The sequence below is a fragment of the Carcharhinus amblyrhynchos genome, chromosome 21, assembly GCF_965287045.1.
Source record: "Carcharhinus amblyrhynchos chromosome 21, sCarAmb.v2.hapA, whole genome shotgun sequence".
NCBI lineage: Eukaryota > Metazoa > Chordata > Chondrichthyes > Carcharhiniformes > Carcharhinidae > Carcharhinus > Carcharhinus amblyrhynchos.
In genome coordinates, this window is record NC_137344.1 from 49,593,903 (window position 1) to 49,653,902 (window position 60,000).

Genomic DNA, 60,000 nt, shown 5'->3' on the forward strand with positions numbered 1-60,000 from the left:
GTCAAATCTCCTCAAGGAAGTCTTCACAGGAAGAGAGTCAGTCCCTGTGACCGGCGCGGAGGGTCTGTCCTCTTCGCTGCAGACTAAATCGAATCAGTCACTCAGAAGCAAAAGTCGTCCCGTGGTGTTGCTGGGAATTTGCCCCAACACTTGGCTGTATTTCCCCCGGAAGGAACAGAGATGAAGCTTCTGTACAAAGCATCAGCACAGGCTTTGACAGTCTGAACTGTTTGGTCGCTGAGAGTTACCCATCGGAATGGGGCTCGGCCAGGACCAGAGTCACACACACACCCGCTGTGGGCATCATCCTGCCCAGGAGGCACCCTGGGCTACTACCTGGAGAAAGGCCACTCAGCCCATCGAGGGTAACTGGAGCTCACACATCCCTCTGGACGTCGGGGGAAATGGCAGCCAGCTGGATTGTAGGCTTCTGGCCGTTACAGGCCGCACGGACCATGTGACTGTGAAGGGAAGATGGCTGCCTGGAATCTCTCGGCCTGGGGCTCAGGCAGCACTGTGGGGGTGTGGAGGGGGAGGAGGGGGCAGGTCCCAGGGAGGTCTTGGCATGCTGGAGCAAAGGGCTTGTGATGTGAAACACTGTGAACCGCAGCCCAACCCCACCCCCTCACCTCAGGGTGACAACCTCCGAGATGGCAGCTCACCAGGCCGATGGCACACTGTCAACTCTCCCACTGACACAGGAACCCCTGTCCACTTGGTAAGAATCTCACTGCGATGTACGGGCTCTGGTTGAGGTGATGATCGTAGAGCTGAGAGTGAAGGATGGATTTTTCTGGCACTGTGTCTCAGGCAGTAAACAGGAAGCACCCTCAGGAATATTATCTACACGTGAGAAACACAACAAAATTAACACATCAACTGGTGCCACTGGCATTGATAAACTGGCACTGGTGATACCAACCTTGATAACACACAGGTGTGTGCGTGTGCGTGTGTGCGTGTGTGTGTGTGCCTGTGTGTGTGCACACGTGTGTGCATGTATACATGTGCACGTGTGTGTGCATGTATGTGCACGCGTGTGCACGTGTGTGTATGTATACATGTGCACATCTGTGTGTGCACGTGTGTGCGTGTGTGTGCGTGTTCGTGTGCATGTCACAGTATTGTTTATGTTTTGGCAAATCCATGTTGAGAGTTTGATCCAAGGTTTTGAACTTGAGGGTTTGAGTTACGAGGCGAGTGTTTGGAGATTTACCGGTACAAAGAACACAGAAAGGTAGCGTGCAGGTACAGCAAGCAATGAGGAAGGTGAATGGACTGTTGGTCTTTATGGGAGGGGATTGGGATACGGGAATAAAGACACCTCGCTCCAGTGGGGCAGGGTTTTGGTGAGATCACATCTGGAATACCGTCAGCAGTTTTGGTCTCTACATTTCAGAAAGGATAGACTCACGTCGGAGACAGTTACAGCGAGGGTTCACTGGATTAATCCCTGGGAAGAGGGAGATGCCCTGTGGTGAGAAGCTGAGATTATTTTCTCCGGAGTTTCGAAGAATGAGAAGTGATTTCATTAAAAAGTACAGAATTCTGAAGGGGTTTGATGGGGGGGTACTCTGATTGTTTCCGCCGGTCAGGGAATCTATAACACGGGAGCAGAGTCTCAGGATGAGGGGTCGATCTTCTAGAACTCGGACGAAGAGACAATTCTTTACACAAGTTCGTGAATCTTTGGAAATCTCTCTCCCGCTGGGTATTCTGGGTTCTCCACTGCGGAATTGTTTAAAGGCTGGGATAGACAGGTTTTTGGTCTCTCCGGGAAGCGAGAGATATGGGATTGGACCAGCCATGATAGTATTGAATGGTACAGCAGGCTAGATGGGCCGAGTGGCCTACCCTTGCCCCTATTTCTGGTGTTGGGTTTCACAGTGACTCCTGCTGCCCCTCGGGCTCTGAAATCCTGAGTTTGAACTCCAGGAGCCGGAGACAAATCCGACACACGCGAGGCTCGTGAAGTTTCTGAAACTCCCACATAATGGAGGGATTGCAAACAGCAAATCTCAGCTGGCACTCACCCCGTAACCTTCACCCCTCACCCCGTACCCCTCACCCCTCACCCCGTACCCCACACCCCTCACCCCGCATCCCCACACCCCTCACCCCTCACCCCGCACCCCTCACCCCTCACCCCACACCCCTCACCCCGTACCCCTCACCCCTCACCCCACACCCCTCACCCCGTAACCTTCACCCCTCACCCCTCACCCCACACCCCTCACCCCGTAACCTTCACCCCTCACCCCTCACCCCACACCCCTCACCCCGTAACCTTCACCCCTCACCCCTCACCCCTCACCCCTCACCCCGTAACCTTCACCCCTCACCCCGTACCCCTCACCCCGTACCCCTCACCCCTCACCCCTCACCCCACACCCCGTAACCTTCACCCCTCACCCCATACCCCTCACCCCGTACCCCACACCCCTCACCCCTCACCCCTCACCCCTCACCCCCACCCCTCACCCCTCACCCCACACCCCTCACCCCTCACCCGCACCCCTCACCCCTCACCCCTACCCCACACCCCTCACCCCTCACCCCGCACCCCGCACCCCTCACCCCTCACCCCACACCCCTCACCCCTCACCCCTCACCCCGCACCCCTCACCCCGCACCCCTCACCCCTCACCCCACACCCCTCACCCCGCACCCCTCACCCCTCACCCCTCACCCCTCACCCCACACCCCTCACCCCTCACCCCGCACCCCTCACCCCTCACCCCTCACCCCACACCCCTCACCCCTCACCCCGCACCCCTCACCCCACACCCCTCACCCCTCACCCCTCACCCCGCACCCCTCACCCCACACCCCTCACCCCTCACCCCACACCCCTCACCCCGCACCCCTCACCCCTCACCCCTCACCCCACACCCCGCACCCCGCACCCCTCACCCCGCACCCCTCACCCCTCACCCCACACCCCTCACCCCGCACCCCTCACCCCTCACCCCGCACCCCTCACCCCACACCCCTCACCCCTCACCCCTCACCCCTCACCCCACACCCCGCACCCCGCACCCCTCACCCCGCACCCCTCACCCCTCACCCCTCACCCCTCACCCCACACCCCTCACCCCGCACCCCTCACCCCTCACCCCTCACCCCGCACCCCTCACCCCTCACCCCTCACCCCTCACCCCACACCCCTCACCCCTCACCCCACACCCCTCACCCCGCACCCCTCACCCCTCACCCCTCACCCCGCACCCCGCACCCCTCACCCTGCACCCCGCACCCCTCACCCCTCACCCCACACCCCACACCCCTCACCCCTCACCCCGCACCCCTCACCCCTCACCCCGCACCCCGCACCCCTCACCCTGCACCCCGCACCCCACACCCCTCACCCCACACCCCTCACCCCACACCCCACACCCCTCACCCCACACCCCTCACCCCTCACCCCACACCCCTCACCCCACACCCCACACCCCTCACCCCTCACCCCACACCCCTCACCCCACACCCCTCACCCCGCACCCCGCACCCCACACCCCTCACCCCACACCCCTCACCCCGCACCCCGCACCCCTCACCCCTCACCCCACACCCCACACCCCTCACCCCTCACCCCACACCCTCACCCCTCACCCCTCACCCCACACCCCTCACCCCGCACCCCTCACCCCTCACCCCGCACCCCGCACCCCTCACCCTGCACCCCGCACCCCGCACCCCTCACCCCTCACCCCACACCCCACACCCCTCACCCCGCACCCCTCACCCCACACCCCTCACCCCGCACCCCTCACCCCACACCCCGCACCCCTCACCCCTCACCCCACACCCCACACCCCTCACCCCTCACCCCACACCCCTCACCCCACACCCCTCACCCCGCACCCCGCACCCCTCACCCTGCACCCCGCACCCCGCACCCCTCACCCCTCACCACACACCCCACACCCCTCACCCCGCACCCCTCACCCCACACCCCTCACCCCGCACCCCTCACCCCAACACCCCTCACCCCGCACCCCGCACCCCTCACCCCACACCCCTCACCCCACACCCCTCCCCACACCCCTCACCCCACACCCCTCACCCCTCACCCCGCACCCCGCACCCCTCACCCCTCACCCCACACCCCTCACCCCACACCCCTCACCCCTCACCCCGCACCCTTCACCCCGTACCCCTCACCCTGCACCCCACACCCCGCACCCCTCACCCCACACCCCTCACCCCTCACCCCACACCCCTCACCCCACACCCCTCACCCCACACCCCTCACCCCACACCCCTCACCCCTCACCCCGCACCCCGCACCCCTCACCCCGTACCCCACACCCCTCACCCCTCACCCCTCACCCCGCACCCCACACCCCTCACCCCGCACCCCGCACCCTTCACCCCGTACCCCTCACCCCGTACCCTGCACCCTGTACCCCTCACCCTGTACCCCTCACCCCCACACCCGCACCCCACACCCCTCACCCCGCACCCCTCACCCCTCACCCCGCACCCCGCACCCCTCACCCCACACCCCTCACCCCGCACCCCACACCCTGTACCCCACACCCCTCACCCTGTACCCCACACCCCTCACCCTGTATCCCTCACCCCTCACCCTGTACCCCTCACCCCTCACCCTGTACCCCTCACCCCTCACCCTGTATCCCTCACCCCTCACCCTGTACCCCACACCCCTCAACCTGTACCCCTCACCCTGTACCCCACACCCCTCACCCTGTACCCCTCACCCTGTACCCTACACCCCTCACCCTGTACCCCTCACCCCTCCCAATTTCAGTGAAATAACTGGTGTTATTCTGTTTTTAACGGCACACTGAGCAGGTGGGACATAAGAACAGAAATATGGAGTTACCCATTTTGGAGTGAAACATAGGAAAGAATTTGTTTTAAATGGTGAGAGACTAGTAAATGTCGATATTCAGAAAAATCATCGAATCACAGAACCCCCTACAGTGCAGAAGGAGGCCATTCGGCCCATCAAGTCTGCTCAGACCACAATCCCACACAGGCCCTAATCCTGGAACCCCACATATTTACCTCGCTAATCCCCCGTACGGGAATCATGGAAAACAATTAGCAAGGTGAGTATGGAAGGGGAGCTGGGATGGGTGGCGGGGGGGAGGGGGCCAGGCCGCACAGCCGGAAACGGGGGAGCAGGAGGGCAGTGAAAATGATTGGCCGTGCATGTGGAGAAAGATTTCAAGTTTGGCCATTCTTCCACAGCTGGGACCGTTCAGCATCAGCTCCATTGCCATGCTTGGAATCTGGCTTCTGAAGCCATTGTTCCCATTCGAGCCACACAACTTACAGACAGTGCCACCAATTACTCCCGAACTTCCAACTCCTCGGATACAGCCTGCAGAGTACAGGGCCACGGAAAATTAGATGAACAGGCAAGTTAGAGGATCCCTTTGAGAGAGGTAGGCATAGAACTGTCACTGAGGGAGGAGCTCAGAATCCCTCACATTGCCGGAAGGCTGTGAGCAGGAATCCTCATGGTGCAAATTTAAAGTTTATTTATTAGTCACAAGTAGGTTTACATTAACACTGCAATGAAGTTACTGTGAAAATCCCCGAGTCACCACACTCCAGTGCCTGCTCGGGTACACTGAGGGAGAAATTTTAGCATGGCCAATGCACCCTAACCAGCACATCTCTGGACTGTGGGAGGAAACTGGAGTACCCAGAGGAAACCCACGCAGACATGGGGAGAATGTGCAAACTCCGCACAGACAGTGACCCGAGCCGGGAATCGAACCCGGGTCCCCGGCGCTATGAGGCAGCAGTGCTAACCACTGTGCCACCGTGCTGCCTACGATTACCCAGCCAAGGAAAGCATGTTAGGCTAATACTTGTGCCTGAGCTGACAGCACAGTGTGCCAACGAGTAACCAAAGCTGCCACCATGTGGTGTGGGGTGGAGGTGGGTGGGGTTTTGGTCAGGTATCTGAGCGCTGACCAGGATTCTCCAGCATGGGTGAAGGGGGTCGGAGAAACACTGCGGATCCACACTTCTCCCTCCGATATTCAGTGAGGAAACCATCAGGAGATTGCTGATCACCCTCTCTGCCTCATGGGTGTCACAGCAGGAATGAGAAAGGAAAACAATATGGGGGAGATGCACCTGGTTTGGCAATGGGAGGAGCAGAATGGTAAAGATCAAAGGACAGCAAGGCCTCAAAGAGTCATCGAGGTTTACAACAGGGAAACAGGCCCTTCAGCCCAACTTGTCCATGTCACCATTTTACTAGGTTTACTAGGCTGATACCGGAGTTGAGGGGGTTGAGCTATGAGGAGAGGCTGAATAAACTAGGCTTGTACTTGTTAGAGTTTAGAAGAATGAGAGGAGATCTCATTGAGACGTATAAGATGATGAATGGGATGGATAGGATAGAGGTGGAGAGACTCTTCCCGCTCAGAAAAGACAGTAGGACTAGGGGGCACAGCCTCAAGATAAAGGGGAGGCGGTTTAGAACAGAGTTGAGGAGGAACTTCTTCACTCAAAGGGTGGTGAATCTCTGGAATTCTCTGCCTGTTGAAGTGGTGGAGGCTGCCTCGCTAAATATTTTTAAGACGCAGGTTGATGGGTTTTTGATAAGAGAGGGGATTAAGGGTTATGGGGAGAGGGCGGGAATGTGGAACTGAGCAGCAACAGATCAGCCATGATCTTATTGAATGGCGGGGCAGGCTCGAAGGGCTGGATGGCCTACTCCTGCTCCTATTTCTTATGTTCTTATGTTCTTATGTCACCCTTTCTTTAAAAACCCCTAAACTAATCCCAATTGCCCGTTTGGCCCATATCGCTCTATACCCATCGTACCCATGTAACTATGAATGCTTTTTAAAAGACAAAATTGTACCCACGTCTACCACTACCTATGGCAGCTCGTTCCAGACACTCACCACCCTCTCTGTGAAAAAAATTGCCCCTCTGGACACTTGTATCTCTCCCCTCTCATCTTAAACATCTAGTTTTAGACTCCCCTACCTTTGGGAAAAGATATTGACTATCTAGCTGATCTGTGCCCCTCATTATTTTATAGACCTCTATAAGATCACCCCTCAGCCTCCTACGCTCCAGAGAAAAAAGTCCCAGTCTATCCAGCCTCTCCTTATAACTCAATCCATCAAGTCCCGGTAGCATCCTAGTAAATCTTTTCTGCACTCTTTCTAGTTTAATAATATCCTTTCTATAATAGGGTGACCAGAACTGTACACAGTATTCTAAGTGTGGTCTTACCAATGTTTTGTACAACTTCAACAAGACGTCCCAACTCCTGTATTCAATGTTCTGACCAATGAAACCAAGCATGCCGAATGCCTTCTTCACCACTCTGTCCACCTGTGACTCCACTTTCAAGGAGCTATGAACCTGTACCCCTAGATCTCTTTGTTCTGTAACTCTCCCCAACGCCCTACCATTAACTGAGTAAGTCCTGCCCTGGTTCAATCTACCAAAATGCATCACCTCCCATTTGTCTAAATTAAACTCTATCTGCCGTTCGTCAGCCCACTGGCCCAATTGATCAAGATCCTGTTGCAATTGGAGATAACTTTCTTCACTGTCCACCATGCCACCAATCTTAGTGTCATCTGCAAACTTACTAACTATGCCTCCTATATTCTCATCCAAATCATTAATATAAATGACAAATAACAGTGGGCCCAGCACTGATCCCTGAGGCACAGCATTGGTCACAGGCCTCCAGTTTGAAAAACAACCCTCTACAACCACCCTCTGTCAAGAAGCCAATTTTGTATCCATTTAGATACCTCACCCTGGATCCTGTGAGATTTAACTTAATGCAACAACCTACCGTGCGGTACCTTGTCAAAGGCCTTGCTAAAGTCCATGTAGACAACATCAACTGCACTGCCCTCATCTACCTTCTTGGTTACCCCTTCAAAAAACTCAATCAAATTTGTAAGACATGATTTTCCACTCACAAAGTCATGCTGACTGTCCCTAATCAGTCCTTGTATCTCTAAATGCCTGTAGATCCTGTCTCTCAAAATACCTTCCCACAATTTACCCACCACAGATGTGAGGTTCACTGGCCTGTAGTTCCCAGGCTTTTCCCTGCAGCCCTTTTTAAACAAAGGCACAACATTTGCCTCTCTCCAATCTTCAGGCACCTCCTCCACATATAAAGGAAGATCCACAGAGAGCCGTCATTCATATGTATCTTAGACCCAGAGTATACAGACAGTGCTTGTCCTACTTAAGAACATAAGAACATAAGAAATAGGAGCAGGAGTAGGCCATCTAGCCCTTCGAGCCTGCCCCGCCATTCAATAAGATCATGGCTGATCTGTCGCTGCTCAGTTCCACATTCCCGCCCTCTCCCCATAACCCTTAATCCCCTCTCCTATCAAAAACCCATCAACCCGCTTCTTAAAAATATTTAGCGAGGCAGCCTCCACCACTTCAACGGGCAGAGAATTCCAGAGATTCACCACCCTTTGAGTGAAGAAGTTCCTCCTCAACTCTGTTCTAAACCGCTCCCCTTTATCTTGAGGCTGTGCCCCCTAGTCCTATTGTCTATTGAGTAGCAATGTGGCTGAAGGCTGTAATTGGCAATGTAACTGGTTCCTCACACATACCACCTACTGCAGCATCTGATGACTCGGAAGACATTCACTGCCAGTTAAAGTGATCACTGCTCTCAATTTCTACAGTAATGACCCCTTCCAGGGTTCCACGGGTGACCTTGCTGGGATTTCTCAAGATTCTCCCCACAAATGTCCTCTGGAGGTCATGGGTCTCCTTCACCAAGGCTCACAACTCAGTCAAATTTGACTATGGTCAGAGGGGAGCGCTGGGATTTGCGAGTTTTCAACAGGCACTGATGAGTGTCTGAGATCTCCATGGCAATAAGCAGTCCAGTGTGTGAACTACAAGGGTTTTCAGCTCAATGTTCAGCTGGTGGGCAACCATAGATCGACTGAAAATTGGGCAGAGAAATGGCAGATGGAATTTACTCCAGACAAATGCGCAGTGATGCATTTTGGTAGATCCAATTCAAGTGGGGGTTATAAAATAGATGGAATAGAGAAACACAGAGAGATCTGGGAGTACAGGTCTTTTAAAGATCTTTAAAAGTGGCAGCACAGGTAGAAAAGGTGGTGAAAAAAGCATATAGCATGCTTTCCTTCATCAGCCAGGGCAAAGGTTATGACTAAAGGGGACAGTTGTGAATGTGCTGCTTACCTCAGATCCTTGAACCCAGGATCTCATCGTCCTGTGTTGTTGGAAAATCTCTCACTTTACAGATGGATTGTTTGCGTTGCTCCCTCCACTTACAGACTCGTGTCTTCCAGTTTCTCTGGCTCCTCCAGAACTTGCTGCCTCCTCTGAACAGCCTCCAGGATTTTCTTCCTGGGCCCCAGTGGGATGTTTATGCTTCTCAGGTCCTCGTCCGAGCAAAGCATCAGAGCTTCCAGGTCGATCTTCTCCTTCTTGAAGGTTGGCACAAACTCGGACAGGCTCAAAGAGGCCAGGAAGGTCTCCAGGGGGTTGGTCTCAGGCTCCAGGTCGTCATCCAGGCCCAGCTCCACCTCCCCCCAGGGCAGCTCGTCGTCCTCCTGCTCCTGCAAGCTGCGCGCGCTGCCGATGCTGTCGTCCAGGCTGGAGGAGCGCTGGAGACGGCTCCTCAGCCGGACCCCCGAGCTCCTCACCTCGCCCTTCCCCGCGGCCTCGCCGCCATCGCGTCCCAGCCCAAACAGGCCGCCGCTCACGTAGTTCCTGCGGAAGACCATGGTCCCCAGGCCGGGCCGGTTGAAGAGCGACTCGTGCCCCGAGTCGGTGCTGATCTCCGAATTGGCCGTGTCCGCTCCGTGTAGGCCGGGCTCGCTGACGGCGTGTGACACCGTGTCCTCATCGGGAGCAAACATGTCGCGGATGTTGCGTCTCGTCCTGTCCCTGGGGCTGGCGTGGGTGCCCTGTTTGACAAACATCACTTCGTTGCTGAGCTGGAGGCCGGACAAGGACCGCACGCTCTTCCTCCCGTCCTCATAGATCTTGAAGGTTCCCTCTGTCTGCTTCTTCTTCTCCAGCTTTTTCTGCATCTTGGTCTTGCCCTTGGCGGTGGCGTTGAGCGTGGCCTGCGAGTAAGGCACCGAGGCCATGATGGACATGCGCTGGAGCCGCCCGCTCAGGGTACTGCTCGAGTAGCTGGAGAAACTCATGGTGTCAGAGGTGTCCATCATCTCCTTTTTGTACCTCTTCTCCATCCTCTCGTGGTGCCTCCTCTGTAACTTTGCGCACTCTCTGATCCGTTTCTCCGCCTCTCGGAAGGCTCTCTGTTTCAGCTTGCTGACGAGTTTGGGATTGAGCGTGGTCTGCTTGGCAGCGATGGAGTCCAGGTAGCGGATACACTCCATGTGATTCTTCATGGCAGCCATGTCCAGGGGAGTGTGGTAGTCATTGTCCAGGCACCAAATGTTGGCCCCGAAGGACACCAGGAAGGAGAGGAGGTTGAGGTGCCCATTGGCAGCAGCCAGGTGAAGGGGGGCATTGCCCCAAATATCACATTTATCGGGGTCACCACTGAGAACAAGAGAGACAAAGAAATCAGCAACTGGCATTCTACTTAAATCACCACATTGTCCCCCACTATCAACACATCGGAGCTCCATCAGGAGAGAATGTAATGAGGGGGGTGTATTATGCACGTGTGTGTGTTATGGACATGGGTGTAATGGACATGGGTGTAATGGACATGGGTGTAATGGACATGGATATAATGGACATGGGTGTAATGGACATGGGTGTAATGGACATGGGTGTAATGGACATGGGTATAATGGACATGGGTGTAATGGACATGGGTGTAATGGATGGGAGTGTAACAGATAAGTGTGCAAAGGGCGGGTGTGTAATTGGTGGGTGTGTTAATGGGCAGGTTTGTAATGAGCAGGTACGTTGGGGCGGATGTGAAATGTGTACTGGTTGGGTGTGTATTGAGAAGGGTGTGCATTCTGTAAACATGTAAAGGGGGGGGGGTGTGTAATGTCAGGTGTACAATATGTAATATGTGGGCGTGTAATATGTCATAAATATGTGTGCATTGGCCACATGTAATGGGTGGATGTTTAATGGCTGGAGGGTTGTGTAATGGGTATGAGTGTAATAGGCAGTTTGTAATGTGTAATGGATAGGGTGTGTAATGGACAGGCGTGTAATGAGGAGTAATGATGGGGTATATAACAGGCGTTCTAAGGTATTATGACACAGAATATAACAGCAAGTCACATCAGGGGATATTGGGTCCAATGACCAAAGTCTTGGTCAAGGGGATAGGTTATAAAAAATGTCCCTCGGTAGGAGGGTGAGGCAGCGAGGTGGGAGGAGGGAATTCCTGAGTTCCGACAACTGAAAGCGCAGACAAAAATCAGGAATGCTTAAGAGGCCGGAATCAGGGAAGTACAGCTATCTCTGAGGGTGGTGGGGCTGGAGCAGACCACAGGGATAGGGAGGGGAGGGGGATTTCAAAACTAGGACGAGAAATTTAAAATCAAGATGTTGCTTAATCGGGAGCCAATGAGGAGAGCAGCACAGGGATACGTGTGATTTAGGATATGACAGCAGAGATTTGGGTGACCTCAGGTTTACAGAGGGTAGCAGGTTGGTAGGGAACTGGGACTGAGCTGGAATGGTCCAGGAGAGAGGTAATGAAGACCGGACTGAGAGGTTCAGTAATAGGTCAACTGAGACAGGGGTGGACCGGAGCAGTGTCACAGAGGTGGAAATAGGTAAAGTTTATTTATTAGTGTTCCAACTCGGCTTACGTTAACACCGCAATGAAGTAACTGTGAAATTACCGAGTCAGCACACTCCGGTCCCTGTTCGGGTACACGGAGGAAATTTAGCACAACCAATGCAACTAACCAGCACATCATTCGGACTGGGGGAGGAAACCGGAACACCCGGAGGAATCCCACGCAGACACCGGGAGAAACTCCACATAGACTCAAGCCGGGAATCGAACCCGGGTCCCTGGCGCTGTGAGACAGCAGTGCTAAAACACTGTGTCACCGTGCCCCCCGGGAATCGAACCCGGGTCCCTGGCGCTGTGAGGCAGCAGTGCTAAAACACTGTGTCACCGTGCCCCCCCGGGAATCGAACCCAGGTCCCTGGCGCTGTGAGACAGCAGTGCTAACCCACTGTGTCACCGTGCCCCCGGGAATCGAACCCGGGTCCCTGGCGCTGTGAGACAGCAGTGCTAACCCACTGTGTCACCGTGCCCCCGGGAATCGAACCCGGGTCCCTGGCACTGTGAGGCAGCAGTGCTAACCCACTGTGTCACCGTGCCCCCGGGAATCGAACCCGGGTCCCTGGCGCTGTGAGACAGCAGTGCTAACCCACTGTGTCACCGTGCCCCTGGGAATCGAACCCGGGTCCCTGGCGCTGTGAGACAGCAGTGCTAACCCACTGTGTCACTGTGCCCCGGGAATCAAACCCGGATCCCCTGGCGCTGTGAGACAGCAGTGCTAACCCACTGTGTCACCGTGCCCCCGGGAATCGAACCCGGGTCCCTGGCGCTGTGAGGCAGCAGCGCTAACCCACTGTGTCACCGTGCCCCCGGGGAATCGAACCCGGGTCCCTGGCGCTGTGAGGCAGCAGTGCTAACCCACTGTGTCACCGTGCCCCCCGGGAATCGAACCCGGGTCCCTGGCGCTGTGAGGCAGCAGTGCTAACCCACTGTGTCACCGTGCCCCTGGGAATCGAACCCGGGTCCCTGGCGCTGTGAGACAGCAGTGTTAACCCACTGTGTCACCGTGCTGCCGGGGAATCGAACCCGGGTCCCTGGCGCTGTGAGACAGCAGTGCTAACCCACTGTGTCACCGTGCCCCTGGGAATCGAACCCGGGTCCCTGGCGCTGTGAGACAGCAGTGCTAACCCACTGTGACACTGTGCCCCGGGAATCAAACCCGGATCCCTGGCGCTGTGAGACAGCAGCGCTAACCCGCTGTGTCACCGTGCCCCCGGGAATCGAACCCGGGTCCCTGGCGCTGTGAGGCAGCAGTGCTAACCCACTGTGTCACCGTGCCCCTGGGAATCGAACCCGGATCCCTGGCGCTGTGAGACAGCAGTGTTAACCCACTGTGTCACCGTGCTGCCGGGGAATCGAACCCGGGTTCCTGGCGCTGTGAGGCAGCAGCGCTAACCCACTGTGTCACCGTGCCCCCGGGAATCAAACCCGGGTCCCTGGCACTGTGAGGCAGCAGTGCTAACCCACTGTGTCACCGTGGTGCCGGGGAATCGAACCCGGGTTCCTGGCGCTGTGAGACAGCAGTGCTAACCCACTGTGTCACCGTGCCCCTGGGAATCGAACCCGGGTCCCTGGCGCTGTGAGACAGCAGTGCTAACCCACTGTGTCACCGTGCCCCCGGGAATCGAACCCGGGTCCCTGGCGCTGTGAGGCAGCAGTGTTAACCCACTGTGTCACCGTGCCCCCCGGGAATCGAACCCGGGTCCCTGGCGCTGTGAGACAGCAGTGTTAACCCACTGTGTCACCGTGCTGCCGGGGAATCGAACCCGGGTTCCTGGCACTGTGAGGCAGCAGTGCTAACCCACTGTGTCACCGTGCCCCCGGGAATCGAACCCAGGTCCCTGGCGCTGTGAGACAGCAGTGCTAACCCACTGTGTCACCGTGCCCCCGGGAATCGAACCCGGGTTCCTGGCGCTGTGAGACAGCAGTGCTAACCCACTGTGTCACCGTGCCCCTGGGAATCGAACCCGGATCCCTGGCGCTGTGAGACAGCAGTGCTAACCCACTGTGTCACCGTGCCCCCGGGAATCGAACCCGGGTTCCTGGCGCTGTGAGACAGCAGTGCTAACCCACTGTGTCACCGTGCCCCCGAGAATCGAACCCGGGTCCCTGGCGCTGTGAGGCAGCAGTGCTAACCCACTGTGTCACCGTGCCCCTGGGAATCGAACCCGGATCCCTGGCGCTGTGAGACAGCAGTGCTAACCCACTGTGTCACCGTGCCTCCGGGAATCGAACCCGGGTTCCTGGCGCTGTGAGACAGCAGTGCTAACCCACTGTGTCACCGTGCCCCTGGGAATCGAACCCGGATCCCTGGTGCTGTGAGACAGCAGTGCTAACCCACTGTGTCACCGTGCCCCCGAGAATCGAACCCGGGTCCCTGGCGCTGTGAGACAGCAGTGCTAACCCACTGTGTCACCGTGCCCCTGGGAATCGAACCCGGATCCCTGGCGCTGTGAGACAGCAGTGCTAACCCACTGTGTCACCGTGCCCCCGGGAATCGAACCCGGGTCCCTGGCGCTGTGAGGCGGCAGTGCTAACCCACTGTGTCACCGTGCCCCTGGGAATCGAACCCGGATCCCTGGTGCTGTGAGACAGCAGTGCTAACCCACTGTGTCACCGTGCCCCTGGGAATCGAACCCGGATCCCTGGTGCTGTGAGACAGCAGTGCTAACCCACTGTGTCACCGTGCCCCCGAGAATCGAACCCGGGTCCCTGGCGCTGTGAGACAGCAGTGCTAACCCACTGTGTCACCGTGCCCCTGGGAATCGAACCCGGATCCCTGGTGCTGTGAGACAGCAGTGCTAACCCACTGTGTCACCGTGCCCCCGGGAATCGAACCCGGGTCCCTGGCGCTGTGAGGCGGCAGTGCTAACCCAACGTGCCACTGCCAGTCTTTCTGATGGTAGGAATAAGAGATTGAAATCTCCTCCCGCAGTCAGCTGGGACACCAAGGCTGCAAACAGACTGTCTCCATGTCAGACCATTGCAAGGGAGAGGGATGGGGTAGAAAACGGAAGCAAAACTGATCCATTAATATAGTTTAGAACATACATAGAACACTACAGCACAAACAGGCCATTCGGCCCACTAGTTGCGCCGATCACTTGTATACCTACTAAGCCACAGACCAATCTATAACCCCCAATCCCATTAGATCCCATATACTCATCCAGAAGTCTTTTAAAAGACCCCAGCGAGTTCGCCTCCACCACCACCGACGGCAACCGATTCCACTCACTCACCACCCTCTGAGTGAAAAACTTACCCCTGACATCTCCTCTGTACCGACTCCCCAGCACCTTAAACCTGTGTCCTCTCGTAGCGACCATTTCAGCCCTGGGAAATAGCCTCTGAGAATCCACCCTATCTATTCCTCTCAACATTTTATAAACCTCTATCAGGTCGCCTCTCAACCTTCGTCTCTCCAGGGAGAAGAGACCAAGCTCCCTCAACCTATCTTCATAAGGCATGCCTCCCAATCCAGGCAACATCCTTGTAAATCTCCTCTGCACCCTCTCAATAGCTTCCACATCCTTCCAGTAGTGAAGCGACCAGAACTGCGCACAGTACTCCAAGTGGGGTCTGACAAGGGTCTTATAAAGTTGCAGCATTACCTCCCGACTCCTAAACTCAATCCCTCGATTAGTGAAGGCCAGTACACCATACGCCTTCTTGACCACATCCCCCACCTGCGAGGCCGATTTAAGAGTCCTGTGGACCCGGACCCCCAGATCCTTCTGCTCTTCGACACAGCTCAGACTCCTACCCTCAATACCGTACTCCTGCATCCCGTTGGTCCTGCCAAAATGGACCACTACACATTTATCCGCGTTGAGGTCCACTTCTCCGCCCAGTCTTGCATCCTAGCTACGTTTGTGGGATCTTGCTGTGCGTTGGTCAGCTGCCGCGTTTCCCCACGTTACGACAGCGACCACGTCTCGCCCGGAATACCCGGAGGTCAGGGAAGGCGCTGCAGGAACGCTTTGGGATTGGGGTAAATTTACTGCTCGTCTGGGCTGCAGTGTGAACGCTGGGACAGGCCTCCCCGCGGGCCTCAGCTACCTTGGGAACCTGAAACAGGTGAATAATTCATGCTGCGCAGTAACCCTTCATTTAGCCATTAATTATTCAGCCCACATATTGGGAGGAAGTCAAGCAGCAAAAGGAGAGAGCCACGGTGGCTGTGGTACAAAGGAGGGGCAGTACCTATCAGAGATCGGAGCCATTGTTAGGCGCTTAGTAATGAGTGCTAACTCTGCTTGTCTTTATCTTGTGTTTATTCCCAAGAAGTCGAGCTCTTGGGTTGTAATAATGCTCTTGTTTCACCAAAGGACAGGTCTGACGGAGTCCGGTGACAGCTCCTTCTAACTGGAGGCGCTGTGACATCCGACAGCAGGCTGCAACTCAAAGCTGCCCATTTCCTTCGTTCACTGTTAAACCCTGACCAGTTTGGCCTTTCACACTGTGGAATCTCCTCAGTGGCCGCCGAGAAGTGATTAGCCACTAGCCTGCTCCTACAAGTTGAGGTTCCCACAGTGATTGCCTGCTGCAGGTATTACCCCAGTGAACAAGAGCAACCGAACGCTCATTCAGCGTAATTTAATAGAAGGAATGGGAGTCGGGTTTCAGGGAGTGCGAGTCTCTCCGAGGAATCCGGTTACCTCCTGGAAATGCAACAGAATCCATTTCCTGGTAGGGGTGACTCAACCCAGCGACGGACACACACGTTCTGCTCACATCAAACCTTCTAACTACAAAAGCCAGGGGTGGATCCTTGGTAACTTTCTGGCAAGGTGTGAAAGACCATATTCAACGCTGTGTCACTCCGCACAGTGTCACTCCGCACAGTGTCACTCCGCACAGTGTCACTCCGCACAGTGTCACTCCGCGCCATGTCACTCCGCGCTGTACTATTCAATGATTCCATAATCATATTAACGTCAAAGATATGTTGGCATCCGAATTGTCCATGCAAGATATTCCTGTAGGATGGCATGGTGGCACAGTGGGTTAGCACTGCGGCCTCACAGTGCCAGGGACCCAGGTTCAATTCCGGCTTTGGGTGCCTGTCTGTGTGGACTTTGCACATTCTCCCCATGTCTGCGTGGGTTTCCTCTGGGGGCTCCGGTTTCCTCCCCTGGTCCAAAAGACTGCTTAGGGGCGTTGGCCATGCTAAATTCCCTCTCAGTGTTACCCGAGCAGGCACTGGAGTGTGGCATCTCGGGGATTTTCACAGTAACTTCATTGCAGTGTTAATGTAAGCACACTTTTGACGCTATTAAATAAAATAAACTTTTGATGTTGTGTAAACAGCTGGAGTGTTGGTGGTTGGCATTGACGGAAGACACATTGAGATTGTGCCAAGTTCCTCCAGATGTGCGCCCCACTTAACAAATGGTAGGGTCTGGACTGGCAAAGGCTGCTTCCCAGATTATTTGATGTGGGATATCCCTGGAATCACTCAGGGACAGGCTCAGCTCGTGACCAACACTGGGGGCATCAAACGACACTGCTATCAGCTGAGGGGATCAAATACTTGCCCAGTTAGAACACAGGACATGTCCAACATGTTGCCCAGGGAATGGGGTGACAATGTCAACTGCAATGGAAATTAAACCCTTTCTAAAAAGGCAACAAAGTCTGACATAAAATCATAGAATCTTGGGCAGAAGGATGCCATCCAGCCCAACACCCCCTCCCAATCCAAAGGCTAATCTTTGGACACTAAGGGGCAATTTAGCCTGGCCAATCCACCTAACCCGCACATCTTTGGATTGGGGGAGGAAACCGGAGCGCCCGGAGGAGACCCACGCAGACATGGGGAGAATGTGCAGACTCCACACAGACAGTGACCCGAGACACTGGCTCTCTGGTGCTGTGAGAAGCAGTGCTAACCACTGTGCCATTATGCCGCCCTTAATTTTGTATTTATGCAGCACCTTCCACATCCCCGGGACTCTCTATAATAGATTTGTGAAATGCAGACTCTGCTGTAAACCTGAGCAGCCAGCTAAAACCTCGGACGGGCGAGGACGGCTGCACTCTGGGATTCTCCCAAACGCCAGAGAACCGTAGAGTCCTGACAGTGCATATACAGGCCATTCGGCCCACTGAGTCTGCACAGCTCTCCAAAGAAACATCCCACCCAGGCCCTCCTTTCACACTGCGCTGTTAACGTGGCCAATCCACCGAACCCACACATCTTTGGAGAGTGGAAGGAAACCAGAGCACCCGGAGTAAACCCAGGGAGACACTGGGGGAGTGTGCAGACACCACACTGTCCCTGGTATCGAACCCGGGTCCCTGGCGTTGTGAGGCACCAGTGCTAACCACTGTACAAGCTCACTTATTGATTCGTGTTGAGTGTTGCCAAGGCTGGTATGGGGTAAGGAATGAACTGGGTGCCTAACCCATGACAATCTGGCAACGTCACCATCCCAGCTTTGTGCTCTGTTACTCTCATCACTGACCACAGCACTGCTTCACCCAACACCATGCCACTCAACTCAATTCTTTTTAAGACAAGATTTATATTTCCACAGCACCTTCCAAGACTCAACAAGTCCCCTCATGTCTTACAGCCAATTCAATATCTTTGTGATCCCTGAAGAACAGTCAGGGCCTTTGGTTAATGAAAGACAGTGCGGCACTCCCTCAGCACTGACCCTCTGACAGTGCGGCACTCCCTCAGCACTGACCCTCTGACAGTGCGGCACTCCCTCAGCACTGACCCTCTGACAGTGCGGCACTCCCTCAGCACTGACCCTCTGACAGTGCGGCGCTCCCTCAGCACTGACCCTCAGACAGTGCGGCACTCCCTCAGCACTGACCCTCTGACAGTGCGGCACTCCCTCAGCACTGACCCTCTGACAGTGCGGCACTCCCTCAGCACTGACCCTCTGACAGTGCGGCACTCCCTCAGCACTGACCCTCTGACAGTGCGGCACTCCCTCAGCACTGACCCTCTGACAGTGCGGCACTCCCTCAGCACTGACCCTCTGACAGTGCGGCACTCCCTCAGCGCTGACCCTCTGACAGTGCGGCACTCCCTCAGCACTGACCCTCTGACAGTGCGGCACTCCCTCAGCGCTGACCCTCTGACAGTGCGGCACTCCCTCAGCGCTGACCCTCTGACAGTGCGGCACTCCCTCAGCGCTGACCCTCTGACGGTGCGGCACTCCCTCAGCGCTGACCCTCTGACGGTGCGGCACTCCCTCAGCGCTGACCCTCTGACAGTGCGGCACTCCCTCAGCACTGACCCTCTGACAGTGCGGCACTCCCTCAGCACTGACCCTCTGACAGTGCGGCACTCCCTCAGCACTGACCCTCTGACAGTGCGGCGCTCCCTCAGCACTGACCCTCTGACAGTGCGGCGCTCCCTCAGCACTGACCCTCTGACAGTGCGGCGCTCCCTCAGCACTGACCCTCTGACAGTGCGGCGCTCCCTCAGCACTGACCCTCTGACAGTGCGGCGCTCCCTCAGCACTGACCCTCTGACAGTGCGGCGCTCCCTCAGCACTGACCCTCTGACAGTGCGGCGCTCCCTCAGCACTGACCCTCTGACAGTGCGGCACTCCCTCAGCACTGACCCTCTGACAGTGCGGCACTCCCTCAGCACTGACCCTCTGACAGTGCGGCACTCCCTCAGCACTGACCCTCTGACAGTGCGGCACTCCCTCAGCACTGACCCTCTGACAGTGCGGCACTCCCTCAGCACTGACCCTCTGACAGTGCGGCACTCCCTCAGCACTGACCCTCTGACGGTGCGGCACTCCCTCAGTACTGACCCTCTGACGATGCGGCACTCCCTCAGTACTGACCCTCTGACGATGCGGCACTCCCTCAGCACTGACCCTCTGACGGTGCGGCACTCCCTCAGCACTGACCCTCTGACGGTGCGGCGCTCCCTCAGCACTGACCCTCTGACAGTGCGGCACTCCCTCAGCACTGACCCTCTGATGGTGCGGCACTCCCTCAGCACTGACCCTCTGACAGTGCGGCACTTCCTCAGCACTGACCCTCTGACAGTGCGGCACTCCCTCAGCACTGACCCTCTGACAGTGCGGCGCTCCCTCAGCACTGACCCTCTGACAGTGCGGCACTTCCTCAGCACTGACCCTCTGACGGTGCGGTACTCCCTCAGCGCTGACCCTCTGACAGTGCGGCACTCCCTCAGTACTGACCCTCTGACAGTGCGGCACTCCCTCAGCACTGACCCTCTGACGGTGCGGCACTCCCTCAGCACTGACCCTCTGACAGTGCGGCACTCCCTCAGCACTGACCCTCTGACAGTGCGGCACTCCCTCAGCACTGACCCTCTGACGGTGCGGCACTCCCTCAGCGCTGACCCTCTGACAGTGCGGCACTCCCTCAGCACTGACCCTCTGACAGTGCGGCACTCCCTCAGCGCTGACCCTCTGACAGTGCGGCACTCCCTCAGTACTGACCCTCTGACAGTGCGGCACTCCCTCAGCACTGACCCTCTGACGGTGCGGCACTCCCTCAGCACTGACCCTCTGACAGTGCGGCACTCCCTCAGCACTGACCCTCTGACAGTGCGGCACTCCCTCAGCACTGACCCTCTGACAGTGCGGCACTCCCTCAGCACTGACCCTCTGACAGTGCGGCGCTCCCTCAGCACTGACCCTCTGACAGTGCGGCACTCCCTCAGCACTGACCCTCTGACAGTGCGGCACTCCCTCAGCGCTGACCCTCTGACAGTGCGGCACTCCCTCAGTACTGACCCTCTGACAGTGCGGCACTCCCTCAGCACTGACCCTCTGACAGTGCGGCACTCCCTCAGCACTGACCCTCTGACAGTGCGGCACTCCCTCAGCACTGACCCTCTGACAGTGCGGCACTCCCTCAGCACTGACCCTCTGACAGTGCGGCACTCCCTCAGCACTGTAGAACTGTACCCCTGTGAGCATCATTATGAATGGGACTGTCCTGTAGTGAGACTCAATGTGGAAATGTAACCCAGTGAGAGACCCAATTAGAAGGAAATCGATCACAAAATAATGTTATGTTTGTTTTCAGGGTTCTGTGGTCTATATGTTGGGACCTGGAGGTTTTAGTTGCAAGCTGGTTTTATGCTCTCTCAGCCTTTAGCTAGACTTTATAAAGATCTGTGTTCGCTCTCGGCTGCTGGTTTTGTTTGGTAAGAGTTTATTGTGTGTGTGACCTTTCAAACGATTGTGTTTACTGGGCTCGGGCTTGTTTCACACTCTGCTGCTGGGTTAGATATAAAACACTCTACAATTCCGTTCCTGACATCAATCTGTCCACTTGTGTTGAAGGATGGCCCTAAGCAGCTTATACTGAGCAACAAATCATCATCATTCCCCAATAAATGGGCGGTAAAATGTCTCCTTCTTCAAATCAGATTCATTTTATGGTAAATCAGTTTCAGCCTGTCTGGGGAATGGAGTTAGTCACTCAGTAACCGACACAGTAAGGAGCAGAGGGACGTTCACTGGACACGGTGGGGTTATATCAGCCCAATGTGATGCCAACAATATTTAACATCCTGGGTGAATAAACTAACGCTGGCACTGAACCCTGAGTCCCGGTCAGTATCGTGTACACCTCATGTCGGTGAGTCAGTGCATCTCACCGTGAGGGGTGGGTGGGAGCCCCCAAACGTTGGACCACCCTCCGCAATGCACTGTTCAGGTACTGCCCAACCTCAACCTCAACCCTTCCATCCCCGGAATCAGTCTGGTGAACCCCCTCGGAACTGCCTCCAGTGCCACCACACCCTTCCTCAAATAAGGAGACGCAGATGTGCTCTCACCGACCCCCTGTACAATCACAACAACACTTCTCTACTCCAGTCCCTTTGCAATAAATGCCAACATCCCACTGGCCTTTTTTATGACGCGCTGCACCTGCGTACCAACTTTCTGCGACTCATGAACACAGACACCCAGATCCCTCTGCCCGGATACATTTTGAATCTGCTTGTCATTTCGATAATAACTTGCCTTTTTATTTTTCTTTGCCAAAATGGACAACCTCACACTTCTCCACATTAAAGTCCATCTGTTAAATATTGGTCCATTCTTCTAACCGACCTATATCTATCTGTAAAATCTTTATATATCCTCTTCACTGCCTGTTTTCTGACCTACTTTAGTATCATCCACAAGATTTTGCTATGTTACACGCTATCCCTGTTTGCAAATCATTGATATATATTGTAAACAGTTGAGGTCTGAGGACTGACCCCCTGCGACACCAGCCAGGGAAGTGCCCATTTATCCTGACTCTCTGCTTTCTGTCAGTCAGCCAATCCTCAATCCAATCCAATACTCTACCCCCAATCCCCTCTGATCTCACCTTCAGATTCAGTCTCTTCTGCGGCACCTTGTCAAAAACCTTCTGGAAGCCTAGATATACCACATCCACAGGTTCCCCACTATCCACCTTGCTAATGGAGGTAAATACATCTTTTACTGCGCTGAGGACCTGCTGTAAGTGTGCAGGAAATGGGCGGCATGGTAACACAGTAGTTAACACTGCTGCTTCACAGCTCCAGGGTCCTGGGTTCGATTCCCGGCTCGGGTCACTGTCTGTGTGGAGTTTGCACATTCTCCTCGTGTCTGCGTGGGTTTCCTCTGGGTACTCCAGTTTCCTCCCACAGTCCAAAGATGTGCGGGTTAGGCTGATTGGCTATACTAAAATTGTTCCTTAGTGTCCTGAGATGCTTAGGTTAGAGGGATTAGTGGGTTAAATATGTGGAGGTGGTGCCTGGGTGGGATTGTGGTCCGTGCAGACTCGATGGGCCGAATGGCCTCTTTCTGTGCTGTGGAGATTCTCAATTCTCAACTGAAATATCATAGAGAAATGTCCAAATCCTGTCAACAACAAATGGAATAAACCGTTCCCTATCAAACAGGAATATAAAAGCAGCAACAAATCACCTCATGGCCAAAAGTTTAGAGTGTTTCCAGATCGTTCTGGTTTCATAGAAAGTAGGAGAAGGCCATTTGGCCTTTCCAGCCTACTTCACCGTTCATTTTGATCATGACTGATCATCAAATTCAATATCCTGATTCCTCCCTTCCCCCCCATATCCCTTGATCCCTTTAGCCCCAAGACTTATACCTAATTTCTTCCTGAAATCACACAACGTTTTGGTCCCTGTGGGAGTGAATTCCACGCGTTCACTACCCTCTGGGTGAAGACATTTCTCCTCACCTCAGTCGTAAAAGGTTTACCCCTCATCCTCAAATAATGACCCCCTAGTTCTGGACTCCCCCACCATTAGGAACATTCTTTCTGAATCTACCTTGTTAGAATTTTATAAGTTCCTATTTTGCTATATTACACTCTGCGTAAGCGTAACATAGAGTGATCCCCTCTCACTCCTGTAAACTCCAGTGAATATAATCCTAACCCACATAGTCTCTCCTCACATGACAGACCCAGGAATCACTGCACTCCCTCTATAGCAAGGACAGCCTTCCTCAGATAAGGAGACTAAAACTGCACACAATACTCCAGCTGTGGCCTCACCAACGCCCTATACAATTGCAGCAAAATATCCCTATCCCTGTACTCAAAGTTTCAGTTCCCAGTGGGTTAATCACCCAGTAATTAAATAATAAGAACATAAGAAATAGGAGCAGGAGTAGGCCATCTAGCCCTTCAAGCCTGCCCCGCCATTCAATAAGATCATGGCTGATCTGAAGTGGATCAGTTCCACTTTCCCGCTTTCTCCCCATAACCCTTAATTCCCCTGTCTATCAGAAACCTATCTACCCGTGACTTAAATATATTTAGCGAGGTAGCCTCCACCACTTCAACGGGCAGAGAATTCCAGAGATTCACCACCCTTTGAGTGAAGAAGTTCCTCCTCAACTCCGATCTAAACTGCCCCCCCTTATCTTGAGGCTGTGTCCTCTAGTCCTGCTGTCCTTTCTAAGCAGGAAGAATCTCTCTACCTCTACCCTATCCATCCCCTTCATTATCTTATACGTCTCTATAAGATCCCCCCCTCATCCTTCTAAACTCCAACAAGCACAGACCCAGTCTATTTAGTCTCTCTTCATAGTCCAACCCCCTCATCTCCGGTATAAAATATAATAAATCTTCCAGTTTGCAGAGTGATTAGGTCTAAACACATTTCCTGACTCTGATGAGAAATGTGAAGGTTTAATTAGCTGCAGCCTGTCGCTGGGAAAGCAGAATGATAATTTCTCATTAAATTCCATCAGCCAAATGTTGGCCCATTCTCTTTGCCGATCTATATCCACCTGTAGATATCTATCTACTGCCCCGGCTAATTCAGTATTGCTCGATTTCTGTAGCTACCAGTTTGAGTGGGGGATTGTTACTAACAGGCTCAGCGATACCAGGGATGGTGTCCATTCACCAGGAGAAGGCTGTCCGCAATCTGAATAGTGAATTCAGGTTGGTCCTTGGATCTGCATGGCCAACCAGAGCAGGGAGGTGTTTACAACGGAGTATTTCCGACCAGCTAGTGGAGGGTCACTGGCTTCCTGCTCACTTTGGGCTGGGCTTCCTGAGCCACTGTGAGCAGGAAACTCCGAGGTTTGGTGTGGCCAGCTCCCAAACATCCCCAGAGTAGTACTGCCCAAGTTACACAATGCTGCCCAACTTACGCTGGCCTCCATTCACTTTGGGTGCCAATCAAGAGGGGATGTTTCTTCTAAGTGGTGTCGAGTTTCTTGAGTGTTGTTGGAGGGGAACCCATCCAGGCAAGTGGAGCGTACTCCATCACACTCCTGACTTGTGCCTTGTAGATGATGGACAGGCTTTGGGGGGGCGTCAGGAGGTGAGTTACTCACTGCATAAAAAAAATTTATTGAAAGGATGTGGGTTCATTAGCCAGGACAGCATTTATTGCCCATCCCTAATTGCCCTACTTCCCAGTTCTGATCTGCTTTGTAACCACAGCATTCATATGGTTAGTTCAGTCCACTTTCTGGTCAATGGTAACCCCCATGATGTTGATTGTGGGGATTCAATGATGGTAATAGAATGGCATTGAATGTCACCGGGTGATTGTTAGATTCTCTCCTGTTATTTCCTGGCAGTTGTGCGGTGTGAATGTGACTTGTTACTTGTCAGCCCAAGACTGGATATTGTCCAAATCTTGCTGCATTTGGACATCGACCACTTCAATATCTGGGGAGTTGTGAATGGTGCTGAACATTGTACAATCATCGGCGAACACTCCCATTCTGACCTTATGATGGAGGGAAGGCCATTGGTGAAGCAGCTGATGATAGTTGGGTCTAGGACACTATCCTGAGGGATTCCTGCATTGACATCCTGGAACCGAGCTGACTAGTGGAATGAGGAGGAATCAGGCCCCGGAGGATGGAGAGGATTGGGAGGATCTAATGGATCGTGGGCTCTGGGATCTCACTCTTTTCCCACACTCCGTGTTACACAATCATAAGAACATAAGAAATAGGAGCAGGAGTAGGCCATCTAGCCCCTCGATCCTGCCCCACCATTCAATAAGATCATGGCTGATCTGTCGTGGCTCAGTTCCACATTCCCGCCCTCTCCCCATAACCCTTAATCCCCTCTCTTATCAAAAACCCATCAACCCGCGTCTTAAAAATATTTAGCGAGGCAGCCTCCACCACTTCAACGGGCAGAGAATTCCAGAGATTCACCACCCTTTGAGTGAAGAAGTTCCTCCTCAACTCCGTTCTAAACCGCCCCCCCTTTATCTTGAGGCTGTGCCCCCTAGTCCTACTGTCCTTTCTGAGCGGGAAGAGTCTCTCCACCTCTATCCTATCCATCCCATTCATCATCTTATACGTCTCAATGAGATCTCCCCTCATTCTTCTAAACTCTAACGAGTACAAGCCTAGTTTATTCAGCCTCTCCTCATAGCTCAATCCCCTCAACTCCGGCATCAGCCTAGTAAACCTCCTCTGCACTCCCTCCAAGACCAAAATATCCTTGCGTAAGTGCGGTGACCAAAACTGCACACAGTACTCCAGCTGCGGCCTCACCAGTGCCCTATACAGCCGCAGCAAGACCTCCGTACTTTTATATTCAATCCCCCTCGCTATGAAGGCCAGCATCCCATTCGCCTTCCTGACCACCTGCTGCACCTGCAGGCTGGGTTTTTGCGACTCATGCACAAGGACCCCGAGGTCCCTCTGCACCGTCGCCTGCTGCAGTTTCATGTGTAGATCACACACTGGATTTGATGTACACCCTGACTCCAAACATTTCTCCATACAGGAACTCAGATCAGCGTCCTGCCTCCCTCTTAACCCTCACAAATCCAAGAACAAACAAAAGTACAGCAGAGGAACAGGCCCTTCGGCCTACCAAGCCTGCACTGACACATTATGCCTTTCTAATGTCCTTTTGTCTCTAAGCGCTCTGTATCCTGCCTTTCCCTGCCTATCCATGTATCTGTCAAGCTTCTCTTAAACATTACTATTACTTCTAGGTAGGTATAGAAGTGATTGGCGCAACTAGTGGGCTGAAGGGCCTATTTGTGCTGTAGTGTTCTATGTTCTATCACCTCCTCTGGCAGTGCATTCCAGGCACTCACAACCCTCTGTGTAAATAACTTGCCTCTCAAATCTCCTTTAAACTTTCCCCCTTTTACCTTAAACCCCTATCCCCTAATCATTGACACTTCCAGTTTTGGTGTCCTTATTTGAAGAAGGATGTGGTGGCGCTGGAGGTGCCAGATTGATTCCAGGTTTGAAGGGACTGTCGTATGAGGAGTGGTTGAGTAGGTTGGGCTTGTACTCGCTGGAGTGCAGATTGTGGAACATAAAATGCTAAAAGCGATTGATAAGATGGACATTGAACAGTTGTTCCCCTTTGTGGAACAGCCTAGGAAAAGAGGTCACAGATATAGGAGCTCGCTCATCCTGAAACCGTAAAATCCCGCCCGCCATCAATGGACCTTCCCGTGGTCCGCCCCTCGCTCGCTCCGCTTCCCGTGGCAGGCAGGGTGGGGAGATTCTGGCCATTGAGTGAGAGGGGGTAGGTTCAAAACTGAGCTGAGGAGAAACTGCTTCTCCCAGAGGGTTGTGGAACTGACTGCCCCAGGGGGCAATGCAGGCAGAATCAACCAACAGATTCAGGGAGGAGATAGCTATGCTTCTGATGAAAGGCAGGATAAAGGGTGATGGGGAGCAGGCAGCAAGGTGGAGTCGAGACAGGATAAGATCAGCCGTGTTAAATGGCAGAGTGAGTGGGCTCAAAGCTCTGAGTTGCCCACTCCCGCTCCAAATTCCTATGTTCCAATGTTCCATTTGACCAGAATGTTACTAAGCAAAGTCTGACTCCAAATCAGAGATATTCAAACACTGGAAAGGGGGGATGTGAAGGAGCATTTAAAAGGAGGAGAGAGAGAGTGAGATGGAGATGGGGATGGAGAGAGATAGAGAGAGATAGAGAGATAGAGAGAGATGGAGAGAGAGAGAGAAAGAGATGGAGATGGAGAGAGAGGGAGGGAGGGAGAGAGAGAGAGAGATGGAGATGGAGAGAGAGGGAGAGAGAGAGAGGGAGGGAGGGAGAGAGAGAGAGAGATGGAGATGGAGAGAGAGGGAGAGAGAGAGAGGGAGGGAGGGGGAGAGAGAGAGAGATAGAGGTGGAGAGAGAGGGAGAGAGAGAGAGGGAGATGGAGCGAGATGGAGAGAGAGAAAGAGATGGAGATGGAGAGAGAGAGAGGGAGGGAGGGGGAGAGAGAGATGGAGATATGGAGATGGAGAGAGAGGGAGAGAGAGAGAGAGAGGGAGAGAGAGAGAGATGGAGATGGAGTGTGATGGAGAGAGAGAGAGAGAGATGGAGATGGAGAGAGATGGAGGGAGAGGGAGGGAGAGGGAGAGAGAGAGATGGAGATGGAAAGGAAATTTCAGAGCTTGGGACTCAGGCAGCCAATGGGTGTGCAACATTTATGATCATTTATTTCCAATAGTTTTGAAAAGCTCGTCCAATCCCTGTCAGCAATGGAGAAAGGTCAGAGTGTGATGCTCCCAATTAAACTGTCAGAGCAAATTAACAGACTGGGCGGCTGCTGAGAATCCTCGTTCAATAAATCAGCCCGGAAAGTGGCTGACTGTATCCAGCAGCTGGGACTGCAGAGAACTCTCCGCAGTATGACTTATAGCCCTGACTTTAATGAGATAGCGAGTGGGATCGGACAAGCTATAGATCATTCACTTAATTAATACGTTAAGCAGAGCAGCTGGTCAGGTCAGGATTGCTTTTCTTAATCCATCCGTCTCGTAACGAGAAGCTATTAACCAGCCGGGAGCGGGTCAGTGCCCGGGGCATGGGGGTCACCCACAGGGTGTACACATCAGAGCACGTTCCTGAACACGGATTGGGGATAGTGGCAGCAAGGAGGGAGATAACTGTCCTCCTGTCCCAGTGACACTGTCCCAGTAAAATACTGTGAATTATATTCCAAAATCTCCGCTTGCTGCAGAAATGAGGAATATAGAGGCAGGGATCTCCTAGTCTGGGGAGATATCGTTACAGAATCACAGGATTGTTACAGTGCAGAAGGAGGCCATTTGGCCCATTCTGTCTGTACTGGCTCCCCAAATGAGCATCATGACTTAGTGCCTTTTCCCTGTATCCCTGCACGTTGAGCAGGATTTTCTGGCACGCTCGCCCTGAAACCGGAAAATCCCACTCAAGGTCCTTTCCATGGTCCCCCCCCCCCCGCCTCACCCGCTCCGATTGGGAAGGACGGTAAAATTCCGGCTTTTGTTTGTGTTCAAACCACCATCTGAATGTCTCAATCGAACGGTCTCCATCGCACTTCCAGGCAGAACATTCCAGACCCCAACCGCTGGCTGTGTGAGAAACTTTTTTCTCACATCACATTTGCTTCTTTGTAAATGAGTTTAAATCTGTTCCCTCTCGTTCTTGATCTTTTTTTGTGAGCAGGGACTGTTTTTTCTCTCTCTATCTACTCTGTCCTGATTTTGAACATTTTCATCAAACCTCCTCTTAGCCAATGTCCAATATACAAGATGGAAAGGAAGACTTGCATTTATATAGCACCTTTCCCAACCTCAGGGCATTCCAAAGAAGCCAATTGCCGAGGGTCACGTCTCAGCAGGGGAATCATGGCAGCCATTTCCAGCACAGCAAGGGCTGTGACAGAAGGGCAGTGGAGGGTTTCGGTCGTAGGTTCACTGAGGCAGGGTGGGAGATTATACACGGGTTGGTAAACAGTCCTCACTGATGGCCTTGCACACCCACTGAAAACCAGCCCACAGTTAAAATTCCAGTGTGCTTCACATTGGTGAGCCTTTGGTAAGTGAGGCGACTGACTTCTGGCAGGTATGTGATCTTAATCTGCACGAATAATGCCGGGGTTCCGCCTTGTTACTGCTCCCTCTGTGATGCTGATGCGTCGGTTCGAGGGATTAGTGGGTATAATATGTAGGGATATGGGGGGGTAGGGCCTAGGTGGGATTGTGTTCGGTGCAGACTCGATGGGCCGAAGGGCCTCTTTCTGCACTGTACGTAGAACATAGTACACTACAGCACAAACAGGCCATTCGGCCCACAAGTTGCGCCGATCATATTCATACCTATCAACCCATAGAACTATCTGTAAGTCCCAATCCCATTAAATCCCATGTACTCATGCAGAAGTCTTTTAAAAGACCCCAGCGAGTTCGCCTCCACCACCACCGAAGGCAGCCGATTCCACTCACTCACCACCCTCTGAGTGAAAAACTTACCCCTGACATCTCCTCTGTACCTACTCCCCTGCACCTTAAACCTGTGTCCTCTCGTAGCGACCATTTCAGCCCTGGGAAATAGCCTCTGAGAATCCACCCTATCTATTCCTCTCAACATTTTATAAACCTCGATCAGGTCGCCTCTCAACCTTCGTCTCTCCAGGGAGAAGAGTCCCAGCTCCCTCAACCTATCCTCATAAGGCATGCCTCCCAATCCAGGCAACATCCTTGTAAATCTCCTCTGCACCCTCTCAATAGCTTCCACATCCTTCCTGTAGTGAGGCGACCAGAACTGCGCACAGTACTCCAAGTGGGGTCTGACAAGGGTCTTATAAAGTTGCAGCATTATCTCCCGACTCCTAAACTCAATCCCTCGATTAATGAAGGCCAGTACACCATACGCCTTCTTAACCACATCCTCCACCTGCGAGGCCGATTTAAGAGTCCTGTGGACCCGGACCCCAAGATCCTTCTGCTCCTCAACACAGCTAAGACTCCTACCCTTGTAGCTTCCCTTATTTAGATAACACTCTGATTCCTCTTTGTTGTGTGCAAATGGGATAAATTCACACCTCCCCACCTTAAACTCTACCTCTTATGGATTTTCCCACTCAGTTAATCTCTCAGCATCTTTGCAACTTTCCGCACCATCCAAACTATTGACTCTGGCATGTGTCAAAAACAGAAATAGAAACATTGAAGGGCCGTTTGGGCCTTCGATCTACTCATTACAATCATGGCTAGTCATACAGCTCAATATCTTAATCCTGCTTTCTCCCCATAACCTTTAACCCCATTCACCCCAAGTGCCACCTCTTGAATACATTCAATGTTTTGGTATTAACTACTTCCCGTGGGAATGAATTCCACAGCCTCGTCACTCTTTGGGTGAAGAAATGTCTCCTCATCTCCGTCCTAAATGGTCTACCCTGAATCCTCAGAGTGTGACCCCTAGCCCTGGACTCTCCCACCATTGGGAACATCCTCCCCTGTCTAGTCCTGTTAGAATTTTATAAGTCTCTATGAGATCCTCCCCCTCATTCGTCTGAACTCCAGCGAAAACAATCCTAACCTGGTCAATCTCTCCTCACACATCAGTCTCGCCATCCCCGGAATCAGCCTGGTAAACCTTCACTGCACTCCCTCGAGAGCAAGAACATCCTTCCTCAGAGAAGGAGGCCAAAACTGTACACAATATTCTAGGTGTGGTCTCACCAAGGCCCCTGTATAATTGCAACAACACATCCCTGCTCCTGTATTCGAAACCTCTCGCAATGAAAGCCAACATACCATTTGCCTTCTTTACCTCCTGCTGCACCTGCATACTTACCTTCAGTGACTGGTGCACAAGGACACCCAGATCCCTCTGCACACTCCCTTCTCGCAATTTACAGCCATTCAGGTAGTAACCTGCCTTTGTGTTTTTGCTTCCAAAGTGAATAACCTCACATTTATCCAAATTATTCTGCATCTGCCATTGATTAGCCCGCTCACCCAACCTGTCCAGATCATTCTGAAGGATCTCTGCATCCTCGTCCCTCCCACCCAACTTGGTTTCATCTGCAAATTTTGTGATGTTACGTTCTGTTCCTTCATCCAAATCATTAATATGTATTGTGAATAGCTGGGATCACATCACCGATCCATGTGGCACCCCCACTAGTTACTGCCTGCCAATTTGAAAAGCACCCATTAATTCCTACTCTTTGTTTCCTCTCTGCCAACCAGTTTTCTATCCATCCCAATCCCACGCACTTTAATCGTGCACGATAATCTCTTATGTGGGACTTTGCTAAACACCTCCTGAAAGTCCAAATATACCACATCGACTGGCTGCCTCTTGTCAACTCTATGAGTTACTTCTTCAAAGAATTCCAACGGATTTATCAAGCATGATTTCCCCTTCATAAATCCATGCTGACTCGGATCCTGCCACTGCTTTCTAAATGCTCTGCTACAGAGTCCTTGATAATGGATTTGAGAATTTTCCCCATTACCGATGTTAAGCTTACTGGTTTAATAATTCCCTGTTTCTCTCTACCTCCCTTTTTGAATATTGGAGTGACATTCACCACCCTCCAGTCTACAGGGACTGTTCCAGAGTCTATAGAATCCTGGAAGATGACCCCCAATGCATCCACTATTTCTACAGCCACTTCCTTAAGTACTCTGGGATGTCGATTATCCAGCCCTGGGGATTTATCTGCTGCAAATCCCATCAATTTTCCCAGCACCATTTCCCTACTAATATTGATTTCCCTCCATTCTTGCCTCTCACTAAATCTTGTATTCTTCAACTCACCACTTCTATCTTCGAGTCATTAAGTTGGTGTGAAGCTCAGACCAGGCTCCAGATTCCCCAGGGACAGCACTACTACTGGGATTTATATAATAAATATGGATTACCACAGAACAGAACCGAATTTTGTCAGAGTATTTCAGTATAATCTTGCCCAGTGTTTTCTACGTTCGACGGAGCCCATTCTGCTCTGTTCTGCTTGAATTATATAATATTTACACTGGCTACTGTTTCTCAGTAATTAGCTGCTGCTTCTCACTTGGTAAATGTACAAAGATTATGTCACAATCATTAATTTTTTAGTGTGAGCCTCAGGAGACACTATCACTCACACTGGGAGAAAGCGGAGTGTCGAATAGTGCTCCGGGATCCTGTACACAGCACCGGCTGACAGCTTCTGTGGCCAGTCTGAGCTGTGTCAGATGCCCGGGGGCCAGGGAAATCAGCTCCCGACCAGAGCGGCTCTTTCCGTCGCTGTTCCTTCTCCCAAAACTGTCTCTGTTCTCTCGTGACGGAGGATCTCAGCTTTGTCAGGAATCTTCCGCATACAGAGCAACACCCCACAGCTACCAAACTAATCCCCACGAGATCTCACGAGAGACTTACAGCCCGGGATCCACTTCTCCTGTCCTCCACACACCCCTCCGAAGGCACTGACTGCCCCAGTGGGGGTGTGGGGCGCACTGGCGCCAGCCACCATCTGGGTTCTTGCCCTCCAGGGGTGCATCTAGGTGAGCAATTGGAACACAGACGGCATCGCAGCCAACGCCAGCCCTAGTCTCACCCTCTCCACTAGACACATTGGCAGAGAGCTTCAGCAATTACACATATGAACAGGTTTGAAAGTGCCCCATTAAATTTGAACGTGAGCTCAGCTGATAAAAGAATAAGAAAATGTTTCAGGGGACTGTTGCAGGAGAAGACTGAGTTACACAGAGTGATTGGAGAAACCGGGAATGTTCTCCTTTAAACAGAGGAAGGGAAAGGGAGATTTCATAGGAAGTGTTTGAAATCAAGAATAGAGGGGTGGCACAGTGGTTCGCACTGCTGCCTCACAGCGCCAGGGACCCGGGTTCGATTCCTGGCTTGGGTCACTGTCTGTGTGGAGTCTGCACGTTCTCCCCGTGTCTGAATGGGTTTTCTCTCACAGTCCGAAAGACGTGCTGGTTAGGGTGAATTGGCCGCGCTAAATTCTCCCTCAGAACAGGTGCCGGAGTGTGGTCACTAGGGGATTTTCACGGTAACTTCATTGCAGTGTTAATGTCAGCCTACTTGCGATACGAATAAATAAACTTTAGAGTAAATAGAAAGGAAACAGCTCCCACTGACAGGGAGGTCAGCAACGAGAGGACACAGAGGGAAGACGGGGGATAGTTTTGCTGTGACCTGGGAGAAAGAGCAGCAGTAACTTTCAAAATACAACTGGATAAATAAAAAGTCACATTTATATGTAGCTTCTCACAATAATTATCAAAGCACCATCCTGCTGTGAGTGTGGGTCATTTACTGTCTATAACTCTCCAAAATCGCTGCTGGGATGTAGGAAACACAGGGATCAAACTGTGCACAGCAAGCTCCCACAGACTGCCATGTGATAATCACCAGATCATCTGTCGTAATGTCGCCAGAGAGGCAAACATTGTGGGGGCAACTGACCTGCCCTTCTGCCACATGGCCCATGGGGTTTTTCCAGCCAGCTGAACAGGGGAGGCCCTCAGTATTAAAACCCCATCTGAAATCCCAGCCCCTGTGACACTCCCTTAGGGTTGGTGCTGGAGGTTCTGGAGCTTGGTGAGTGAGGGGTCAGAGTCCTTCCTCACCCACAGGGGACAGTTCACATCTAGGAAGCGAGTGATCAGCCAGTGGCCTCAGCGTGCACTTACCCCCTGCTGACTATGAGTCTGAGAGCTTCCAGATTGCCATGGTAAACTGCCCAGAGGGTGGGGGTCATGCCATCCTCGTCGGGGGAGTTCAGCTCCTTCTTGCTGGCCTCTTTCAGCAGGTCCAGGTAACCATCCCGAGCTGCCTTGTGATACTTGTGGCTCATGGCGTTGAGTGCAGAGCGCTGGGAGACATGGGGAGAGTGTTCACAAAGACAAACTGCGACAGGGAGCTCTGCCTGTCCATCTGATAGCTGATACTGGAGACAGGCAGGCTAGCACCATCAGGTCCTAGTGCACCAACCCCCCCTTGCACACTAAGCCTGACAGCATCCTCCCTGCTAATCCAGCCTCCAAATCCCTCCCAGGTTTGAACTAAAAACACGTGTTTAACAATTCAGCCACAGCTTTCCTTACTGAGCCCCAAGCACAGTGCACACTGTTCTGTTCTGGGCTGATTACACCCTTATGAGTCCCATCAAATGTCCTGGAAAGCGAAGAATCATAAATAAACGCATATAATAATTTACAATGCACAGAATATACACACCATCCAGGATCCATAGACAGTACAGGATCTCATCCAAAATTGATACCCTAGCCGAGATCTGCGAGTGTTTGATGGGGGGACAGTGTAGAGGGAGCTTTACTCTGTATCTAACCCCGTGCTGTACCTGTCCTGGGAGTGTTTGATGGGGACAGTGTAGAGGGAGCTTTACTCTGTATCTAACTCCGTGCTGTACCTGTCCTGGGAGTGTTTGATGGGGACAGTGTAGAGGGAGCTTTATTCTGTATCTAACCCCGTGCTGTACCTGTCCTGGGGGTGTTTGATGGGGGACAGTGTAGAGGGAGCTTTACTCTGTATCTAACCCCGTGCTGTACCTGTCCTGGGAGTGTTTGATGGGGACAGTGTAGAGGGAGCTTTACTCTGTATCTAACCCCATGCTGTACCTGTCCTGGGGGTGTTTGATGGGGGACAGTGTAGAGGGAGCTTTACTCTGTATCTAACCCCGTGCAGTACCTGTCCTGGGAGTGTTTGATGGGGGGACAGTGTAGAGGGAGCTTTACTCTCTATCTAACCCTGTGCTGTACCTGTCCTGGGAGTGTTTGATGGGGACAGTGTAGAGGGAGCTTTACTCTGTATCTAACTCCGTGCTGTACCTGTCCTGGGAGTGTTTGATAGAGGACAGTGTAGAGGGATCTTTACTCTGTATCTAACCCCGTGCTGTACCTGTCCTGGGAGTGTTTGATGGGGACAGTGTAGAGGGAGCTTTACTCTGTATCTAACCCCGTGCTGTACCTGTCCTGGGAGTGTTTGATGGAGGACAGTGTAGAGGGAGCTTTACTCTGTATCTAACCCTGTGCTGTACCTGTCCTGGGAGTGTTTGATGGGGGACAGTGTAGAGGGAGCTTTACTCTCTATCTAACCCTGTGCTGTACCTGCCCTGGGAGTGTTTGATGGGGACAGTGTAGAGGGAGCTTTACTTTGTATCTAACCCCGTGCTGTACCTGTCCTGGGAGTGTTTGATGGGGGACAGTGTAGAGGGAGCTTTACTCTGTATCTAACCCCGTGCTGTACCTGTCCTGGGAGTGTTTGATGGGGGACAGTGTAGAGGGAGCTTTACTCTGTATCTAACCCCATGCTGTCCCTGTCCTGGGAGTGTTTGATGGGGGACAGTGTAGAGGGAGCTTTACTCTGTATCTAACCCCGTGCTGTCCCTATCCTGGGAATGTTTGATGGGGATAGAAATTATTGGTGATTTGTAATATCACTGTGAATGTGTGAATTAATATTACAATAACTCTGTCAGTTACAGATCATGTTACAGCATTGTGGATGTACCTACACCACATGGACTGCAGCGGTTCAAGAATAGAGATCACCACCACCTTCCCAAGGCAATTACTGATGGGCAATTAATGCTGGCCCAGCCAATGAAACCCGCATCCTGTGAATGAAGAAAAAAACCCAGATGAACAGAAAGTGATGAGGAACCAGGATCATTTGTTAAAAATCTCCCAGAGAAATGGTTACTTCTCTGAAGGTTTGGGCAGTTCACTGATCAATTCCATTGTCACCTGGGCGAATGGGCCAGGAACTGGCAAATGGAATTTAATGTTGGCAAGTGCGAGGTGGTCCACTTTGGTAGGAATATTGCCAGGAAGGACTATTACTTACGTGGCGAAAAACTGCAGCAGGCGACAGTGCAGAGGGACCTCGGGGTCCTTGTGCATGAGTCGCAAAAACCCAGCTTGCAGGTGCAGCAGGTGGTCAGGAAGGCGAATGGGATGCTGGCCTTCATAGCGAGGGGGATTGAATATAAAAGTAGGGAGGTCTTGCTGCGGCTGTATAGGGCATTGGTGAGGCCGCAGCTGGAGTACTGTGTGCAGTTTTGGTCGCCGCACCTGCGCAAGGATATTTTGGCCTTGGAGGGAGTGCAGAGGAGGTTTACTAGGCTGATACCGGAGTTGAGGGGGTTGAGCTATGAGGAGAGGCTGAATAAACTAGGTTTGTACTCGTTAGAGTTTAGAAGGATGAGGGGAGATCTCATTGAGACGTATAAGATGATGAATGGGATGGATAGGATAGAGGTGGAGAGACTCTTCCCGCTCAGAAAGGACAGTAGGACTAGGGGGCACAGCCTCAAGATAAAGGGGGGGCAGTTTAGTACGGAGTTGAGGAGGAAGTTCTTCACTCAAAGGGTGGTGAATCTCTGGAATTCTCTGCCCGTTGAAGTGGTGGAGGCTGCCTCGCTAAATATTTTTAAGACGCGGGTTGATGGGTTTTTGATAAGCGAGGGGATTAAGGGTTATGGGGAGAGGGCGGGAAAGTGGAACTGAGCCACGACAGATCAGCCATGATCTTATTGAATGGCGGGGCGGGCTCGAAGGGCTAGATGGCCTACTCCTGCTCCTATTTCTTATGTTCTTATGTTCTTGTGTACTCTGTGTCTAACCCCGTGCTGTACCTGTCCTGGGAGTGTTTGATGGGGACAGTGTAGAGGGAGCTTTACTCTGTATCTAACCCCGTGCTGTACCTATCCTGGGAGTTTTTGATGGGAACAGTGTAGAGGGAGCTTTACTCTGTATCTAACCCCGTGCTGTACCTGTCCTGGGAGTGTTTGATGGGGGACAGTGTAGAGGGAGCTTTACTCTGTATCTAACCCAGTGCTGTACCTGTCCTGGGAGTGTTTGATGGGGGGACAATGTAGAGGAAGCTTTACTCTGTATCTAACCCCGTGCTGTACCTGTCCTGGGAGTGTTTGATGGGGGACAGTGTAGAGGGAGCTTTACTCTGTATCTAACCCCGTGCTGTACCTGTCCTGGGAGTGTTTGATGGGGGGACAATGTAGAGGGAGCTTTACTCTGTATCTAACCCCGTGCTGTACCTGTCCTGGGATTGTTTGATGGGGGACAGTGTAGAGGGAGCTTTACTCTGTGTCTAACCCCGTGCTGTACCTGTCCTGGGAGTGTTTGATGGGGGACAGTGTAGAGGGAGCTTTACCCTGTATCTAACTCCGTGCTGTACCTGTCCTGGGAGTTTTTGATGAGGGACAGTGTAGAGGGAGCTTTACCCTGTATCTAACTCCGTGCTGTACCTGTCCTGGGAGTGTTTGATGGGGGACAGTGTAGAGGGAGCTTTACTCTGTATCTAACCCCGTGCTGTACCTGTCCTGGGAGTGTTTGATGGGGACAGTGTAGAGGGAGCTTTACTCTGTATCTAACCCCGTGCTGTCCCTGTCCTGGGAGTGTTTGATGGGGGACAGTGTAGAGGGAGCTTTACTCTGTATCTAACCCCGTGCTGTCCCTATCCTGGGAGTGTTTGATGGGGACAGAAATTATTGGTGATTTGTAATATTACTGTGAATGTGTGAATTAATATTACAATAACTCTGTCAGTTACAGATCATGTTACAGCATTGTGGATGTACCTACACCACATGGACTGCAGCAGTTCAAGAATAGAGATCACCACCACCTTCCCAAGGCAATTACTGATGGGTAATTAATGCTGGCCCAGCCAGTGAAACCCGCATCCTGTGAATGAAGATAAAACCCCAGATGAACAGAAAGTGATGAGGAACCAGGATCATTTGTTAAAAATCTCCCAGAGAAATGGTTACTTCTCTGAAGGTTTGGGCAGTTCACTGATCAATTGCATTGTCATCTCTTATCTCGAACATAATGTTTATCGGGAACTTGGATTGGGAACGGGGCTGTAATATATTGTCTTTATAAATCAATCTTTAGTGTTGCAACATTTCCAAGCTTCTCACGGCCCTAATAATTTAGGTTCCATCAAATGGTTGATGTTTGAGTGACGTTTATAGAGTTGTCCCTCTAATTGAGAGGGTTTTGGTAGATTAACCTGTGCCAGTCTCCACATTCTCATGGTTCAGCCGGATATAAATATCCTGCTGATTCAGACCCAGCAGAGACTCCCACACAAAGAAATCGTGCACTCATCTCCTGCGGGCTCTCCTGGGTCAGACACTCAGTCTGAGCGCTCCCAATAGTTATTTCAGATTCGAATCTGTTGCAGCAGTGCCACTGAGAGTAAACTGAGAAATCTGCTGCCAATGCATTGGGGGATAAGGTAGGAATATGCTGGGGCTAAGGTGGGAATGCATCGTGGATATGGTGGGAATGCATTGGGAATATGGTGGGAATGCATTAGGGATATGGTGGGAATGCATTGGGAATATGGTGGGAATGCATTGGGGATATGATGGGAATGCATTAGGGATATGGTGGGAATGCATTAGGGATATGGTGGGAATGCATTGGGAATATGGTGGGAATGCATTGGGAATATGGTGGGAATGCATTGGGGATATGATGGGAATGCATTGGGGATATGGTGGGAATGCATTGGGGATATGATGGGAATGCATTGGGAATATGGTGGGAATGCATTGGGGATATGGTGGGAATGCATTGGGAATATGGGGGGAATGCACTGGGGATATGGTGGGAATGCATTGGGGATATGGTGGGAATGCATTGGGAATATGGTGGGAATGCATTGGGAATATGGTGGGAATGCATTGGGAATATGATGGGAATGCATTGGGAATATGGTGGGAATGCATTGGGGATGTGGTGGGAATGCATTGGGCTGATATGGTGGGATTATGGTCGGAATGCATTGGGATATAAGGTGGTAATGTATTGGGACATAAAGTGAGAATGCATTTGGGCTAAGGTGGGAATGCATTGGTGGAAATGTTGGGAATGTATTGGGGATATAAGCTGGGAATGCATTGGGGCTAAAGTGGGACTGTGCCGGGGCTAAGGTGGGAATGCCATTGGGAATATGTTGGGATTGCACTGGGGGATATAGTTTTTAAAGAATGGATTCACCCAAAGCACTAAGTAAGTTTCCCCTGGTGAGGGTGCTGCTGAGATGATGATAGTGGATTAGAGATAGTTCACCCTTTTGCCGGCGTTGAACATTTTGTTTTGTTCATTAATAAATCCAAAACAGCCCAGGATGGCAGAGGGAGTGAATGAGGCAGTGATACCACACGTGGAGAATGAGTGGGGTCTGGGCAATGTCCCAGCATCAGCACTAACCCAGCGAGTCCAGACCCACACTGGAGGAAGCCAGCTGCTGGCTGGCCTGCTGGCCATCAATGCTTTCTTCCTGGGTACAGCTCTCATCTGTGGAGGGGCTTTCAGGGATGTGGCAGTGGGCCAGGTTGAGGTCCTGATATCTCTCACTGTTATGATGGCGCTAACTATTGGATGGATGTGGTTCTATGTTTCCTGCACTGCTCGACAGAAGCATGCTATTCTCTACAAGGACTCCCAGGCTGGACCTGTGTGGCTGAGAGGTATTGTCACCATTCTGTATAACCAGATTGAAAGATTCCTGAATAGAACTCTGGATCAAGAGGCTTATTTTCATAAAATAAATGTGAAGGAACAGGGTCACAGGATTGCTAATTAGGTTTAACTATAAGAAAAGAATATTTATCAAACATGAAAAAATTGGATTATAAACAATACTCCTTTAATTTCTCCTCAGCTTAACAAATATACACAGATTTTAAGATGAACATGGATTACACTGTATATTCTAAGCTACAATGGACTTTTTAACATACAAAGTCCCTATTAAATGTACAAGATGATGATGGTCAAATACACCCTCCACTGTGAACACCCAAGTGAATGTTTGTAGATGCTCCCCAGATGCTCACTGGGAAGTTTCAAAACTTCTCTCCCAAAAACACGATTTCAAATCTTCTCACATAACAATGCATTTCCTTCACTCTTTGTATTACACACTGCCCCCCCATTCACACACACTGTACCCCATTCACACACACTGTACCCCATTCACACACACTGCACCCCATTCACACACACTGTACCCCATTCACACACACTGTACCCCATTCACACACACTGTACCCCATTCACAAATACTGCCCCCCATTCACACATACTGTACCCCATTCACACACACTGCCCCCCATTCACACACACGGCCCCCCATTCACACACACTGCCCCCCATTCACACACACTGCCCCCATTCACACACACTGCCCCCCATTCACACACACGGCCCCCCATTCACACACACTGCCCCCCATTCACACACACTGCACCCCATTCACTCATCTGGGTGGCACGGTAGCACAGTGGGTTAGCACTGCTGCTTCACAGCTCCAGGGTCCTGGATTCCATTCCCGGCTCGGGTCACTGTCTGTGTGGAATTTGCACATTCTCCTCGTGTCTGCGTGGGTTTCCTCCGGGTGCTCCAGTTTCCACCCACAGCCCAAAGATGTGTGGGTTAGTTTGATTGGCTGTGCTAAGAAATTGCCCCTTAGTGTCCTGGGATGTGTAGGTCAGAGGGATTAGTGGGTATAATATGTAGGGATATGGGGATAGGGCTTGGGTGAGATTGTGTTGGGTGCAGATTCGATGGGCTGAAGGGCCTCTTTCTGCACTGGAGGGTTCTATAGTACTCCCAGCCCAGGAAATCAGGCCTTCCAAGGCCAGATAGTCCAGCTAGGTGTTGGGAAATGGGTACCTTCTTGTTTCTCTGTCTATCGACCCTTGTCAATCCCAAGTGTTGTCAGGCTGGAACTGGGTCCAGTGATAAGCCCAGGTAGGGTAGGAGCAGTGGTGTTGGTTACACTCAGACCTGCTGCTCTTTCCCTCTCCTGAAGCCCCTTCGCCCCACTCGAGAGGTCACTAAGCTGACGGAGAAACTGGGAAACGGCCGGACTCTCCCACTCCTCGAACGGTGTCTCCTTATCCCACCTCCACCCCTCATTCACACCTGGACACATCCCCTGGTGCTGTAGCTCGCTCCGGGGAGCCATGCAGCCAGGCTACAATGTTAAACCACTGAGCTGACACATTCACTGTTTCCCCCCCCCCCACTCCAGGTGCTGCCAGACCTGCTGAGATTTTCCAGCATTTTCAGTTCTTGTTTCAGATTGTCAGCACCGGTAGTTCTTGTCGTTGACCCTGCTCTGTGTTCTGGCTGGCAGGAGGGTTACTGCTGTTTGCAGCCTGCAGTAACCCTGCTGCTTGTCATTTTTTGGATTGTCCCCATCGCTGGATCCAAAGGCTGCGAACATCCGATTCAACTCCTATTCCCCAGTGTTCAGCTTGTGTTTATTTACACACAGGTAAGTGAGCTGCTCACCCTGCCGGCGGGGACTCCTGGGATAGCTGGCAAGGTGCTGACACTCTCTCTGTGTAGAGGCTCTGTGTGGGGGGGGTGGTGGGTGGGTGGGTCTGCTGGCCTGGACAATAATAAACTGCAATGGAATGTGATCCCTGGCTGCGTTAATCTTGCTTCTGATTTGTGAGTTGGAACCTCACTCAAAGACTTGAGCACAGAAAGCTGCGCAGACACTTCGGTGCAGTACGGATGGAGTGCTGCACTGTCGGAGATGCTGTCAGGGATGTGATCAGCAGACTCGATGGGCCAAATGGGCCTCCGTCTGCACTATAGGAATTATATGACTCTATGGAGGCCCAGTCTGCCTCTCAGGGGGATGTCAAATTATGAAGAGTGCGGGTGTTGTTATCCCCTGTATCTTGTCTGGTGTTTACCCCTCAATCAACATTATTAAAACAGATTATCCATAAGAACATAAGAAATAGGAGCAGGAGTAGGCCATCTAGCCCTTCGAGCCTGCCCCGCCATTCAGTAAGATCATGGCTGATCTGTCGTGGCTCAGTTCCACTTTCCCGCCCTCTCCCCATAACCCTTAATCCCCTCGCTTATCAAAAACCCATCAACCCGCGTCTTAAAAATATTTAGCGAGGCAGCCTCCACCACTTCAACGGGCAGAGAATTCCAGAGACTAATAAATGCACTTAAAATCATAGAACCCTACAGTGCAGAAAGAGGCCCTTCAGCCCATCGAGTCTGCACCGACCACAATCCCACCCGGGCCCTACCCCCATATCCCTACATATTATACCCACTAATCCCTCTAACCTGCAATCCCTAGACAATTTCTTAGCACGGCCAATCAACCAAACCTACACACTTTTGGACTGTGGGAGGAAACCGGAGTACCCAAAGGAAACCCATGCAGACACGGGGAGAATGTGCAAACTCCACACAGACAGTGACCCGAGCTGGGAATCGAACCCAGGTCCCTGGAGCTGTGAAGCAGCAGTGCTAACCCACTGTGTTACCGTGCCACCCCAACATTTTGTTCTCTGATTTTGGACTTCCTGAAAACAACAAGACATTTTGGAGATATTTTCTCAGCAATACTCTGTACAACCAACCCACAAATTTAAAATCCGCTGCCTTCCTGAACAAGGGAACTCACCCGGAATATTTTTTTCTGCTGGGGCAATCCGAAATGAGGGGGTGAAATCTTTAAATAAGAGGTCAGCTGTCCAGGAGGGAAAGTTGAAAGTTCTTCTCCCCACAGAGGGAGACGGGAATCTCTCTCAGGAGGCTGTGGACGCTGAGGGCCATTTGGAGCTTTCAAGACTGAGATGGGGATGGATAGATTTGGGGATATCAGACAATAGGGGACAAGGGGATAACTGAGTCGAGGTGCATATAGGTAATAGCCTAACTAACTGGAGGAACAGGTTCAAGGCTGAATGGCCCCTCTCCACTTTCGATGTCACATTAAAACAGAGAAATATCGCTGTATACAAAAGATGTTTAGTTAGTAAGACAAGTGGTTTATGGAATTAATAAGGTAAATCCATCATTGGCCTGGGTATCCAGAGGAGGCAATGCCAAGGGGGTGGAGCCTGAGGGCCCAAGGCCAACTGGGAAGGGGGTGGGGCCTGAGAGGGCAGCCCAATTGGAGGCTGGGGGGTGCTTTGCAAATGCGATCTGTTTGGAGGGGCGATGATCAATTGGTCCGTGTGGGGGGAGGCGGGGGGTCCATGGGAGGGAGGGATTGGTCACAGAGCCCCGTGCTGGTGGGGTTGGGGGGGGGCACATGGCCAGCGGTAATGGTGGGGGAGACAGTGACAGGTAGATCTCTGTGTTAATGCACAGATTTGAGCGTGTGTCGTTGCGCCCTCTGTTGCAAGCTGCCACTCTTTGGCACGTTCAGGCCCCACCCATCACCCTGCTGGCAGGAAACTTACCCTGCGTTATTTTTTTCGTGAGGTAAGATTGGATTTTTAACTCACCCAGACCAACGGCTCGATTCTCCCATTTTCAGGCTGGATCGGCAGTTAGAATTATTTTGGTAAGCTCACCCCCTTTTGTATTTGTTCCCCATCAGTGATGGGCCACACGAGTGCAGGACCAAGGATCTTGACGCAGGACATCACCAAGGTGGGAAATGATAGGAAAGGCATTTTAAATCAAGCAAACAAATCTTGAGTGGCCTGAACCTTATCCTCGGGGTGCACGTGAAGTAGGTGTGGCCAGAAACAGGTGTAAAGGTCACTCCAGGTCAAGGTTGCTTTGTCAATGCTATTAAGAGTCATAGAGGTTTACAGCTTGGAAATAGGCCCTTCAGCCCAACTTGTTCATGTTGTCCTTTTTTTTGAAACCCCTAAGCTAATCCCAATTGCCTGCATTTGCCCCATATCGCTCTATACCCATTGTACCCATGTAACTATCTAAATGCTTTTTAAAAGATAAAATTGTACCCGCCTCTACTTCTACCTTGCTCCAGACACCCTTTGTGTGAAAAAATTGCCCCTCTGGACCCTTTTGTATCTCTCCCCTCTCACCTTAAACCTATGCCCTCTAGTTTTAGACTCCCCTACCTTTGGGGAAAGATATTGACTATCTAGCTGATCCTGTGCCCCTCATTATTTTATAGACCTCTATAAGGTCAACCCTCAGCCTCCTACACTCCAGAGAAAAAAGTCCCAGTCTATCCAGCCTCTCCTTGTAACTCAATCCATCAAGTCCCGGTAACATCCTAGTAAATCTTTTCTGCACTCTTTCTAGTTTAATAATATCCTTTCTATAATAGGGTGACCAGAACTGTACACAGTATTCCAAGTGTGGCCTTACCAATGTTTGTACAACTTTAACAAGACGTCCCAACTCCTGTATTCAATGTTCTGACCAATGCATGTCGAATGCCTTCTTTCAAGGAGCTATGAACATGTCACCCCTAGATCTCTTTGTCCTGTAACTCTCCCCAACGCCCTACCATTAACTGAGTAAGTCCTGCCCTGGTTCAATCGACCAAAATGCATCACCTCGCATTTACACTGGCTGGCCAATGAAGGTCAAGCCAGCGTGCAGCAAGCCTGCTGGTTGGGTTTGCCACGCGCGGGGGTGCCAATACATTGGGCACTGAGTCCAGTGAGAAAGGGGGAGCTCCCTGGGGTGTGCGAGCTCTTTGGAATCTATCCAATAATAGGTCCCAGTTTGCAGGCATGGCCTCAGCACCATGGCAGCCATGGAAGACAGAAAACCAAGCCTGATGGGCATTCTGCCACCCCCTCACCCTGCAGAATGGGTGAGGAGGTCTCTGCTGGGCAGGAAAATTTAATATCCAGGGAGGAGGAGACTGACCCATTGGATCTGGAAGGCCTGGGCAAAGGTCAGTGCCAGGTCAGAGGGCACGGGCTGGCGTACCACTCGTGCCTTCACAGAGCTGAGGGTGGCTCCAGTTTGCAGCCGATTGAAATTTTAACCCAATAACTGAGAATGAGTCTCAGTGGGTTAGACCAGCAAACAAAACGGAGGCAATTCTTTAGTGTGGAGTCCACGAGGTGTAGGCAAAAGTCAGAGGTAGGAGGAGGATTGGAATGAGGCCCTCACTGAGTGTTAAAGTGGGCGGCACGGGCCTGTAGAACTGAAGGGCCTGTTTCCTGTGCTGTGTTGTTCTTTGTTCTTTGGTGTTTCTGATTACAGACTGTGAACAGGATGGTAAATCAGGACTCACTCGCTGCCCTGGTGTTGCTGCGGTTGGGTATTAAGACCAGATTAGTCAGGCTGTGGATCAGTTCAGCCATTGGATGAGAGGTGGTTAGGTGCCAGCAGAGTTTGGGTGGGCCTGACCTTACATGGAATACAAACATAGGAGTTCATAGCAGGAGTAGGCCATTCAGCCCCTCGAGCCTGTTCTGTCATTCATGGCTGACCTGAATGTAACCCCAATTCCTGCTTTACCCCTGATAACCTTTCACCACCACCCCCCCCGCTTATCAAAACTCCATCTGCCTTAAAAACTTTCTAAGTCTCTTCTCCCACTGCCTTTTGAGGAAGTGAGTTCCAGAGAATCACCGCCCTCTGAGAGAAACGCTATCTCCTCATCTCTGTCTTAAATGAGTGACCCCTTATTTTTAGACAGTGACCCCTAGTTCTAGATTCTCCCGCAGAGGAAACATCCTCTCCACACCCACCAAGTCGATACCCCGCAGCATCTTGTACGTTTCAATCAAGCCAGCGGATACAACCCAGCAGATACAGCCCAGTGGATATAGAGCAGAGGATACAGCCCAACGGATATAGAGCAGAGGATACAGCCCAACGGATACAGCCCAACGGATACAGCCCAGAGGATACAGCCCAGCAGATACAGAGCAAAGGATACAGCCCAACGGATACAGCCCAGTGGATACAGAGCAGAGGATACAGCCCAACGGATACAGCCCAGCAGATGCAGAGCAGAGGACACAATCCCAGCGGATACAGCCCAGCAGATACAAGACCAGCGGATACAGACCAGCAGATACAGCCTAGCAAATACAAGCCCAGCAGATACAGCCCAGCAGATACAGCCCAGCGGATACAGCCCAGCAAATACAGCCCAGCGGATACAGCCCAGCGAATACAAGCCCAGCAGATACAGCCCAGTGGATACAAGCCCAGCAGATACAGCCCAGCAGATATAGCCTAGCAAATACAAGCCCAGCGGATACAGCCCAGTGGATACAGCCCAGTGGATACAATCCAGTAGACACAGCCCAGTGGATACAGCCCAGCGGATACAGCCCAGCGGATACAAGCCCAGCAGATACAGCCCAGCAGATATAGCCTAGCAAATACAAGCCCAGCGGATACAGCCCAGCGGATACAGCCCAGTGGATACAATCCAGTAGACACAGCCCAGTGGATACAGCCCAGCGGATACAGCCCAGCAGATATAGCCTAGCGAATACAAGCCCAGCAGATACAGCCCAGCAGATACAGCCCAGCGGATACAGCCCAGCAAATACAGCCCAGCGGATTCAGCCCAGCAGATATAGCCTAGCGAATACAAGCCCAGCAGATACAGCCCAGCAGATACAAGCCCAGCAGATATAGCCCAGCGGATACAAGCCCAGCAGATACATCCCAGCGGATAAAAGCCCAGCAGATACAAGCCCAGCAGATACAGCCCAGCGGATACAAGCCCAGCAGATACAGCCCAGCGAATACAAGCCCAGCAGATACAGCCCAGCAGATACAAGCCCAGCAGATACAACCCAGCAGATACAAGCCCAGCAGATACAGCCCAGCGGATACAAGCCCAGCAGATACAGCCCAGCAGATACAAGCCCAGCAGATACAGCCCAGTGGATACAAGCCCAGCAGATACAGCCCAGTGGATACAAGCCCAGCAGATACAGCCCAGCGGATACAAGCCCAGCAGATACAGCCCAGCAGATACAAGCCCAGCAGATACAGCCTAGTGGATACAGCCCAGCAGATACAGCCCAGCAGATACAATCCAGTAGACACAGCCCAGTGGATGCAGCCCAGCGGATACAGCCCAGCGGATACAGCCCAGCAGATACAATCCAGTAGACACAGCCCAGCAAATACAGCCAAGCAGATACAATCCAGTAGACACAGCCCAGCAGATACAGCCAAGCAGATACAATCCAGTAGACACAGCCCAGTGGATACAGCCCAGCGGATACAGCCCAGCAGATACAGCCCAGCAGATACAGCCCAGCAGATACAATCCAGCAGACACAGCCCAGTGGATACAGCCCAGCAGATACAATCCAGCAGATACAATCCAGCAGACACAGCCCAGCGGATACAGCCCAGCAGATACAATCCAGCAGACACAGCCCAGCGGATACAGCCCAGTGGATACAGCCCATCAGATACAATCCAGTAGACACAGCCCAGTGGATACAGCCCAGTGGATACAGCCCAGCAGATATAGCCCAGCAGATACAGCCCAGCAGATACAATCCAGCAGATACAATCCAGTAGACGTAACCCAGTGGATACAGCCCAGCAGATACAATCCAGTAGACATAGCCCAGTGGATACAGCCCAGCAGATACAATCCAGTAGACAGAGCCCAGCAGATACAATCCAGTAGACAGAGCCCAGCAGATACAATCCAGTAGACAGAGCCCAGCAGATACAATCCAGTAGACAGAGCCCAGCAGATACAATCCAGCAGACAGAGCCCAGCAGATACAATCCAGTAGACAGAGCCCAGAGGATATAGCCCAGCAGATATGGATAAACTGATAAATCTAGCCGGCAGTTTTGTATTCACATTTATCTGATTTCTCAATGTTTACACATTGCTCTAGACCAATGAGAAGCTGCACTTTACCCTTAGCTCAGTAACTTTCATTTCATTGGTTGATAGAAAATTAATCACCAATCACAGACGAGTGTGAACTCTCTAACTGGATCTGTCCGATACCCCAGGGTAAATCAGCTGGAAGTCTGGACAGAATTCAGGGTTCGCTGTCTACCAAGGGGCAACCATGATGGTGGCCACGATTCCAGTCATGTTCCTTGTTGGTCCAGATGGACTCAGGGTCTGGCAGAAGTTGAAAGGTCACGGGAGAAGGAGCTTCGCAAACCTTTCCATCTCCAACTGACCTGTTCCTTTAAACCCTCGATAAAGCTCAGAATCTTTACCAGTGTCTTCCTCACTGCCTCCCGTCTCTCTGACTTCATTATTGAGACTAAGCTGTTTGCCCAATGAGCTGTTTCTCGCTATAACAACGCAATGATAAATCCAGCTTGTTAATTGAATATTAATTGAATATTCGGGAAACTTGGTGAAGGTGTAGAGTTTATTCTTGGCCCACGAACTGATTCTTTAAAGCCGTGTTGTACACAGGTGTGGATTGGCCATTTCCTTGGTGTGTAACTTAATGCTGTGGATGTCAGTGGTAGCAGATGAATCCGTCCATCAGACTGCGGAGGAAAGTGAGAGACACCCAGGCAACCAGAGTCAGATCCACACAGGTAAATACCAACTCGCAACGTCTCATCTCTGCTCTGCTCACTGAGGCCTTTCTCTGTTCTTCCAGAGATTGAATAGTGGGAGAAGGCACATTTCATTTCAAACCCCCAGATGCTGGAAACAACCAACCCCACTGCGGCTGGGATTCTCCAGTCCTGCCGCAGTGAATCATAGAACCCTACAGTGCAGAAAGAGGCCCTTCAGCCCATCGAGTCTGCACCGAACACAATCCCACCCAGGCCCTATCCCCATATCCCTACATATTTTACCCACTAATCCCCTCTAACCTGGACACAAAGGGGCAATTTCTTAGCACGGCCAATCAACCTAACCCGCACATCTTTGGACTGTGGGAGGAAACCGGAGCACCCGGAGGAAACCCACGCAGACACGAGGAGAATGTGCAAACTCCACACAGACAGTGACCCGAGCCGGGAATCGAAACCAGGACCCTGGAGCTGTGAAGCAGCAGTGCTAACCCACTGTGCTACTGTGCCGCCTCAATGGTTGTTTTTGGGTGAGTGCCAAATTCTCCACTTGGCAGAGGGCAGGTACTGCCCCAGAAGGGAAAATCCTGTCCAGTGTCAATATCATCAATTGGGGCACGTACATCAGGGGTTAGATACAGAGGGTTAGTTTGAGGGCCGGGCAATTATAGGGTTAATGTGGGACTGAGTTCAGTAACAACCACACAGTGATGTGAGAGAGGGCAGGAGCTGAATGCCTCACTGAACCAGGGACCTGGGTTCGATTCCCTGGTTGGGGTCACTGTCTGTGCTGAGTCTGCACATTCTCCCCATGTCTGTGTGGGTTTCCTCTGAGTGTTCCCGTTTCCTCCCACAGTCCGAGAGATGCACTGGTTATGTGCATTGGCCAAGCTAAATTCTTCCTCAGTGTACCCAAACAGGTGCTGGAATGTGGCGACAAGGTGATTTTCACACTAACTTCATTGCAGTGTTAACGTAAGCCCATTTCCGACACTAATAAATAAATAAACTTTAAAAACCGGGGGTCAGTACGGAACACAGCTCCCAGATCCAAATCATACACATATAAATGGTGTTAGGCACTAATAAAGATTTAAATTTAACCTAAAGAGAACTGCACTCATCTTCAGGACAGACCAATCTGGAACCAACACTCAACTAACAAAATTAAACCTCCTTCCAAACTGCCCGCACCAAACACTCCCAGGACAGGTACAGCACAGGGTTAGATATAGAGTAAAGCTCCCTCTACACTGTCCCCCCATCAACCACTCCCAGGACAGGTACAACACAGGGTTAGGTATAGACTAAAGCTCCCTCTACGCTGTCCCCCCATTAAACACTCCCAGCACAGGTACAGCGCAGGGTTCGATACAGAGTAAAGTTCCCTCTGCACAGTCCCCATCAAACACTCCCAGGACAGGTACAGCACGGGGTTAGATACAGAGTAAAGCTCCCTCTACACTGTCCCCCATCAAATACTGCCAGGACAGGTACAGCACGGGGTTAGATACAGAGTAAAGCTCCCTCTACACTGTCCCCATCAAACACTCCCAGGACAGGTACAGCACGGGGTTAGATACAGAGTAAAGCTCCCTCTACACTGTCCCCCATCAAACACTCCCAGGACAGGTACAGCACGGGGTTAGATACAGAGCAATGCTCCCTCTAAGCTGTCCCCCATCAAATACTCCCGGGACAGGTACAGCACGGGGTTAGATACAGAGTAAAGCTCCCTCTACACTGTCCCCATCAAACACTCCCAGGACAGGTACAGCACGGGGTTAGATACAGAGTAAAGCTCCCTCTACACTGTCCCCCATCAAACACTCCCGGGACAGGTACAGCACGGGGTTAGATACAGAGTAAAGCTCCCTCTACACTGTCCCCATCAAACACTCCCAGGACAGGTACAGCACGGGGTTAGATACAGAGTAAAGCTCCCTCTACACTGTCCCCCATCAAACACTCCCAGGACAGGTACAGCACGGGGTTAGATACAGACTAAAGGTCCCTCTACACTGTCCCCCCATCAAACACTCCCAGGACAGGTACAGCACAGGGTTAGATACAGAGCAATGCTCCCTCTAAGCTGTCCCCCATCAAACACTCCCAGGACAGGTATAGCACAGGGTTAGATACAGAGTAAAGCTCCCTCTACACTGTCCCCCCATCAAACATTCCCAGGACAGGTATAGTACAGGGTAAGATACAGAGTAAAGCTCCCTCTACACTGTCCCCCCATCAAACATTCCCAGGACAGGTACAGCACGGGGTTAGATACAGAGCAATGCTCCCTCTAAGCTGTCCCCCATAAAATACTCCCGGGACAGGTACAGCACGGGGTTAGATACAGAGTAAAGCTCCCTCTACACTGTCCCCCATCAAATACTGCCAGGACAGGTACAGCACGGGATTAGATACAGAGTAAAGCTCCCTCAACACTGTCCCCATCAAACACTCCCAGGACAGGTACAGCACGGGGTTAGATACAGAGTAAACCTCCCTCTACACTCTTCCCATCAAACACTCCCAGGACAGGTATAGCACAGGGTTAGATACAGAGTAAAGCTCCCTCTACACTGTCCCCCCATCAAACATTCCCAGGACAGGTATAGTACAGGGTAAGATACAGAGTAAAGCTCCCTCTACACTGTCCCCATCAAACACTCCCAGGACAGGTACAGCACGGGGTTAGATACAGAGTAATTTTCCCTCTACACTGTCCCCATCAAACACTCCCAGGACAGGTACAGCATGTGGTTAGATACAGAGTAAAGCTCCCTCTACACTGTCCCCATCAAACACTCCCAGGACAGGTACAGCACGGGGTTAGATACAGAGTAAAGCTCCCTCTACACTGTCCCCCATCAAACACCCCCAGGACAGGTACAGCACGGGGTTAGATACAGAGTAAAGCTCCCTCTACACTGTCCCCCATCAAATACTCCCAGGACAGGTACAGCACGGGGTTAAATAAAGAGTAAAGCTCCCTCTACACTGTCCCCCATCAAACACTCCCAGGACAGGTACAGCACGGGGTTAGATACAGAGTAAAGCTCCCTCTACACTGTCCCCCATCAAACACTCCCAGGACAGGTACAGCACGGGGTTAGATACAGAGTAAAGCTCCCTCTACACTGTCCCCCCATCAAACACTCCCAGGACAGGTACAGCACGGGGTTAGATACAGAGTAAAGTTCCCTCTACACTGTCCCCCATCAAATACTCCCAGGACAGGTACAGCACGGGGTTAAATAAAGAGTAAAGCTCCCTCTACACTGTCCCCCATCAAACACTCCCAGCACAGTTACAGCACAGGGTTAGATACAGAGTAAAGCTCCCTCTACACTGTCCCCCCATCAAACACTCCCAGGACAGGTACAATAGAGGGTTAAATACCGCGCTGGATAGGTCCCAAGAATATTAGTCTGTAATATCTTCTAACATGTGACTGCTATCCAAGGATTATTGGGGCAGATAGTATCAGACATGATGACTGCTGATGCTGCAGGAAATAGATACCAGATGGGGCAGAGAATCTACAATCAGGTCATCATCAAGTGTAATCAATTTGTTCTAACAGTGTTTGATAACTCTGAGCACTAAAATTAGCTGTGCTGAGCTGATGTCAGCAAGATTCAAGCCCTTTAAATGATTGAGGGGAAGTCATAAAGATCTATAAATATACTCAACTGTTGCCACATCAATGTTCGGAACAAACACAAAATCCTGATTGCCAACATCCTAGAAACCTTATTTCACATGGCGAGTGGCAAAAACCCCTCTTTGTATTATCAGAACTTCAATAACAGATGAATAATGCACTCCAGTGTTATACAGTGACAGACCCGTCCCCACCAGTACTGTACCCCAGTGTTATACAGTGACAGACCCGTCTCCACCAGTACTGTACCCCAGTGTTATACAGTGACAGACCCGTCCCCACCAGTACTGTACCCCTGTGTTATACAGTGACAGACCCGTCCCCACCAGTACTGTACCCCAGTGTTATACAGTGACAGACCCGTCCCCACCAGTACTGTACCCCAGTGTTATACAGTGACAGACCCGTCCCCACCAGTACTGTACCTCAGTGTTATACAGTGACAGACCTGTCCCCACCAGTACTGTACCCCAGTGTTATACAGTGACAGACCCGTCCCCACCAGTACTGTACCCCAGTGTTATACAGTGACAGACCCGTCCCCACCAGTACTGTACCCCAGTGTTATACAGTGACAGACCCGTCCCCACCAGTACTGTACCCCAGTGTTATACAGGGACAGACCTGCCTCCACCAGTACTGTACCCCAGTGTTATACAGTGACAGATCCGTCCCCACCAGTACTGTACCCCAGTGTTATACAGGGACAGACCTGCCTCCACCAGTACTGTACCCCAGTGTTATACAGTGACAGACCCGTCCCCACCAGTACTGTACCCCAGTGTTATACAGGGACAGACCTGCCTCCACCAGTACTGTACCCCAGTGTTATACAGTGACAGACCCGTCCCCACCAGTACTGTACCCCAGTGTTATACAGTGACAGACCCGTCCCCACCAGTACTGTACCCCAGTGTTATACAGTGACAGACCCGTCCCCACCAGTACTGTACCCCAGTGTTATACAGTGACAGACCCGTCCCCACCAGTACTGTACCCCAGTGTTATACAGTGACAGACCCGTCCCCACCAGTACTGTACCCCAGTGTTATACAGTGACAGACCCGTCCCCACCAGTACTGTACCCCAGTGTTATACAGTGACAGACCCGTCCCCACCAGTACTGTACCCCAGTGTTATACAGTGACAGACCCGTCCCCACCAGTACTGTACCCCAGTGTTATACAGGGACAGACCTGCCTCCACCAGTACTGTACCCCAGTGTTATACAGTGACAGATCCGTCCCCACCAGTACTGTACCCCAGTGTTATACAGGGACAGACCTGCCTCCACCAGTACTGTACCCCAGTGTTATACAGTGACAGACCCGTCCCCACCAGTACTGTACCCCAGTGTTATACAGTGACAGACCCGTCCCCACCAGTACTGTACCCCAGTGTTATACAGTGACAGACCCGTCCCCACCAGTACTGTACCCCAGTGTTATACAGTGACAGACCCGTCCCCACCAGTACTGTACCCCAGTGTTATACAGTGACAGACCCGTCCCCACCAGTACTGTACCCCAGTGTTATACAGTGACAGACCCGTCCCCACCAGTACTGTACCCCAGTGTTATACAGTGACAGACCCGTCCCCACCAGTACTGTACCCCAGTGTTATACAGAGACAGACCCGTCCCCACCAGTACTGTACCCCAGTGTTATACAGTGACAGACCCGTCCCCACCAGTACTGTACCCCAGTGTTATACAGTGACAGACCTGTCCCCACCAGTACTGTACCCCAGTGTTATACAGTGACAGACCCGTCCCCACCAGTACTGTACCCCAGTGTTATACAGTGACAGACCCATCTCCACCAGTACTGTACCCCAGTGTTATACAGTGACAGACCTGTCCCCACCAGTACTGTACCCCAGTGTTACACAGTGACAGACCTGTCCCCACCAGTACTGTACCCCAGTGTTATACAGTGACAGACCAATCCCCACCAGTACTGTACCGCAGTGTTATACAGTGACAGACCTGTCCCCACCAGTACTGTACCCCAGTGTTATACAGTGACAGACCTGTCCCCACCAGTACTGTACCCCAGTGTTATACTGGGACAGACCCGTCCCCACCAGTACTGTACCCCAGTGTTATACAGTGACAGACCCGTCCCCACCAGTACTGTACCCCAGTGTTATACAGTGACAGACCCGTCCCCACCAGTACTGTACCCCAGTGTTATACAGTGACAGACCCGTCCCCACCAGTACTGTACCCCAGTGTTATACAGTGACAGACCTGTACCCACCAGTACTGTACCCTAGTGTTATACAGTGACAGTTCTGTACCCACCAGTACTGTACCCCAGTGTTATACAGTGACAGACCCGTCCCCACCAGTACTGTACCCCAGTGTTATACTGGGACAGACCCGTCCCCACCAGTACTGTACCCCAGTGTTATACAGTGACAGACCCCTCCCCACCAGTACTGTACCCCAGTGTTATACAGTGACAGACCCCTCCCCACCAGTACTGTACCCCAGTGTTATACAGTGACAGACCCCTCCCCACCAGTACTGTACCCCAGTGTTATACAGTGACAGACCCCTCCCCACCAGTACTGTACCCCAGTGTTATACAGTGACAGACCCGTCCCCACCAGTACTGTACCCCAGTGTTATACAGTGACAGACCCGTCCCCACCAGTACTGTACCCCAGTGTTATACTGGGACAGACCCGTCCCCACCAGTACTGTACCCCAGTGTTATACAGTGACAGACCCGTCCCCACCAGTACTGTACCCCAGTGTTATACAGTGACAGACCCGTCCCCACCAGTACTGTACCCCAGTGTTATACAGTGACAGACCCCTCCCCACCAGTACTGTACCCCAGTGTTATACAGTGACAGACCCCTCCCCACCAGTACTGTACCCCAGTGTTATACAGTGACAGACCCCTCCCCACCAGTACTGTACCCCAGTGTTATACAGTGACAGACCCGTCCCCACCAGTACTGTACCCCAGTGTTATACAGTGACAGACCCGTCCCCACCAGTACTGTACCCCAGTGTTATACAGTGACAGACCCGTCCCCACCAGTACTGTACCCCAGTGTTATACAGTGACAGACCCGTCCCCACCAGTACTGTACCCCTGTGTTATACAGTGACAGACCCGTCCCCACCAGTACTGTACCCCAGTGTTATACAGTGACAGACCCGTCCCCACCAGTACTGTACCCCAGTGTTATACAGTGACAGACCTGTCCCCACCAGTACTGTACCCCAGTGTTATACAGTGACAGACCCGTCCCCACCAGTACTGTACCCCAGTGTTATACAGCGACAGACCCGTCCCCACCAGTACTGTACCCCAGTGTTATACAGTGACAGACCCGTCCCCACCAGTACTGTACCCCAGTGTTATACAGTGACAGACCTGTCCCCACCAGTACTGTACCCCAGTGTTATACAGTGACAGACCCGTCCCCACCAGTACTGTACCCCAGTGTTATACAGTGACAGACCCGTCCCCACCAGTACTGTACCCCAGTGTTATACAGTGACAGACCCGTCCCCACCAGTACTGTACCCCAGTGTTATACAGTGACAGACCTGTCCCCACCAGTACTGTACCCCAGTGTTATACAGTGACAGACCCGTCCCCACCAGTACTGTACCCCAGTGTTATACAGTGACAGACCCGTCCCCACCAGTACTGTACCCCAGTGTTATACAGCGACAGACCCGTCCCCACCAGTACTGTACCCCAGTGTTATACAGTGACAGACCTGTACCCACCAGTACTGTACCCCAGTGTTATACAGTGACAGACCCGTCCCCACCAGTACTGTACCCCAGTGTTATACAGTGACAGACCCGTCCCCACCAGTACTGTACCCCAGTGTTATACAGTGACAGACCCGTCCCCACCAGTACTGTAACCCCAGTGTTATACAGTGACAGACCCGTCCCCACCAGTACTGTACCCCAGTGTTATACAGTGACAGACCCGTCCCCACCAGTACTGTAACCCCAGTGTTATACAGTGACAGACCCGTCCCCACCAGTACTGTACCCCAGTGTTATACAGTGACAGACCCGTCCCCACCAGTACTGTACCCCAGTGTTATACAGTGACAGACCCGTCCCCACCAGTACTGTACCCCAGTGTTATACAGTGACAGACCCGTCCCCACCAGTACTGTACCCCAGTGTTATACAGTGACAGACCTGTCCCCACCAGTACTGTACCCCAGTGTTATACAGTGACAGACCCGTCCCCACCAGTACTGTACCCCAGTGTTATACAGTGACAGACCCGTCCCCACCAGTACTGTACCCCAGTGTTATACAGCGACAGACCCGTCCCCACCAGTACTGTACCCCAGTGTTATACAGTGACAGACCTGTACCCACCAGTACTGTACCCCAGTGTTATACAGTGACAGACCCGTCCCCACCAGTACTGTACCCCAGTGTTATACAGTGACAGACCCGTCCCCACCAGTACTGTACCCCAGTGTTATACAGTGACAGACCCGTCCCCACCAGTACTGTAACCCCAGTGTTATACAGTGACAGACCCGTCCCCACCAGTACTGTACCCCAGTGTTATACAGTGACAGACCCGTCCCCACCAGTACTGTAACCCCAGTGTTATACAGTGACAGACCCGTCCCCACCAGTACTGTACCCCAGTGTTATACAGTGACAGACCCGTCCCCACCAGTACTGTACCCCAGTGTTATACAGTGACAGACCTGTACCCACCAGTACTGTACCCCAGTGTTATACAGTGACAGACCTGTACCCACCAGTACTGTACCACAGGGTAAACAGTGACAGACCTGTACCTAACAGTATTGTACAACAACTGTCGAAAGCTGTTTGCCTTTGTAAATATCAGTAAAGTGCCTGGGATCTCAGTTGATTGCCTTCAGTGTGACCCTAGTAACTGTGCTAAAAGCAGTGTCTTTGTTCTTTTAGCTGCTGTGGACGGTGAATGTTTGTGCTCCACTGATATCTGCCACATCTTCCAGACTGGTTATTACTTCCTGTATCCATTCAACATCGAGTACAGCCTGCTGGCCTCCACAATGTTGTATGTGATGTGGAAGAATGTCGGAAGATGGATCGATGATATCGAACAACATGGAAAGCTGAGGTTTCACTTTCATGGCCTTGTCCTTGGTCCAATGCTGGGGATTACTGTGGATGTCACTGGTCTGGTTATCTTCATTAACTATGAGGTGGAAGTGAGAGATGGAGGGAGGAAGAGCAGCGCTCTAACTGCTTATTACATCTTTCACATAGTGACTCTCACCCTGATGTCCATCAGCCCCCTGATCGGTTCCTTTGTCTACAGGTTGGAGAAGAGTAGCAGGAAGAGTGCCAAGAACCCAGAGTGGAGTCTGGACGTGGGGCTGCTGCTGGGGGCAGCACTGGGCCAGTTTCTCATCTCATACTTCAGTGTCGTAGCGACAGTATCTGTGCGATCCCCTGAGCTGCTGGACGTCCTGAACCTCCTCGTCACCCTCCTCAACATCAGTCAACACATCCTGCAAAACGTCTTCATTGCTGAGGGTTTGTGTAGGCGGCTGCTTGTGGAGGGATGTTCCCCAGGCCTCAGGAACTCTGTCAGTCTGGTTTTCGCCAAGGTGAACAGGTCCCAGTGCCTCCCTGGGGCTGCCATGATGCACCACATCCAGAGCAGCATTTCCCAAACTCACTCCACCTGCACCAGCGACATCAATGATCAAGAAACTGTTTCAAGCAACCTGAACAATATCCATGAAAATCAATACCATGCCTCAGCCAATAAACTCAGCTGCAAGCAAAGAATTCTCAAGGAGGTTACCTCGTTTTTACCCTTGGCCAATGTTATTGTAAGTTTGATTTGATTTATTATTGTCACATGTATTGCTGTACGGTGAGAAGTATTGTTTCTTGCGCGTTATACAGATATACTGTTCATAGAGTACATGGGGAGAGGGAAAGGAGAGGGTGTAGTGTTACAGTCATAGCTACGGTGTAGAGAAAGATCAACTTAATACAAGGTAGGTCCATACAAAGATCTGGTGGCAGCAGGGAAGAAGCTGTCCTTGAGTCGGTTGGTGTGTATTCTCAGACTTTTGTATCTTATGGAAGAAGGTGGAAGAGAGAATGTCCGGGATGCGTGGGGTCCTTGATTATGCTGGCTGCTTTTCCCGAGGCAGTGGGAAGTGTAGACAGGGTCACTGGACTGGTTTGTGTGACGAATTGGGCTTCGTTCATGACCCTTTGTCGTTTCTTGTTTGAGATCATGCCCTCGAGAGAGCCAGTGAGATTGTCTTCTGGACTGTGGTCACTCCTGCGGAAGTGACTGCGGCCGGTCGTTTGTGCACAGCAAGATACCACAAGCAGGCAACGAGATAAAAGCTCAGTTTACCTGATCCGGTGAAGGGGGGGTGCGGCGGGGGGCGGTACGGACGAAGCGCGTTATCCTGGAGGAACCTTTCCAAACTCTTTCGGGAATTGGGATCTCCTCCTCCTCAACATGGGGGACTCTGGAGAAGGCCACGTGGCCCCCCTCACACCCGATCATGGCTAATCCATGCTTCAACTCCCAGTTTGCTCCATACCCGTTGTTATTTTACCCGACAAGGACCCAGCACCCTGCCATTGAAGTTGTCCGGTGACCCTCAGCAGCTTATTTGGAGGAGAGAAAGTTCCGGATTTCCACTCCTCAGCGTGAAGGGGTGTTTCCCTACGTCACCCTGAATGACCCAGCTATCGTTTCAAATGTTCTGGCCATTTGCTTTGGACTCCGGCATCAGATAGCCCGATTTATAATTCTTACCTTAAACGTTTCCATTTGCTATTGGAGTGATGGGTTTATGAAATTAGGGTTACCCTTCGCCTGTGACTGAACTTGTTGCGAGTTGTGTTTCCCTGGAGTGTGTGGATCTACAATATATCGGGTTAGAACATAGAACATAGAACATTACAGCGCGGAACAGGCCCTTCGGCCCACAATGTTGCGCCGACCAGTCTTATTTTTAAAAAAAACATTGACCCACTAATCTAAACCAATCCCTTTCCATCCATAAACCTATCCATGGATCTCTTAAACGCCCCCAAACTAGGCGCATTTACAACTGCAGCAGGCAGGGCATTCCAGTCCCTCACCACCCTCTGGGTAAAGAACCTACCCCTGACATCCGTCCTATAACTACCCCCCCTTAATTTAAAGCCATGCCCCCTCGTGCTAGCTTTCTCCATCCGAGGAAAAAGGCTATCACTGTCCACCCTATCTAAACCTCTAATCATCTTATATGTTTCTATAAGATCCCCTCTTAGCCGCCTTTTTTCCAGTGAAAAAAACTCTTATAACTCTTTTGCTACTTGGCTGTTGAAGGCTGGAACCGCTCTGATTAATGAATGGCAGACAAAAGAGTTGTAACTAACAAGCATCCAATCACAGAAAGCTCACACCATTGGTACTGGTCACTCTTTGAACTGTTAATCGATGCGTCAGTGGTGTACACAGCGCTCTGTCTAGCAATCCAACCACGGTCTGGGACCATAGCAGCCTGACACAGGGGAGTGAGGCATAGATCAGATCCTTCAGCTTATTTGGGAAGCAATCTGAGAGATCTTCTCCCAGGCTGGAGTAGAATCGTCCGGGCAGTCACTGCAGATCCCGATCTGCAAAAAAATCATAGAATCTCTACATTCAGCCCATCGAACCTGCTACCGACAACCATCCCAGCCCTATCCACACAACCCCATGTATTCACCCTGCCAGTCGTTGCCTTGGGTCAATTTAGTATGGCTAATCACCCTAAACCTGGACTGTGGGAGGAAACTGGAGCACTCGGAGGAAACCCGCGCAGAAATGGGAAGAATGTACAAACTCCACACAGACGGTGACCCAAGCTGGGAATCGAACCCAGGTCCCTGGCGCTGTGAGGCAGCAGGGTTGACCCACTGCGCTGCCCTGGGACGTGGCAAGTTAGGGTCTATTTTGAGGGAATTGCTGCCAGCTGTGAGACTCATTCCACGTGGCTAAGGTGTGAGGAACACTGAGCTCACTTTGAAATG

General features: G+C 51.9%; 1 protein-coding gene across 1 annotated transcript; it reads right to left on the bottom strand.

Moving 5' to 3' along the window:
- Window positions 1-9,296: 9,296 nt before the first annotated feature.
- Window positions 9,297-33,836, bottom strand: ush1ga (Usher syndrome 1Ga (autosomal recessive)). The gene is made up of 2 exons (XM_080209232.1): window positions 33,673-33,836; window positions 9,297-10,545 (listed from the first exon to the last, which is right to left on the bottom strand). Exons 1-2 carry the CDS (start codon window positions 33,834-33,836, stop codon window positions 9,297-9,299), a joined length of 1,413 nt encoding a protein of 470 aa, XP_080065358.1.
- Between the last annotated feature and the right edge of the window lie 26,164 nt (window positions 33,837-60,000).

Excerpts from the sequence above, each read along its gene's own strand:
- ush1ga (XM_080209232.1), bottom strand. The coding sequence starts at position 33,836 with ATGAGCCACAAGTATCACAAGGCAGCTCGGGATGGTTACCTGGACCTG. Across the intron at positions 10,546-33,672 it reads AGACTCATAGTCAGCAGGGG|TGGTGACCCCGATAAATGTG; the intron begins GTAAGTGCACGC and ends TCTTGTTCTCAG.